Source organism: Peromyscus eremicus, chromosome 1, assembly GCF_949786415.1.
Source record: "Peromyscus eremicus chromosome 1, PerEre_H2_v1, whole genome shotgun sequence".
NCBI lineage: Eukaryota > Metazoa > Chordata > Mammalia > Rodentia > Cricetidae > Peromyscus > Peromyscus eremicus.
The window spans coordinates 69023806-69095613 of NC_081416.1; the positions used below are offsets into that span (position 1 = coordinate 69023806).

Below are 71808 nucleotides of genomic sequence, written 5' to 3' on the forward strand. Positions count from 1 at the left end.
GTGTGTGCTACTGTGCTCAGCTTTTCATGGGGGTGCTTATGCTTACACAAGCAGTTTACTGGTTGGGCTCTCTCTCCCTGTCCTCACTCCTTTATAAGGCTGAGTAACATTCCATCCTATGGACATACTATACTTTGTTTATCCATTTCCTTGCCAATTGACATTTAGCTTTCTTCCATCTGCGGCTATGTGAAGATGTTTATGTAAACATAGGTGCCCTTGCTTTCAATTCTTTTGAGCAGGTATTTCTTGATTTATCTGTTGGTTTTTGTTTTTTTTTTTTTTGTAGCATTATCTCTTGACTTTCAGACATGACATATTAGTCGGGCAAAAAATGTGACCTGTAGTCAACCCCCTTTCTTTTACTCACAGAGCCCCAGTTCCCACTCAACATTGGTACCAAGCCCATTTTATTATGATCATAAAAATATGAGTTCCAGTGGAGGCATGTGTCCTGGACTTGTCTTTTCTTGACATTCATTGCTTTTTCCAGAGTTTTCCAGGATCAGTTCTCATGTGCTGGTTCTGTGTGTCACAGTTCTCATGTGCTGGCTCTGTGTGTCACCAGTCCTCATGGGCTGGCTCTGTGTGTCACAGTTCTCATGTGCTGGTTCTGTGTGTCACAGTTCTCATGTGCTGGCTCTGTGTGTCACCAGTTCTCATGTGCTGGCTCTGTGTATCACCAGTACTTTCCCCTCAACACTCAGCTCCATGTTTAAGAATATTATGTTCAGGTCAATCAGACAAAGCGGTTCTTTTTTCTTCTTCTTCTCATGTTGTCTTATTTTTTTCCCCTCTCCCACTCCCACCCAGAACCCTGTCATGCACCCCTACCACTTCAGTAGGTGTCCCTTTGTATGGCTGAAATCCTGTCCTCTTCTCCATGTCCCAAGATGTCTGCTTTTAAGTTTTTAGATTTATTTATTTTATGTATATGACTGTTTGCCTGTATGTATGTATGTGTACCACATGCATGCCTATGGTGTCCATGGAGGTCAGAAGAGAGCATTAGATCCTCTAGAACTGGAGTTACAGATGGTTGTCAACCACCAGGTAGGTGCTGGGAACTGAACCTGAGTCCTCCTTAAGAGTAACAGGTGCTCTTAACTGCTGAGCCATCTCTGTAGCCCAAGAGGTCCCTTCCTCTTGATGTCATTCACCACATCACATTTTTGTCATTGAAAATACATCCTTCAATGGCTTTTTAAGAGAAGATTATATTGGAGATCAACATTCCAATGTCTCAATTATGTTAAATGTATTTAGTCACTTTTTGGAAGATTTTACAACTGAGACTAGAACTCTGAATGGACAGATCACTGTATTTAGGATAATGTGATGAAATATTTTTCCTGATTTTATTTTCCTGCATGGGCAGTACTAGAAATTGAACTTGGGAGTTAGCACACTCCAAGTTCATGTTCTGCCTCGAACCACACCCCCAGCCCTCTTGCTGTTAGTTCTTAGGGTTGCTGCGAGAAGCCTTGTGGTCCTCTTGGTTCCTGTTTTATTTCATGACATTATAAACTTACAAGAGAGGCAAGAACAATGGGCACTTGGAAGCCACACATGTGACCATTGCTGTCACCATCGTGGTGGCACACCCCCTCTGCTTCCTTCCCCTTTTCCGGCTTGTCTCTTTCCATGTGCTCTGTAGTTACTGTCATTCCTAGTTGGCTTTCCGTTGCTGGGATAACACACTGACCCAAAGCAGCTAAGGGGAAGAAAGGGTTTGCTTCGTCTTACAGCCTACAGTCCCTCATCAAGGAAAATAAAGTCAGGAACTGAAGGAATGCCACTTACTGGCTTGCTTCTCATGGCTTACTTAGTCTTTTTCCTTATACACCCTGGGGCCCAAGGGTCAAACTGCCCACAGTGGACTGGGCCCCACCCCATCAACCATTAATTTAAAAAAATGCCCAATAGGCTTGTCCACAGGCCAATCTATTGGAGGTGTTTTCTCAACTGAGGTTTCCTCTTTCCAGATGACCTGAGCTTGTGTCAAGCTGACAAAAAATTAACCAGCACACTGTCCATGAATAAACTTTGCTGTGGGTTGTCTTTTTGTATGCTGTGAATATGTGTTGCTATGATTGGTTAGTAAATAAAGCTGTTTTGGCCTATGGCAAGGCAGCTCATAGGCAGGCAGAAAATCCAAGACAGAGACAGGAAAAGGAGAGGCAGAGGCAGGGAGATGCTAGCCTGTTGCCCAAGGAACAAGATGCCAGCAGACCGGTAAGCCATGGAACATGTGGCAAAACATAGATTAATAGAAATGGATTAAGTTATAAGAGCTAGCTAGCAAGAAGCTTGAGCTATAGGCCATGGCCATAAGTTTGTAAGTAATATAGGCCTCTGAGTTTACTTGGTCTGAGTGGCTGCGGGACTGGGCAGGATACAGGAAAACTTCTGGCTACAAAACTCTTTTGTGTATCTATCATAAAGCTCATCTGTTGAGCATTTGAAAGTGGCACACATCATCATGCCTCCATCCTGAACAGTTCTGCATGGCTTTTTGAAGAACAAGGACATTCTCTTAGGTTTACACAATGCCATGACCACAGTAAGACACTGAAACAGACACAGTAGAGCCCAACACAGAGTCTGTAATTCAAGTTTCCCCCAATGATCTCAAATCACCTTCATTCTGTGCCTTTATTCTTTTACTGACCCTGGGTTGAGTGTAACTCTCAAGGCACATATGTTGGCTGAAAAGGATGCTGTGTCCTGCCCAGAGCTTGGTTCTTCCAAGTGCGCATGCCAATACACAGTCATCAGCATTGACAGGCCAGTGTCCCAGGCCACATTTCCCCCAGTACAGAAGCAGTTTGCCTGCCCACAGTTAGCTTTGAGAACTCCCTCCCCCACTGTCGTTGGCTCTACCGCAGGGGAATAGAAACTATGCCTTAGCCACCCTGCAGTAGATTGTCATGCAGCCCTCTACTTCACCCTGCTGGTCCCCACCTTCCTCCCATTGTTTTTGTGTCTCCAGGTTCAGTTCATATCACCTGGTTAATGTCCTCTCAACATCTGGATGTAGCTGCTGTTCTTTGCCATACAGCTTCTGTTTCTCTTGGTTCTCTTAGTTCTTGTGAGTCTACATCAGCAGTTCTCAACCTGTGAGTTGCGACCCCTTTGGGGGTCTAACGACCCTTTCAAAGGGGTCACATATCAGATATTTATATTACAACTCACAACAGTAGCAGAATTACAGTTATGAAGTAGCAACAAAAATAATGTTATGGCTGGGAATCACCACACCATGAGGAACTGTATTAAAGGGTTGCAGCGTTAGGAAGGGTGAGAACCACTGATCTACATCTTGAAACCTCTCTTTTTGGAGGACTTTCAGAAGCAGCTAGAAGAAACACAGCCATCTTGCCAAATGCCAAGAATTTTCTCTGTGGCATTTCTCTTTACTCATGCTGGGGATTGAACCCAGCGCCTTGCATGAGCTAGCCAAGTTCTCTCTCACTGAGACACAACCCCAGCCCCACTCTTCCCTTTCTAACCCTGAGAGAAGGGCTTGCTAAGTTACTCAAGATGAACTTGAACTCACTGTGTAGCCCAGGCTGAACTTGGTCCTTTTTTTTTCTTCCTGCCTCCAGAGTGGTTGAATAGCAGGCCTGCACCACCAGTCCCCGCATCTGTGGCTTATTTTCAATGGACAATGCGTTACTCATTCAGGACTACTGAGAAGCTGCAGACGCCAGGCCACTGAGATGTGATGGTGGGCACTAATCCAAGGATGGTCTTTGCTTTATGGAGATCACTGTCTGGAGTGTGTGTGTGTGTCTGTCTGTCTGTCTGTCTGTCTATGCATGTCTCATTACAAACTGTGGTAGATATTCTGCAGGAAGGTTCTAGTATCTCTGCTTAATTGGGGGAGCTGACCTAGTCTAGAAGAGTAGAACTGATTAGTGGGATCTGAAAGATGACTGAGAGGGGAACAGGTAAGAATGCTACAGGCTTCGGGACAGCAAGACCCATGCCGAGGTGTGTGGTGGCCGAGAGTGTGGTGCATGGAGAAAGCCGAGTAGGAGGGTTGATGATGTGAGGAGACACGGGCCATGCTCCACACTGAGGACTGTGTCTTAGTACTCAGTGTTACTCCAGCCACTGAAGAGCTAAGACAGCATCAGCCGAGTCTTCTTCATGTTCTTCAATGACTATGGGGCGGGGGGGGGGGGGGGGGGGAGAATGGCTTGAATGGCTGAGCAGTGTGGACTCAGGGACCCAGGGAGGAGGTAGTCATTGATCTGATACATACATAGGGGTGACTTCCAAGATATGGCAGGACTTGGGGGGTGGGAGAGGCAGACATCATGAGATTGATGCCTATCTATGTATATGGAACTGGACAGATGAGTGACAAAGGTATAGGAAATTCTGGACAATAACTGGGTTAAAGAACTACCAGAAATGTCAGATTCGTCTAGTTGGCACATGCCTGTAATCCCAGCATTTAGGAGTGGGGAGCAGGAGAAGCAGGACTTCAAGGCTATCCTCAGCAACTCAGTAAGTTTAAGGCCAGCCTGGGATATATGAGACCCTGTATCAAAACAAAATGACTCTTAAAAAAGTCCAGATTTGTTCAACCACAGAAGAAATAATGTCAGATAGACTTGATGGAAGCAAAGGCTGTAACCTGTAGGAGCCACGCAGACCAGGAAAAAGGTGAATCATGATTCTGGAAAATAGGCTAAGGGTCAAAACTTACAGAGCTACTGCTCAACCAAAGGTGCAGCTGATAAAAACCCAATTCCAGTCTTGAGAGAACAGCGTGGAGGAGGCAGCTCGTGTGGGTGTTTCTCCTCTGCAAACTAGAAACTACAGTTTCCAAGGGAAGCTAGCTGTGTGCACAGCTGCATCATCCAGAGTGACCACACGGGGGCACTGCGTTGGTGTCCAATACTGGCTTGAGAACTAGGTGGATGCACTCCACCTGTGTGGATATGCAGGGCAGGATGGCCACTAAACAAAGGTAAGCCATGGGCTTTCATAAGATCCAGCTAGGGAGGGGCTGGCTGTAAGCAGGGCCTCTAGATACCTGTCAATCACTCCCACATCTCCAGCCCATATTGCAGTCCTACCCTCTGTCTGTGGAGTTGCAGATGGGAAAGAGAGAGCTTGACCAGATGGCTTCATGAAAATGTTTTCATGGAGCAATGATTCAGATACAGGCAGGTTATAAGACCATGTGCATGGTAAGGCTCTGTCACTATTCCCGGGACTAAAGGACAGGAGGGAATAGTGGCCCTGGAGCTCAGTAAAAACCAGAACCAGAGAAGTAAAAGAAAACAGAGACATCTAGAGAGATGGTACCATATCAAAGAGGAAGCAGGGAAAAAATATCCTAGCCTTTCTCCAAATTCCCTTCATCTCTCGTACGTTTCAAGTCTACTTAGGAGCCAGAGGGCAAAGGAGCCTGGGCCACAGTATCTGCAGGGTTCAATCTTGTATCCAGGAGCAAGGAGGATGAGATAGCCTGAGAAAGGGGGAGTGGAGAACCATCCATGTATTGGATACTTTTCTAGCTGCTGCAACAAAGGAGCCAACAAAAGGGAGGGTTTTGTTGTTGTTGTTGTTTTTCCTTTGCATCATAGTTTGAGGACATGTTTCATCACCTAGGGAAGAAATGGCAGAAGGAACTGGTCTTACTGTGTCCCCAGTCAGGAAGCAGAGAGATGGACACTGGTGCCCAGTTCACTTTCTCCTTTTCATTCAGACTGGGACCTCAGCCTACGGAATGGTGCCACCCACATTTAGGGTATTTCTTTCCACCTCAGTTAACCCAGTCTGGATCCTGTCGTATTGCCAATCAATATTACCCTTACAACTTCCAAACTGTCCTCTTCATCTTCTACCGCCCTTGCTGCTGGCTGCGAAAAAATCTTCCCTGAGTCCAGCCTGTGTCTGGGGCTCTGCTCAGCCATCTCCCAGATATGCACATTGATCTCCCAAGGAGGCTCACAGACACCCATGGTCAGAACAAGCACAGAAACTTCTCCTAAGGCCAAATACAAATGACTTTTGGATTCCCCACCATTTGGCTGGATTATCTGCACCGTTGCTTCCGTCCATCACTGAGGAGAGCCAAGAGGTGTCTGGACTGCCCTTGGCTTTCCAGGATGACCTTGTGTAGAACAGATTACAGTGTGTGTGCTCACAAAGATGTGTGACTGTCGCTTCTTTCTTCACTGTGGTTCAGCAAAGCTTAATCTTTGGCTTTTGAATGGAACCCTGAACTGAAGAGTCTGCTATCCCTCATGGGCTTTCCCACTCCAAAGGGAGTCACTGGACCCTGATAGTAAAGTAATGGGCACATGCTATGAGCGCCAGGGAGATCTCTCTCTCTCTCTCTGGATAGGGAGAGGCTTTCCGTGTCAGCTGAAGGAAAAGCCCAAATAACGAGACAGAGGGGAATATCATGGAGGCCCCAGGTGTTTTGAATCAAGTTCAAGTCGGTATAGGCAGGCTAGGGTTATAGTCAGATATGTGAAGAGTCCCACCAGGGCCAGGGAGCTGGAATCCTAAGCCTCTTGCTCACTTCCACAGGGGCTCAGGTTTCCACAAGCATCATCCCTATGGAGAGTCAGGACTGAGACCCATCACTCAGCCCTGGAGAGGCAGCAGTAAGGGTGGCCAAGGGCTGATCTGTGCTCGGCAATAGTGAACAGAAAGGCCTGGAAGAGCCATATGGGAGGAGAGACAAGTGTCTCAGTCAGGCCTCTATTAAGGCTTTCTGATGCTGGAGGGACCCCTCTAAACACCCAGGACTCTCTCTCCTTGTCATCAGCGAGGCCTTACCTTCTTTCTTTCCCAGCTTCCCTTAGGGTCCTCTTTTTTTTTTTTTTTTTTTTTTTTTTTTGGACAGGGAAATGTTATTGGCTCACAGGTGGGAAGGTAGCAGAAACACCAGGCTGTATGGGTTCAGATTCAAATCTGTCAGTGGGAACTGAGGTTCTTACTCTGCTCAAGTAAGAATTCCGGAACTAGGTTTGATTCATGTGCTCATTCTAGACCCCGTCATCCTTCCCAGAAGAATGTGATGCTCTGGTGGGTTGGTGTTAGAGCGAGGAGTACAGCTACCTCTCCACCCAGATAGTACAGGATGACAGTGGAGATTGTTGCTGGAAGGACAAGGAAGGTGATGATCATAGAACTACAAGTCCCAGGTGTCCCTCTCCACAGCCTCAGCTCCGTCGGCCTCTAACCCCCACAATCACCTCAGTACAGTAAGGTCTGGTCTCTGCACCTCCCTTTTCAGGTGGTCTACTCACATACAAATTACTCCCGGACACTCAAACAGTAAGGCAACGGACTTTCGGAGCCCGGGAGGGAGATATGTACATACAAATCTTCAACTGGCACCATCTACCTTTTGGAGGGTCTGATTCTTGAGAATGAAAATTTGGAAAGTTTCACAGTTTGTGTTCAGAGAAACCCATGAAGACAACCTAGAAGGTCTGGGCTTCCTGCTTACAGATCTTATTGGGGATTTTCCTGGAACTCAGCTCTGTTATTCTCCACTGTTGGACTCTAGGGCTTGCTTCTCCCAAGTCTGGTGCAGGGCCAAGTATCAAGCCTCAGCAGACCGGACACTATGCAATTTCACTTTCCATAATGCAAGACTTCATTAAAGTGGCCCCCAAGGATCTGACGGGAGAACTGCCCGGGAGAACTGCTCTGCCTGCCGCAAGGGTGGATGCCCATGGTTCCATGAAACCGTGGGCCCGTCCCTCAGGCTGTGAGCCCTTGAGAACAGGGCTCTTTAGCACCTTATGCAATTTGGTGTGTCTGCAGCAGCCCTACCACTGATCTGGCATCCACTGTAGCTTTGTCCCATTTTTGTCTGGCTCCTGAGTGACTGCAAGACATTAATCATACCTTACAGGGTTTGCTATACTTTCTTTTAAAAAAAATCCTTTGATTTTGCTTCTGACCACAAATAACAGCAATATATGTTCACTATAGAAATTTGAAAAGCCCAATGCAGATAAAAAGAAACAATTATAAAATATTTATATAATTTCCATGAACCTGTGCATATAACTTTTTAAAAAGAGATCATTTTGTAGAAATCTCTACCTTTCTCTTTACGTATACTTTTCTGTACCATTTTTTTTTTTCACATTTTTCAGGACTGACTGCCCTGCTTTCAGTTGCATTTAAATGATGTCTCATTTTTTCCCCATAACGAATACTATAATGAGTATAGTTAGGGAGAAATCTGTGGGAGTGCATGGCTGTTTCCTTGGGATACATTCTTGGAGGTAGAATTGCTAGAGCATAAAATAGGGGTATTCTTACAGCCTTGGAGGACTGTTGCTACCACTTACTCTTTGGTGCCAACATTCTCAGTTCTGGTACCAGGGCTGGTAGCACCACTGAACACCGAGTGGCTCTGGGGAATGTACGTACATACCAGCACCAACCTTGACAGATGACACTCCCAGCCATATGCTCTCTGTTCCTTACAAATGAGCCTGTCTTCTAGGGCTCAGTGCCTCCTAGTTCTTGTCCAACTATCATGTATGTTTGTGTGTGCGTGTGTGCACACAGGTGCCCATGTGTGGAGGCCAGAGGAAGACATCTGCTGTCTGCCTACACCCTTCTCTTCCTAATTCTTTTGAAGCAGGGTGTCTCACCAAACTAGAAGCACATGGTTTCAACTAGGCTTGCCCTAGGGAGCCACTTGTATACAGCCCCATCCAATGCTGGGGTTATAGGCACGGACGACCAGCATTTCCATGTGGGTGCTGGGGATTCAAACTCAGGTCCTCATGCATGCACCCCAAGCAAGCACTCTTACCCACTGAACCATCTCTCCAGTCCCTAAACATCCCTATTAACATTGAGGTGAATTTGGTCTCCATCTTTTTTTGTATGTATGTATGTGTGTATGTGTGTGTGTGTCAGGGTGCACCGTGTGTGTGTGTGTGTGTGTGTGTGTGTGTGTGTGTGTGTGTGTGTGTGCGTGCGCGCGCGCGCGCGTGCGGAAACCAGAGGTCAATAGGCTAGCCTGGCTGGCCAGTGAGCCCCATTCTGGGATTCTAAGAATGTGCCATTATGCATGGAATTTTTTTTTACATGTGTTCCGGAGACTGAACTCAGGATCTAGTTTTCCTGACTGAAGCCGTGTCCCCAGCCTCCTGGTCCCTGACTTTGAGACCCTGATGTCTGAAACTGGTGGTGTTGTGTGTCTTTGTATCCTGGCCCGGCTTTCATTCTGTTTCTTAGGGAGGGGCTGCAGGTCAGAACACCCCTTCCTAAGAGCAAGCCCATCTCTCCAGGCTTTGCCATCTGGATCTATTCCAACCAGGAGGACAGCAGCCTGGTCTCTAGGACGGCCACAGGGATTTTCCTGGGAAGTTAGCTGAGGTGCTTGAGCAAGACGTTTTTGTTTTTCAAACAGAGAGCTGACCATTCTTTGTGACCTTTTCAGATGCCAGCAATAACTGGCCAAAGAAGGAGATACTTGCTGGAACATTCCCTGGGCTAGCCAGGCGAAAGTCACAGCTGCTCTAGCCAATGGGAACAAGAGCTAATTTGCTCCAAGGCCCTAATTGGCTGATGGTGTAATTACGTGCCTACTATTTTAAGGCTGTGTTTCTAGCCCCAGCTTGGCAGGCTTTCTTGAGGCATCTGGCGGCAATGATCAACGCCTCTTTTTTTCAAGGAGGCTCACAATCGATTCATCTACAGACCCACAAGGACAGACTCATTTAGTAGGGCCAACATGTTTCAAAGAAAAGTATATTTTCATTAACTAGCCTCAAAGCGGTAATTATATGTTCAGAGAACACAGTAAAATTTTATTTCTAAATATTTGGCAGTGAAAGGTTGAAGGCGGTGTGCGTGTGTGTGTCCAACATGCTGCATGTGTTTTAAATAAGCCCAGCGTCTTCCCCTCCAAAAGGAAGCAGGATATACAATCATGTAGACGTTTGAAATTTAATTTTTAGCAACAGGATGTGTTTCTAAATACCACTAACATATCAAAAAGAGAATGTGTAAAGGCTTTAAAATTGTTATCAAAGCAATTGCAAAGCAAATGAGGCGCCTTTAATTTTTTTTTCCTCTCCTGTCTTTTTTTTTTTTTTTCTTCTTCTAAGCATAGTGGTGTCTGAACACAAAACTAATCTCCACTGAGCATCAAAAGCGACATTGGTGTCTTTGCCCAAGATCCTGCTGAACTTGGACGCTCCCCCTGATCGGATTCACAGTTTATAATCACAGTTATCACAGAACCATTAAAAGCCTATTAACTTGAATTCCCACAATTCCTTGAGGGCAAGGGCAAAGAAAGAGAGAGAGAGAGAGAGAGAGAGAGAGAGAGAGAGAGAGAGAGAGAGAGAGAGAGAGAGCAAAATAACTTGAATGTAAATGTAACACAACACTCGAAAGGAAAGAATCTCTTAATTACGCCAGCCAAGGAAAAAGTCTCATGGATGTCCCTACACAAGCAGATGGCTGAATGAAAAAAATGCCACACGAAGGCTTAGGCACAGGGGTTGCCACAAGAATGATTTTTCTGGGAAGAGACTGGTGTAGTGTTGTGGTGGGGGTGGGGCGTGCAGTGTCCAGACTTCTCTGGAGGACGAATAGGGATTTGTTAGAATGCATAGCTACTGGTTAGCTTGGCTGAACAAACATGTTTTGGTGGCTGACAGGATCAGCCTGAAAAGAATGCTCACCATATTTGGTGGGAGCAAAAACTCAGAAGAGATTCGAGCTATTGTCATGTGAGAAATTTGATTTCTTGTTTTTCCACCCTCCAGTGCCTTCGCTGACATTCCCCCTAACAATGCTATTATGGGCTACCCCTTAAGACAGTGCAGTCAATAAAGTGTCTTGTGACTAGAGATAAAAACAGAGTTCTTATCTCACCAGGAACAATTAGACACATCAAATTACTTTCTAAAAACCCTACTGCAGCGAGAGCCTCGTGCATACCAATGGCAGAGCCCGATCCCCAATATCTCAGCTGCTCATGGGAGGCAAAGATGCTCAGCCTGCTGGGTCCCCACACCTCGCACCCCCAGTACGTTTGGCTTCAGCCCTCATCTTGCATTTATAAAGGAATATTGGAGTCATCTGAGGAGGGACTGCACATTCTCCCTGCTGTCGGAAATAATGCCCATCAATCCACCCTCACCTTAAACCAGTTCTTCCTGCACGGATTACCCTTGCTCACTGCCCAGCTTGATCTCATTTCTGCGGTGGCTGAAGCAAAGGACTCAGCCCAGAGGGAGTGGGTTATGGGCTAAGTGCTTAATTAGGCGCACAACCCTGATGTGGTCATTCTTGTACACTCAGAACGACTGGACTGTGGTGTGGCAAAACCATGAATCTGGCTAACTCTCATTTGCTTGAGCCGCAGTGGAATCAGTGGGGCAGCAATCTAAATTAAACATTAACACAGCAACACTGCAGTGTGTTTATGTAACTGTGCAACGAAGCGGCATGCATCATAGGACCCTCTGGGAAAGCATGGTGCTGGCTTTCTGATGTCCCCATCGGGCACCCTGGAAGGTGGCTATAGTGCAATCCAGAAAAGGTGGGGTTTGTTGTTGTTGTTGTTGTTTGTTTGTTTGTTTTGAGTTCAGGAACCTTGTTTGACACAGGTTCTGATTGAGGGCTTGAGAGCACGTGCAAAATCCTGCACTTCTGATGAACTCTGGGTAATTTCAATGTTGCTGGGCCGATCTCTCCAATAGGCACAGGAGGCCCAAGTGGAGAGTTCCCTCCCACAGCCCACTCAAAACATCAGAAGGAAGGAGGGCAACCCCCACAGCTGACAGTTTGGTGACAGGACATATTGGGAACCAGCATGGGATGCCATGTCTGGGTCTCCTTCATTGTTTCCTGACTGATTAGCAGGTGGCTTGAGTGTAGAAGCCTGTACAACGTAACTTAGCACCCTGTCCACTTCCTGACTGTCTTTTGAGGCTCACTCTCTGGGCAAAAAATATCTTGGAATGTGAAGAAAGAGCAAAGACAAGAAAGGACAAATTCGTGGTCATCCACACGATTAACTCAGTTGATGAACCCTGTGTCCCCGTGGAGCTGCAGAGCAAGGCTGAGAGCCAGGACTCAGCCCAAGTCTGTCTTTTATGACTTTGTCTTATTGTCTTTGTAACAAGGCTCTTTTATTAGCTCATGATTTCCTGCCAACTTGATGAAATCTCCATTATGTTTTATAGTTTGAAATAAGAGGATAAGGTGGGTTTTTTTTATTCTTCTGTTTAGAGAGACCCTGCCTCCCCTGCTTCTCCCTCCGCATCTCTGTGGGGGAGGGAGGGAACTTCTTGCCATGTTCCAAGCCACTGTTTATTTTCTCTTCAGCTGAAAATAGATATTTATTTTGCTGATTTGTTTCAAAATTCTAGGGCTGCTGTTTTCCATCTTAGAGCTTCGTTTTGAGTCACACGTGTAATTACTGCCGTCATTTATCCCGGGTTTTTGGAGAGCTATCCCATTCAATCTCTGAAGACAAAAACAGCTGTCATAGCAGCGGCACATGCCGGTAATCCCAGCACTTAGAAGGAAGAGACAAGAGGATTAGAAGTTCAAAGTCATCCTTAGCCGTAGAGAAAGTGTGAGGCCAGCCTGGGTTACACGAGACCCTGTCTAAACAGAATCAACCAACCAAACAAACAAAAACTTCACAAGCCAATCAAACAGACAAGCGTCTGTCTTCCTAGAGGTGAAGCAAGCTGGAACATGGGACGTTTTCATTCAAACTCATCTGACGCTGAACCAGAGCAGCAGAGGAGGAGGTGACAACGAACTACCATTCCCACCTGCTGCATTTTAGGGTAAGGCTTCTTTCGCTCCCTGGAGGCGGGGGTGGGGGTGAGGGGTAGGCATTGTTTTTCATCTTGGGGCTGGCTCCGTGGGTAAAATGTTTGTTGTGCAAGCGTGAGGACCTGAGTTCAGATCCCCAGCACTCACATAAAAGTTGGGAGTGGTGGCCCACACATATAGCCCCCCATGCTGGAGGAAGGGGTGGAAACAGGATTGTACTTGGTACTCCTGGCCAGTCAGTCTACCTGAAATGGTAAGCTCCAGGTTCAGTGACTCAGAAAATAAGGTGGGGAGTGACAGAAGATACCAGAAGTAGACCTCTACTCCTCCATTCCCCACACATGCTCATACACATGCACACACACACACTTCTCCACACATATGCACACCAACACACACATGCACACCACCACATGTACATACACATGCATATACACAAATGCATGCACATATAGATATGAAAATATTCCCTCAAAAAACTAAAGCTTGTTTTGTTGTTGTTGTGTATTCTTTTCTGTGTGGAGGCCCGCAAAGGTGTTCTAGTAAGATCTGAGCTTGCTTTACCCAGTAGGGCTGCATTAGAGGATGGCTTGACCATGTGTGTGTTTACCAGGTGATTGGAAGGGTCTGCACTTGGCTGTGCTAGGGGGAGGTCTTTTGCCCCACCCCTTGGCATTCCTATAAAAGGTCCTTTAGAAGATATGGAAGGGGCTGGTGGATATTGATCCAGACCCTCCTGAGACTATCCTGTGTTTCTGTTTCTCTTCCCTCTATCTTTCTACCTAATATCTCTTATCCCTCTCTCCTCAAGAGTACCCTGGAGAAAAAGTGGGAGCTGGTCTCCCATATTTCTGTTTGTGTATGTACGTGTTCATGGGAGGGTGCACACATGTGTGGATATACAAGTATATGTGTGCTCATGCATGTGGGGGCTGGAGGACAACCTTGGGTGCCACTCTTCAGTCATATTTACCTTATTTTGAGTCAGAGTCTTTCTCTGGCCCGAAGCTTATTCACTGGGTGTAGGTAACTGGCCATCAAGAGCCAGGGATCTTTTTTTCTCTACTTCCTAGGTACTGGGATCAGAAGCATGCCGGTACTCACAGCTTTTGAAAATGTGGGTTCTGAAAATTGATTTCTGATTTTCCTACTTGTAAGGCAACCACTTTACAGACTGAGTTATTTCTCTAGTCCAACTCATTTACTCTCTTGCCTCTGCCTCCCACTGACCTTGGCCAGCTGGTCAAGGTCATAGAGGACTAGGTGCCCGTTTGTAGCTGTCAGGACTGCCTGGATGACCTGGCTCTTTGCTTTGCCATCCAGCCTCTGCTCCAACCCATGCATGGGCTTCTCCAGAGTGTCCAAGCTACCCTGTCCTTTAAAGAACAGCTCTTCTGCTCTTTGGTGAGAAACTCCTCTGGACATCAGTCCTCCAGCAGGCTGTCTATCTGCCTGGGCTGTTTTCTCCCTCTACCCTGAGCTCATTGAAGTCATTCTTGATTTCTTTATCACCTTCCAGATTCAGGCTTCCCTGCCAGATAGTCTCCGGGAACCTGTACTTCTTATGGTTATAACCAGCTACCTGGGTCGTTAAGTCTGTCTCTCCATCAGCCAGCTTCATGAGAACCGAGGCAGCATCTTACAGTATCTACCACGGCGTCTAGCATAAAACAGCTCCCAGTAAAACCTTTTCTGGAAAGCTCTTAAAAAATGTAAAGTGATGAGCATGGCGGCACGTGTTTGTAATTCCAGAATTAGGAGGTGGAGAGGATCAAACCATCCTCTAAAACAAGGAACAGCCTCCAGCACTAGAACTACAAGGAGAGATGGGCATGTGGGCCTTCTACAGACTCTTGAATGCTTTGGACAGAGACTGTCTGAACTTCAAAGCCATCTGTGAAAAAACACAGGGTGAAACCATTTGCTATAAATGTTGAAGACAGTTCAATGAAAATAATGTGGATTACTCAGAGATTAGGGGACACTGCTCCTGGGATGTGTCGCTGAAGCCGTGTTTGCTGTTTAATGAGAGCTGATGCTGGTGACTGCAGCGGGGCTGGCCCGCAGTGGGTTTGCAGTCATACATGCGGAGGGATCAATTTTTTTTTTTTTTAAGTTAAAACATACTCTGGCGGAGTCACCGTCTTTCTGTCTAGCAAGTAGAGGACATCAACTGAACAATCCTGCTTGATGCTTCCAGGAAAAGTGCTTTCGCACATCTGGGCTGGTGTGAGTCTCACATACTGGCTGCACGGCCATGTTGAGTCGCTTCATTTCTCTGAGATGCTACTTCCCTCCCTTGCCAATGGAGAGAATGACTAGTACCTGCTTCAGTTTCTACTAATGTCCCACTCAGGAGGCTGACAATACACGCCAACACACAGGAAGCAGGGCTGTGGAGACGGCTCAGTGAGTGGCGCTCACTGGACGAGCGTGAGGACCTGAGTTAACTGCATAACCCGTGTAAAGTCTGGCAATGGGCCGTGCACCTGTCACTCCAGCACGGGGGGGGGGAGTGGACACAGGCGAATCCTAGAGACGTTCTGGCCAGCTAGTCCAGCTAAACCCAGAGAATTTCAGGTTCAGTGAGAGACCCTGTCTCAAAAAAAACAGAGTAGCAAATGATAGAGGAAGACATCCAACACTGACCTCCATGTGTGCACACACATGGGGAGAGAGAGAGAGAGAGAGAAAGAGAGAGAGAGAGAGAGAGAGAGAGAGAGAGGAGGGAGGGAGAACAGACATACAGCTTGCTGAAGTCTCTTCTGAGAGCTGTGGACAGCATCACAGGACCTGACAACGAGAACACAGCTCCCAGGAGCAGCAGTTGCAGGAAGAAGCCAAAGGGAGTCCTTAACAGGGAGAGCTGTGGTCGTGGGGGTAGAGCCACAGATGCCGGTAGAGATGCTTAGCTGCTTCCAAATCATGGCTTTTTAGGAAGGAGCCTGGAAGCTCAGGATTTGACTCAGTACTGTATCAGAGACTATCATATATAGCTCTTCGCTATCCTATGCTCATTGATATTAGTAGCTTGAAACCCCCCAGCAGAAACCCTCACACCACAGCAATGAGCAAATCCCAGCCCAAGTCAGGCCGATATCCTCCCAGGGAGCTGAGTGTCAGCTATCCCAGGAGCACACCCCTCCTGCACCTAATGCCTCCTGCCTTTCCGGTCCCCACCAGTGCTTCCCTTCTGATGAATTAAGCCTGAGACAAACATTAGGGGAATAGATGATGCAGTTTTTACACACCAAGCCTCTGGCTGCACAGCAGGGTGAGACAGAAAATGAATCGGTAGTGGGCTAGCGCACATAAGTGGACAATAACCAGCACAGCTCTGACGGATGATGTGGGAGGCATTTAAGTGTGGAAGGCATTTAAGTAACAGCAAACACGGAAGCACTTAGCAGACTCAGCCAAATGAAGTATGTTCATCGTGTCCGTTCTTAATTTTCCAGTGCGCCTTTGAGCTACCAATATTTCCTGGGGTCCTGTGGCCACAATGGCCACAGGAAGAGATGGCAAACTTCTCCCTTTTCTGCCACACCTGTACTATAAAGAATGAGTCTGCCGGGCAGGGGTGGCCCATGCCTTTATTTCCTATACTCAGAGACAGAGATAGGCAGATCTCTGTGAGTTCAAGACCAGCCTGGTGTACAGAGCAAGTTCCAGGACAGCCAAGGCTACACACACAGAAACCCTGTCTCAAAAACACAATAAACGAATGCATGAATGAATAAATAAATTAATTAATTAAATAAAAAATAAGTACAAACAAGCAAAGAATGACAGCAACCCTCTCTCCATTAGAATCCAGGGAAGCTGGAAATTCAAGATCAGGGTGGTATGGCTGGCTGACCTTGGGTCTTGGTTCTGTCTCTTCTATTCTGATAGAACTTTGAGCTAAACACTATTACAGCACCACCACACCTGACCCATAGTGCCCTGTGCGAAAAAGCGTGGTCACATATTTCATCTCTGGGCCATGAGGGAAAGTGTTGTAATTGTGGCTGCCAGGGACGTTTCATAGACCACGGAGACCATGGCAGGTATGGGCTGGGATTGGTCCAGTGGAACATCCTCATCCTCATCCTGCACTCTGATGGCGGAGTCAGATGCTGCATACAGGGACCAGGAGATGACAGCAGGCTCCTGAGTCTGGTCAGCTGGTGACAGGCAGGAAGGAGCCCCAGTATCCCATGACCCAACTTAAGCACACCTGCCACACTGAGCCAGTACTCAGCTTTGGATGTGAAAAATCAATGTGTCCTATGTTTAGAGCCTGGTTATTTGGGGGGGGGGGTGTCTCATGTTCCAGAATTTATAAAGTCTTGCCCAGGCTGCTAAGCAGAGGTAGAGTGGACATTATGCTGCGCTCTGCAGTGTGGGCAGCACTGGGGACATCGAGAAACACTGTCGACTGCCCTGGGTTGGTCAATGGGCACTGGTATCCATGGAAGGGCTTGTGACATCATAACAGTACTGCTCCATCTGGGGCTGTCATAGTGCCCAGCATACTGTCTTTCAATCTCTTCTCTCCTTAGCCTGTGGCTTTTGTGTTCCAGCTGCAGCAGGACTGTGGTACCTCAGGTGTCACACCCAGGAACCCATGTTGACAGACCTTCAGTACTGGCCGGAGGTAAGGTCTCTTGTCACTACATGACAACTCTTGTTAGAACCAGAGATGAGATGACTGGAGAAGATGGGAGATGAAGACACAATTTCTTAACCCATAGGCTAGCTGGAGTCATCCTCCTGTGGATGTCCACTCACACTGCTGTGTGGAACAGCCAAGAGAATTGGCTGGGTGGCATCCAGCAAAAGAGAAAGACAAACAGAAAGCGCATCACTGAGAGGGGGAGAGGCAGGTCTACGTCCTGGCCCAGAGACAGAGGCCAGATTTCAGGAGCAGCCTTTGTAGCCTAAGGGTGGCAGGCAGCTCATGATTTCTAGAGGGGACCCATGACCTCACTTTGCCTTCTGGTGCCCTATCATTGATGATGTGACCCTCATGGAAAATAAAGTAAGGACACAGAAAAGAGTTTATTTTTGAATAGCATCTGATACATAGTTATGTACAAATGTTATCTCCTTGTGGCTTCTATGCTGTGCCAGGCAGGTGAGTGAGCCTAGGAGTGTGTAAGTGTGACATGATTAGGTCTGAGCTGGGAAGCAGAGAATACCATGGAAGGAGATAGTGGCTGCTTTGGTCCTGGTACAGCAGCATGCTGACGTGAACAAGGTCAACTCCAGCTCAGGACTGGGTTGTCTGAAAACTAAGAGATTGAAACAGATGGCTGCTATGAGGACCAGGAAGGTGCAAAATGTTTGCCATGTTCCCGGCATCATCATCCTCACCTCTCGGCTGGTTTCTGAGAGTTCTTCACCTGGGATCTGGTGGGTGGGACTATGCACATGCTTAGGGAACCTGGTGCAAGGAACAAGTGAAAAGAACACTCCCTCAGGGCTTAGAAGGCTCTGCCCATTGTGACATGGGCTCCCATTCCACGACAGCAGTGGGCATTCTCCACCTCCCTGACTGGGCAGCAATTGAGGAGATCAGGGACGGGGTGGGAGGCTTTTCAGATGTGTCAAGCTTGTGAGGCTATGGAGAGGTGAGGACTCGGTACATTCAGCTCTTTGGAGAGAATGGCCAAAGGGAAGCGGTTCAACCCATCCTTGGACAAGGCCGGAAGATGGGTAAGGAAGATGGCCTCCCTGCAAGCTTCTTCATGAAATGTGACTGTCATTGAGGGCACAGAACTGAGTTAGATTCCATTCTGCTACCTATGGCAACATGACCTTTGAAGAGTCCCTTTCCTTGGTCTTGGTTTCTTTACCCGTTGAATGGAAAGCTCAGCATTCTTTTGAGGACTGAACGAATGCACGTGAATCTGGGGGAGGCAGCCCAAACCTGTGATCCTAGTACTTAGGAGGCTGAGGCAGGGGGATTGAGAGCTTCTAAGACACCCTAGGCTGCCTAATAAAACACAGTCTGAGAAAATAAGACTAAGAAAAGAGGAAGGACAGAGAGAGAGGAGGGAGGCATGGGGATACAGAAGGGGGAAAGAATGTGGGAATGAAGAGAGAAGGAAGGAAGGAGAAAGCAGAATGGAAAGGAGGAAAGAAAGGGAGAGAAGAAAGGAGGAAAAGCAAGAAGGTGGGAGGAAGAAAGGGGGAAAGAGGGGAAATGCTTGGCACAGGGTGGGCCCTTGAGGATGCTCCCTGGGCAGAAACTGTCACCTGCTCAGCCGCTCCTGTTTCCAAACACCTGCCCTCCAGCACTACACCCTCACCATACTGTGAGCTCTCTCTTCTTCCTGGAGCATGAGCTTTCCTCAAATGTCACTTTTCCTCACTGGTGCTCCATCAGTGCCTAGACAAGGATCCAGTGCAGAAAGCATACGCAATACTTGTTGAATGAAGTATTCTTAAACTTCCAAGTCCTGTCCAGTTTCCATCACCAGACAAAGAAACGGACAGAGCCTGGGAGTGTGTCCTTGATCAGACCTCAGACTCCCGGGCTCAAGCTATCCTGGCAAGACCTCTGTCTGGTGATATCACGAACAGCCAAGCTGGGCGTGCTGTTGTTCTGGTGTCTTCTAGAAACCCAGTGTCCCCAGTGTGAGGTCTTACCTTCTCGGGACTTCTCATTTGCTCTTTAATGTGGACATTCCACGCACTGTCAGTTTTCCGTGTCCAATTTCTTCAACTGGTTCACAAAAGGGGAATCCCTGGGTCGTCCTCCACTTTCACACCCAGAGGCAGAATCTGAGAGAAGATTTGTGTTCAAAGCATTTAAGACAATAACATGGGGGAGCAGGGAGATTTGTAGAGGATTTTTGTTTTTGTTTTTGTTTTTTGCATGCATATGTGAGTAGTGTATGAGCATGTCCACATGTGTGGGCAGGTGCTGTGCACACGTGTTTGTGGGGGCCTGAGATTGATGTCAAGCATCCTCCAGAATAACTCTCCCCCTTAGACATTGAGGCAGAGCCTCTCACTTCAATCTGCAGCTGGCTGATTGGGTTAGTTAAACAGGCATCTTGCTCTGGAGGTTCCACATCTGCCTCTTGAGTGTGGGAATGACAGGTGAACTGCCACTCCAGCCTAGCTTTTCTGTGGGTGTTGGGGATCTGGTCCTCAAGCTTGCATGGCAAGAGCCTAGATCTTTATTTAATCAGTCATATCTCTAGCTCTCAAACTGAAATTTTTATTTGTTTTAAAAGAAAAAGGGAAAAGATTTTGGCCAATTTGGGTCTTTAGAATTTACAGCACTGATCACACTTTCTTCAGTATCACCTTAGACTAAGGTAAACAAGTTTTGTCTAGTGTTGACTTTTTAAAGTGTAAAGTAAAATGTACCAAAATTAGAGGGCTGCTGTGGGACTAATAAGATAATTCATTCAGAAGGGCAAAGGTAGGTAGAATAGCCAATCAACACTTCCTTGACTATAGTGTATCTGCATCTCATATTCACGAATTCACACACACACACACACACACACACACATACACACACACACACTGTAAACTTCATTTTAGTCCATTAAGATCAAAAGTAGTATGTGGAGTATATAAAATAAAACAGAAAAGCCTAAGTAAAATAAAATTTAATGCCAGCATAAATATGTGTTAGAATAAGAGGCTGAGACTAGGAAAACATTTTAATCTGGGTTTCCTGGGAGCTAAAGTCAAATGGGAAATAGTGTCTGCCACATTTTAATTTTATCCTATTTTATTTTCGTTTACTTATTTTTTGAGACATGGTTTTACTATGTCACCCTGGCTGGCCTGGCCTAGAACTTATTATATTAACCAGTCTGCTTCAAACTCACAGAGACCTGTCTACCTCACCGATGTCAGCCACATTGCTGTAATGGCCCACGGTGGGAAAAATGTTTCTCACACTCAATAGCTTCCTGTTTCTGTCATCTAAATATCAGTTAGGATTGCATTTGACTGACTAAAATGCTGACTACAGGAATGGAGATGTAGCTCATCAGTATATATATAATCTGTGCTATGTATTAGCATGTGCAAGGCCCTAGGTTTGGACTTCGGTCACCAGCATGGCGGGGGCAGGACTGATAGTGTCTTAACCAGACACAGATTTGTGTTTCTTCTTAAATAGCAGCAACGTGCAGAAGCAGGCAGATTAGAGGTGGGACTCTGCTTCAGGGAGTTTTCAGAGCCCTGGGTTCTTTCCGGCCTTTTGTTCAACCATATTCATTGCCAAGCTAATCCTCGCCATGTAGTAGTGAGTCTACACTCCAGGCAGGAAAACAAGAAGATCAAGGGACACTAATACAGAAGCTCTCTCTCTTCTCAGGCTACCCCCTTTATCAGGAAAACAGTACCTTTCCCAGGAGCCTTGCAGGCTCATGGGTTCACATAGCAAATATAGCTGCAAGGGAGTATAGGAAGTTTGTTATTTAAATCAACTACATTGACATTTCAAGTGAAGTCAAGTTCTGTTATGAGAGACAAAGTGAGAATCTACACATCATGGGTCAACATTTCACGTCATCTTCCAGCCACAAGCCCAGCAGGGCAGCCCGATACCCAGGAGTCAGAAAGAGAGGCACTGGTCCATCCACATCCTTAGCTTAACTTGAGCCTCTGGCAAAAGTCCTCCCTGCTGTCAGCACCTAAGAGCATGGAAAGAATTGTGCTGATCGTGAAGTTTCCGGAAGGAACTTTAGATGAGTTGGGAAAATTAAAGAAACTGTTGGCTGTGAGTCAGCTGCAGCCCATCTGCGAGGACAGTAATTGTCCCATTAGAGGTGACAGTCATTTTGCAGTTGACCTTGCTGGTTGTAATCTGGCTGTTGCTGGGCAGGAAAGACTTTCTTTTCCTCCGACTTACTTTCATTTTCCTATTTAATATTTCAGTCATTGAGTGATGGAAGGCAGTGAAAATTTCACCACCACCTAGTTAAAAAGCTGTATTTCACGGTTACACTATCGAACAGAAGGGTTTATTCCACAGCTATCATGCTATAGCCATTAAATATATATTTTAAAAGAGTGAAATTAAAATGCCAGAGCCATATTTTTAAACAGAGATTTAGTCCACAGACTTGCAGAATATAAATGAACTCAAGTCAGTTTTCAGTTGATGTGAGCCATCGTCCCCGGCTGTCAGAGCAGAGCACGCCCCCCCCCCCCCACCAGCCTGGTTTCATGGCTTTTCCAAGAGAGTTGCAACTTAGCTGGATGGAGGGAACCAGAGAGAGGCTCCACTTGGAGCCCACTTGCACTATTTATACTTACCTTTAAAAGTGATTGTTTCGAGATCAGCAGCTAAAGGCACTTACCACGCAAGCTGACAACCTGGGTTCAATCCCTGGAATCCCATCAAGGGAGAAGATGAGAACTAACTCCACAGAGTTGTTTTCTGACCTCCATGTACATGCACTTTACACGCACATATCATGCATACACATGCACACGGTAATAATAAGTGAACAATTAACATCGTGTAGGGCCTTAGGAGATAGCTCAGTCAGCAAAGTGTTTGCCTAAGTATGAGGGCCCAAGTTTGTTTCCCTGATCCCATATAAACAAACGATACGGCAGCGTCTATTTGTAGCCAAGTGCTGGGGAGGTGGAGACAGGCAGATTCCTAAGACTTACTGGCCCGCTGTCCTTTCCTTATTTGGCAGGCCCTGAGTCCCAGTGACAAATTCTGCCTCAAAAACCAAGATGACAGCTCCTGAGGAATAACACCCAAGGTTGACCTCTAGCCTCAACATGGACATGCACACACATGAACAATAATTGTTTGAAAATGCCTTATATGTGTAAGTCGGTTGAGAACTTTCTAGTGTCTGTGATGAAGCAAGGAAAGCAAGGTGCACACCAGGGACAATGTGGTCTGCTTTCTGTAAAGTGTATTTGTTCCTTTCACATATAACACATGGGGGCTCAGTTAATGTTGTTATCCCAGGTGGTGGTGCAGGCAATGAGGAGGGAAGGGAAAGGTAACAAAAGGTTTGTGATAAATAAAAAGGCATTCAAAAGCCGGATCGTGGTGAGCCACGCTTTTAATTCCAGTACTTAGGAGAGAGAGACAGGCAGATCTCTGTGAGTTCAAGGCCATCCTGGTCTACAGAGCAAGTTTCAGGATGGCCAGGGCTACAAAGAGAAATCCTGTCTTGAAAGGCCAAAAAAAGAAAGCATTCATTGTTTAGGAGTGACATCAGTCATCCCCCATGGCCACATGTGACTTATAAAATTATGACGCTGGGCAGTGGTGGCACACGCCTTTAATCCCAGCACTCAGGAGGCAGAGGCAGGCGGATCTCTGTGAGTTCGAGGTCGGCCTGGTCTCCAAAGTTCCAGGAAAGGCGCAAAGCTACACAGAGAAACCCTGTCTCAAAAAACCAAAAAATAAAATAAAATAAAATAAAATTATGAAGCCTTTTAATTCTTATATTATCTATATGATCCAATGCATGCAAACTACCCATATGTATGTCTACATCAGGATGTTATGCTAGTCTCCAAAGCACTAAGGGGAGGGGTGGTGGTGATGATTTGGGGGGAATGTTATCTCCTCTACTTGTTTTGTGGGTCTGAGGATTGAACCCATGCTAGGCAAAGCACTCTACCACTGAGCATGTCTCCAGCTTTCTTTTTGCTTTTTCTTTTGACACAGCCGCTCACTGAGTTGCCCAGGCAGGCCTTGAACTTGCAAACTTCCTGTCTCAACCTCTTGTGTAGTGGGTTACAGTCTTGCACCACCAGACCTGGCTGTTTCCCTGTGTTTTTCTTCTATTGAGTTTTTGAAGCCAAGCATGTACATTACGAGTCTCCCCAGGAACAATGCACTGAGGCCCCATAGGCAGTTTCGCATGCCACAGGGGGGTCGGCATGCATAAAAGCCGGTGGGCTTGCCTGGTGGTTTCGGTGTCCTTGGTCTCGTTCTTCTCAGCCCACAGGCGGCCACTGGGTCGTATCTGGTGGTAGTTCCTTTGTTATACCGTGTTCTTCTAAGTTACCCACTGTTTTGTGTGCACAGCTTATTTAGTCACAACAATGGTGCTGGGTTATACATCTCCAGTGCCAGGAAAGGAGGAGAGTCACGGGAGCCTGGAAGGTTGAAGAGAATTCGGGAAATCGTAGACTGATAAGACACACTTCATATACTAGGTAGGGAGCCACTGGCAGGCACCCAGGCACACATTGGTACACACTGGCCACATACAGGCAGGTGACACATGAGCCTACAGACAAAAATACACAGGCAGCTTGAAAAGAGGCGGGCCTTTGACATCAAGGCTACATTTACATGGAACCCACACAAAAATGGCACTCTACCAGGCATAGTTATATGACATACCGTGTAACTGTTTATTTCTGGGGTTCCCAGGACATCTAGTATCACTCATTTTGTGTTGACTCACAGTCCTCCAATGCCCAGTGTCAGTCATATTTTAACTGATTCATACCAGATAACCATATCAGTGCCGTGTTATCTGAACACAAAACTGACCCTTACGACTCTCTGTTCTCAACAATAACTCCTCCTGTTTCTTCCTTCCGTCCACTCTGCCAAGTCCTATGGGTCTTCTAGCTTCTTTATAGCTGGAGAGAATACCTACAATATCGATAGCATTTATAACACAATCACTCTTGCACAGATGTCAATCAAAAGCCACCTGAACACACAGTTGTATCCTAACTTGGAGGAATGGAGAGATAGTTACAAAGTTAGCCAATGTACTTCAAAAGGGAAGAGGGGGGTTGGGGAGATGGCTTAGTTGGTAAAGCGTAAGGACATGAGTTTGATCCCCAGAACCCACATGCGAAGCTGGAAATGGTGGCACATGGTTGCAATCCCAACGGAAGCAGACAGAAGATCTGCTTGTTGACCAGCTAGTCTAGCATGCTTGGCAACTTCCAGGGCTGAGAGTGGACCCAGTCCTGAGAACATGGGCTGGCCACTAGGCTCCAAGTGCCAGGGCTCCCAGGCCAGAGGAGGACCTCAGATCACAGTTATCATCTCCTAGTACCTCTACTCACACTCTCTGCCAGAATGTGGAAACATTTACAGGATCCCCGAGACCTTGAATAGGAAAAGTCCCCTGTGGCTTGAAATGTTTGTTTGGAAGGAAAACTTGAAAGTTACACAGGTTTTTACCATTCCCCCAGCATACCAGAAGTGCCCAAACTGTGTTTTAATCACTTTGCAGAGGAAGCCCATACTTGGCACACAGATTCAGCTGTGTCTGGTTCTAATCAAGCTGCATGTTGTGTTTCCAGTTTCCTCAAATTGGAGTGGTGCAGAAGACACCAGAATCCATCACAAGTGCTACCCTGAAGGAAATCCACTGCCCATACTTGTCTCAGCAGGTGGAGAGGAAGCTGCCACCAATCTACAAAATCCGAGAGAAGGTTAAGACGAACATGGGCCCCAGCCAGATACAGGATCCCAGGGCTCTTCCAAGGACTTGGCATTTTGGTCAGACAATGAGCTCATTTGTCCATTTGTCATACCCAGGTTCCCTGTGATGGACCCAAGTGCTCTGCATCTAGAGCTGCCTCCTGGTCCAGACAATGAGCTGGGGTTCTCCATAGGAACCTTTAGTCATTACCAGCCATAGTCTGCCTCCCTGGTCAGTTCATGAGCAACTGCCTGGCCTCAGTGGTGTGAAAGAGGAAGCAGATTGATTTTAACCTCGATATCAACTGCACTCACTGTGAGCCTCAGCCCAGCCTCATGACTCCTAGGATCTGGTCAGGTCTCCAGGATTTTGTTTCTGCCCTCCTTATTAGTCAGATATTAGTCAGTGGCTCCCACACTGTCAAAAGTCCTTGTCAGCCTTTGGTTCTGTGCATCTATGCACTTTTGCATCCAAAGACATTTTTGAAAGAGAATTTTTCTGATTTCAGAGATTTGGTAATAGGGAGTCCCATACTTGGGCCCACATCCCTCCTCCTGTGCTATTTATTCCACGCTGGTGATGGACCTCATTAGCTTCACTGAGAGGTTCCTTTGTCCCATCCCTCTTCCATGCCCATCACTGTGCCGCAGTCTGAGGTCACCCCGCAGTTCTGACATGTACCTTTCCATCTCTCTCCTTGTTCTTCTCCAGCAAGCAGCAAGCAAAAGCAGCTTCCCCTTTTCTATGCATGACAATCGCCACAGTTTTGAGAACTCTGGATACTATTTTGACACTGTGAGTACCCTTTGCAAACTAGTAGGGCCTTAGGTATAGCTCAGTTGTAGAGCTCTTGCCTAGCATGTGGGGGGCCCAGGGGCCCATAGCCAGCTTGACAAGCAGGCAACTGGTAGAATAGGGAGGGGTGATGGGTCCCTTGATTTCTAAGGTGCACAGATTATGGAGAGACACGTGTTCCTTAAAACTGGAACAAAGTCAGAAGAGCTTGGAGTCTTCAGCAAGGTTCAAGAAAGGTCACGCAACGGAAGCCCCCTCTTGAAGCTCTCAGAGTCGGTGGAGTTTTTCAAGCCTGCACAAGCCTTCTGTCTCCAGTCATGCATAGGCCATGCTTACAAAGTGTCCTCTCTTGGAATTGTCCCTTGTGAGAGTCCTCGAGTTATCCCAGAGGTGGCAAGTCCCCTGCCACTGGAGAGCTTAAGGTCTGACAGTACTTGTTAGCAGCTTAGCATGGCACTGGGCAGAGAAACATAACAAGCTGCAAGCAGAGTTTTCAAACTTCTAGCATTGACAGGAGAATTTAAAGACCAGGTAAAATTTAATAAAACAGATAGAATACTTTAAAAAGTTTCAACTTTATGATACTATGAAAGTAACAGATTTGGTAAAACTTCAAACTTAGACTATTGCCCTTTTCTTGGGCTGTTGCCCGGTATAAAGTATTTTGTATCTTTGTTTCTTGTGAGGCTCTGTCATTGGCGTTAGGTTCCAGCTCCCAGCTAACCACCCAAGACACCACTAGACAAATTTAGTGCTCTACAGTGTAATGTGTTGCCAAGCTAGGTCATGTGGGCCAGGTGTATCTTGTTTCTTTTTTAAAAAATGAATTACATTTTTTTTGTTTTTGTTTTTTGAGACAGGGTTTCTCTGTGTAGCTTTGCGCCTTTCCTGGAACTCGCTTTGGAGACCAGGCTGGCCTCGAACTCACAGAGATCTGCCTGCCTCTCCCTCCCGAGTGCTGGGATTAGAGGCGTGCGCCACCACCGCCCAGTGAATTACATTTTTTATTGTTTGGGAATTTCATGCATGTATGTAATGTGTTTTGATCTAACCTACCCCCATCCCCTCCCCTTCAATTCCTCTTCTATCCCTGCGGCCACTTTTTTTCCCTCTCAACTTCATGTGCTCTGTTTTAAACCCACAAAGGCCATGCCAGATGCACTTTCAACTTAGAATATTTCAGCTTCCATTGAGTTTATTGGACCTTAAGTCCAAGGGTATTTGCATATTTTATTTGACCCAATATTTCCTCCAGATTGTCAATTCAACATGTAATAGAGCAATTCACATAAAATTATGTTTTAACAAATTCTTAAGTGTTAAAACAATTTAATTTTTTAACATTTACTGTGTGTGTTAAATGTGTGTGTTTGTGTGTGTGTGTGTGTGTGTGTGTGTGTGTGTGTGTGTAGGTCAGAAGACAACTTGCAGGAGTTGGTTCTCTCCTTCCACCGTGTAGGCTCTGGAGATGCAACTTTTGGTCTTCAGGCTCAATGGCAAGAACCCTGACCTGCTGAGGCATCTCATTGGCCCCATAACAATTATTAATCAGTTATTTTACAGTTCCCTTTTCAAACTAAATCCTGAAAAACCTGATTTACATGTTACTAATCTCAGTTTAAAATGCTCATATTCAAGCATTCAATAACTAGTGGCCAGTGGCTGCTACACTGGACATCACAGGTTAGCGTATCTTAGGCAGGAGAATGTGTCAGGTGAGCTTCAGGAACACTTACCAAACTTGAAAACCCACGTGACAAAGGTGCTGTTAGCAACATCCTTTGTTTATTAAGTCTTTACTACACACCAGTGTTTCATATTATCCCGCTTAAGCCCTGTAGCACTCCTATGGGCTGATTACTCTTATCCTTGATATGGAAATGAGCAAACTGAGAAGGACTGAGATGAAACATCATGCCCAGAGAAATCTTTCCTTCCACACAACCTTGTTCCAAGTAAACATGAGTAGCTTAACCTAAAAACCTGTTTTGCCTTTGAATATTGAGTCAGAATTTCCACCTTTCCCTCTCCAAGTGGAGTGCTTAATGTTTTCTTTATAATAAAATGTTTATTTTATTTTACTCTACGCCTATAAGTGTTTTGCCTGCATGAATGTCTGGGTACCATATCACCCCATGCATACCTGGTGCCCATGGAGGTCAGAAGGAGTCAGATGTTGGAGCCCACTAGGTTTTCTAGTGGCTGTACCCAGCAGGACTGCATAAGAGGTTGATTGGACCACAGGCCTGGGTACCAGGTGTTTGTAAGGGTCTAACTAGCAAGGCAGAGGTCTTTTGCTCCACCCCTTGGCCTTGTTATAAATAGCCCTTTGGACTAAAGCTCTGGGCCCGTTTAGATAAGGACCCAAGTCCAGCTGAGTCTATTCTGTGTTTTCTCTCTGCTTCTTAACTCTTTAAGTCTCTTATCCCTCATTCCTCAAGAGTTCCTGGGGTAAATAAGTGGTCTGCCACAGTTAGATCCTCTAGAACTGGAATTATAGATGTCAGTCACCATGTGGATGCTGGGAATCAAACCCAGGTCCTCTGCAATAGCAACACGTGCTCTAAACTACTGAGCCATCTCTCCAGCCCCACTTACTATGCTTTCCAAATTGCCACAATAACACGTGTTCATTGAAAAAGTCAAATAAGTGAAGGTGAGATGGGTGCTTGTTGCCTACCTGAAGACCTGAATTTGATCTGTGGGACCCACATGGTGGAAAAGGATAACAAACTTTCACAAGTTGTCCTCTGACCTACACACACACACACACACACACACACACACACACACACACACACACAAATAAATAAATATTTTTTGAAAGTCAACCCAGATTTATGTAAAATTACAAATAATATTTGCATCCCTGTTTCTCTTTTCAACTCTTTACCCTGATGATTAACTGCTGATCGGGCTCTAGTGGGAGGATCCACCGGAGTGTGTATCTTGTTAATGACACATGCAGGCTTGGATCCACGCACCTTGGCAGAGTAATGAGAGCCTTCAGAAAGGTTCTGGAGGTTTCCCAGCGTGTTCTGTGTTCTAAAATAGCTTACATAACTTTGACATTGAATTTTCAGTTTATGGTGGTTTGATAGAACTTGCCCACAGGACCCAGGACAGGCCCGGCAGCTGGGTAGAGTAGTTTGCCTACTGCACAGGAGGTCCTGGCTAAATAATTTGGTTTATGAAACTGCTTAGGTTTGGGTTTGATACACTTTTAAGAACAAGCTTTTTGCATTTTACCTTGACTACTAGCTGTCTATTCATACTTCCTGCTTCCTATTACATAGAGTTTAATGATGTGTTTGCCTAAAATTTAACTCATCCATTTCAAATTTAATGGTAATGTCAATCAAAGTACCCATACTTTTCTATTCTTTAAAATATTCTTCAGTTGACAGTTGAATTCAAATACTTGTCATTTTTGTTAATGAGATTATTAAAAGTATGAATATTCTCTAGTTCTGGCTATACCAAGAAGATATTATTATTCAGACCTAACCAATAATTCTAATACCGTTTCATTGTCTGAACAGAGCTAAAGCTCTCCAAAAGGGTTGCTTTTCTCTTGGAGAAATCTGCAGGTGATCATTTTTATATCCAGAGGGTATTACCTTGTTAATACACTTCTTAAACATTCATACTTGTATGTAACTATTAGGAAAGTATCAGAAGTCAGAACGAGAAAATAAATGAACAAATAACATTTAGGCAAACACATCATTAAAACCTGTGTTAATCAGACCTAATTTGTCTGATTAGTATTTGCCTCCAAATAATCTTTATTTAATTTTTAATTTCTCCTTTAATAGAGCTGTTTGGAAGATTCCTTGAATTTCTAATGTGGCCAGAATTTGTTAGGTTACGTATTTGTTGCTAATATCTAATTTTGGTGTTACATTAAGTTTTATGGAGGATACTCTATGATTTTGACTTTTTGAGTAGTAGAGATTATTTTTGCATGTGATTAATTTTTAAGTGTCTCATTAGTGATTAAAAAGATTATATAGCCCCTCATTTAATTGCAAAGTTATTAGCTGAGGACTGTTAATTATGTTATGAAATATTTCTTACTCTTTGTCTTGGTATGTCAATTTCTGCTTCTAAAAGTTACTCTTAAATTTCAACACTTTTTGGCTTTTCTTTAAAAAGTTTAGTATCATGTCTTGTTGTATAAAAATAATAATAAGTCTCTGTGTCATTATTTGGGAGCTGGCTGGTGGGACCGAGAAAGATGCCACAGCCTTATGTGTTTCTTTTAGTCATGGATCCTTTTTTGCATGTGTTGCACTACAAAGTGTAGTTCCTTTGTCTTTATGAATTAAAAAATATTTTTGCTAATTCTTTGAGCATTTCATATACACATATGGTATATTTTGATCATATTCACCCCATTCTTTCCCCTAACTCCTCCTAGATCCACCTCCCAGCTCCCCACCCCTTCCCAACTTTATGCCCTTTTTTTGTTGTTTTTAAATAACCCAGCAAGGCCTGTATACTCATGGCTGTGGGAGCATCCACTGGAGCCTTTCGCCTCCCATGACCATACCCTTAAAGAAGACAGACCCTCTCTCCCAGAAGCCATCAACTCTTTATAACTCCTCAGCTAGGGGTGGGAGCTACTGAGACCCTCCCTACTCCATGCTAGACTGTTGACTAGCTTGATCTTGTCCAGATCTTAGACAGGCAGCCACAACAGCTGTGAGTTCATAAGTGCAACAGTCCTGTCAGGTTCAGGGTGAGTTTCACTCTGGTCCTCCCTGACCTCTGGCTCTTACAATCTTTCTGCTCTCTCCTCTACAACTGTCCTGAGTCTTGGTGGGAGGGGGAGTTATATAGATATCCCATTTGTGCCTTCTTGAAGCTTAGTCATTTTGCTTTGGGTTTATCTTCCATTATAAACAGAGTGTACCCAAGAGTCATTGTTTCTCCGTCTAAGAACTTAAGCCGTTCACATTGTTATGACAGTTGTGTGTTTTGGTTTTACACCTGTCACTCACTTTGTCTCTTATCTATCATGTTCTTGCTGACTCTTTTTGTTCTCTCTCCCTACAATGCTCTATCAGTTGGATTTACTTGCTTGTCCTGACTTTTGCTGACTTTTTACTAATAGTTATCCTCAAATACAAGTGTTTAAAATGTGTACTAACAAGGCACTACTCTCTGGATACAAAATGAACACCTGCAGACCTCCCCAAGGATAAAGAGCCCCTTCTGAGGATCCTCCCTCTGTTCTTTCTTCCCTGGGACTGGTAGGGTGGTGGCCTTGGCTGGCTTCTCTCAGTCTCTTGATGAGCCCTGAAGGGGCTTCCAACTGCAGCTCAGCCACTGGTCCTGATTGCTCCAGTCTGACTGAAACTTCTCTCCAGTCTACTCTCTCACTTCTCTTCCTCCCTTCCCTCCTCCTCCCTTTCCTTTTCCATGTCCAAGCACTTCCTGCTCAGTCCTTCTTGTTCCTTCCTCGTAATTTTCCGTTATATTTCATGGCCACGTGTTTTGCAAGTATTTTGACTTATATTGCTGGCCACTTTCCTTGAAGCTCTTCCCTATATTGTTTTTCCCTTTTTATTTCTTTTTCATTTTGTTGGAGTATCCTCAAATAACTTTTCCAAAAGATGCAATGTGCCCAGCATCTTCTCTTTGTCCCCCCAGAGCCTCTGTCCTCCTTTCTTCCCGGTTCTACCTCACAGGCTGGTCTGTAAGGCTGTATTTCAGGAGCCATGGCACTGCCCCTGGGCATTTCCCCACACTGTGTCTCCAGTATGTATGTAAATGCAGTCATCCTGGGTATCTGTGGGGATTGCTTCTGGGATCCCCTATTGATACCAAAATCATCAGATGCTTGTCTCTTATAGACAATGCATAACATTTGCATATTACCCATGTTACCCATACATATCCTCTAAACTACCTACCACGTATTGTAAATGCTGTGCAAATAGTTTTAATATTATCTAGGGAATTATGATAAAGTCTATACATGTTCAGTTCAGATATGATTAAAGTATTTCTGGTACACACACACACACACACACACACACACACACACACACACACTTTCCATCCCCGATTAGTTGGATTTGAGGGTGGTTGAAGTAGGGAGGCAGATGCCAGCTGTAGTACTTTGTAGATTCTCTTTCATCCTGATTCAAGCATCCTACCAGGCCCTGTTGCCACCTGGATGATGGGCCCTTGTGAGCAGTCAGCCTCATTTTATTGGTGCAGGGTCTGTGAAACCTGGTGTCTATCTCTTTTCAGTCCTTTGTGCCAACATTCATTTTCTTTCTTAGTTTTCACCCCATTGTGATGAATCAAATGTTTAACTCTGAATACATGGCGATTCTCAGGTTCACATGTAAGGTGCCAACTGCTAACAAGCAAGCCTGTGGGCAGAGACCAGAGATCTTGCTGTTCCCTTTGCGAGATGCCAAAAGGGCAGGAAAAGAATTCAATCTGCTGCCTCCTCAGAGGCAGTCAGGAGGGGCGTTTCCCTGGGAATTGAGGGTTCTTAGCAGGTTATAGATATATGGCTGGGATCCCTCTGGTTTCACCTTCCTTGTCTCTAAAAGTCCAGTCTCCTTTATCGAAAGGGAAAAGCAGAACAGCAATAAGGCACTGCCAGGATGGTGTTGACTTTTGAGAGTCAACAGGTTGGCTTTCATAATGGTTGTCTTATGTACACATTTAAATACATGCATGTCGTTAGCTGATTTCATTGAAATCCTCAGAACTGTGTGACCTTGTGCATCTCTCCCCTAATCTTGTCCCTCCTCCCTAGGGCTTGGGACGCAAGAAGATCTCCCCAGATAAAAGGCAACACATTTCTAGAAATTTCAATCTCTGGGCCTGTGACTTCATCCCATCCCATTTTGATGGCCTTTCAAATAACCAAACATCCTATGTACATAAGGAAGCCAGGGTAATCGCAACTTTCCGACGCTTCCCTAGATGTTATGATGAAAAATGGAGTGCCTTCAAGTTTATTAATGAACAAAACTATGCAGAATTTTTGAAAAAACAGAAAAAACAGCCAAATGAGGAGTTTTCTGTTGACACAAAGGCCGACTCTCCACAGGAGCCCTAATCCTTCCAGAAGATTCTTGATGAGCTTTGTGATGTCATCTCATCAGGCATTCATAAAGTATGTCTCTGACCCAACCCTTCTGTGATTTTCATAAGGCTGAAGATATTCAAATTCTTATAAAGTTGTATGAAGCTGTACACACGTGTAAATAAACTGTTAAGGTTGTCACATTTACCTTTGGGGGAGTTGAAAAATGATGTACTTCATATACGATTGAATTTTCATTCTGAAATTCCAAACAATGCAGAGGAGGCAAACGTGCCCTCCATTCTGTTTCAGCTCCGACCCTTGTCCTGTCACTAAAAGTCATTCAACTACTTGTTTCAAGTCTATGCATGTGCATTCAGATATATACATACAGATACAAAAAGCTTGAGCGGATGCTATGTCTCACAATATGTAACGTTTCATAGCTCAGTTTTGCTGTCTAGCCGTGTACCTTGGCTTTCTTCCAACATCAGTAATACATAGCTTATTATTATTTATTTATTTATTTTTTGGTAAAAAACTAGCTAGCTGATGGGCTAGAGAGATGACTTAGTGGTTAAGAATGTGTACTGTTCTTGCATAGGAAACTCGTTTGAGTATCAGAATTCACACTGTGCAACTCAGACTGCCTTAACTCCAGCTCTGGGGGACTCTCATGAACTCTGGCCTCCACAGGCACCTGTACTCACATGCACTCCCCCCTCCACACATAAAAATAATAAAGTGAATCTTTAAAAAGGTTTTAGAAAGAAGTAGCTATGCTTCATCTCCAAGTGTGGATGTTCACTATGTTTTTAGAAATAATTTTCTTTTCAGTAGACAATTGGACTGTTAGTAACTTTTGGAGTCCTTCTGCGGGAACCGTAGTCTCAGAGAGCATGCTCTGTGGATATGTTAGATCAGCCTCTTTGGGTGCATGCTTGTATGTACCTCCGGAGCAGATAATGAAAGCTTAACTTATTGGTGTGGAATTGGATGGGATGCACAATCCAATATCATGGCCAAGCTGCCTTGGAAAGACTGGGACCCATTAATCCCCTGCCAATTGTTGAGTTTGCAGTTTTCTTCCTTCCCATTTTCTTTTGGGTATTTATAGATGAAAAGGTAATAATAATTTTACTTCTGTTTTCCCTTGTCTTCTTTGCACATGTATGTGTGTGTTCATGTTAATTCAAATGTGTGTGAGCAGTTTCGTGTGTGTGTGTGTGTGTGTGTGTGTGTGTGTGTGTGTGTGTGTTGTGCGGGCATGTGCATGCCTGCATGTGCAGACCAGAGGTTGATCCTTTCATCTTGTTCATTGAGTCAGGATCTCTAAATCAAACCCAGTGCTCCCCTATATGGCCAGTCTCTCTAACCTCTTTCCCCTGCCTCCACCTTTGGGGACTGGAATTACAGCTGCACCCCCCCACCCCCACCCCCAGCATTCACACAGGGATCCCCACACTGGCATGGCAAGAGTCTTAACCAATAGGTGTCTCCCTAACCTTAGTTTCTTCATTTATACCAAAATGTTCTTGTTTATGAGGCAATATTTTTCTTATTTGTAACTTCAGAACAAGACTGTCACATAAAAAGTGAAATCTATTACCAACTTGATAGGAATTTCCTCAAATGTAGACGCTAATTGATGGGAAGATTGCCAACTTTATACCGTGGTGTGTCTCCCCATTTATTCAAACCTTTAAAAAATTCTGAAGTGCCCTACCCACGCTGGACTGTTCTTGTGTAGGTCTTAGACACATGGTCACAGCCATTGTGAGTTCATATGTGCTATTGCTCTGTCCTATTCTGAAAAGGCTGCTTCACTGCAGGCATTCACTACCTTTGGCTCTTACAGTCTTCCCACCTCTTTTTCGATGATGACCTCTGATGCTTTGTGTGTGTGTGTGTGTGTGTGTGTGTGTGTGTGTGATAGAGCTGTTCCATTAGAGATCAGTACTCCATAGTATTTTACTGGCTCTCTGTATTAATCATCACCTACTGCAAAAAAAAAAAAAAAAAGTTTCTCCAATGAAGGTTGAGAGGTGCACTTATCTATGTAGATAAGAACTTAGGGGTGAGTTTATTACTGTGTCCATTTAGTAGAATAGTAGTAGTAGGTTCTTCCATAGGGCCTATGACCTAATGAGTCATGGGTTTTTCCCACTTAACAGTACCAGGCCTGAACTCCATCTTATGGAGTGGACTTTAAGTCCTCCCAGTACGTGACTGGTTACTTCCTTAACGTTTGTACCACTATTACACCATCTAACTTACCTTGCCAGTCCAGTCATTATTGTAGCTTGAAGGGTTCACAGCTGGGTAAGACTGATGGTTACTTTCCTCTTTCAGTAGCATCCACAGCACCTTTGGTAACCATAAAAGTCAGCCAGTAGGGATAAAGCTTCCAGGTGGGTACCAGCTTGAGTTTTCTGTCCTCTGACTCCATTAAGAGGTATCTTTAGCAATAAGGCCTGGCTTTCAGGTTCTAGAGGATAACTAAGAGCAATGGCAATATCCTGTGATGTTTGGGGGGGTCTATGGTACCCCATGACCAACATCTCAAAAAGCCCACCTGATACTGAGATTTTTATTTGATAGCCTATGGTGTCTAGGAGAAGGATTGCTCCCTGTTATAGGGTAATTCCATTTAAACTCCGTGTGTGTGTGTGTGTGTGTGTGTGTGTGTGTGTGTGTGAAGAAAATTTTACAGTAACAGGTTTCCATATGGCATTTTCAAAGGTCTTTAGTCTTAGTTCTCTCTCCACACACCCCGTCCTGTATCCTGTCTTTCCATCCCCCACCCCACGTAGTCCTTCATGCTCTACTATCCCCCATGCCCCCTTCATACCACCTATGGTCTGTCCCACCTCCCTTGAAATTCCCCCATGGCCCCATAGCAACCATGTGCTGTGGGATGGTCTGTATGTCAAGTGTGTTGCTGATTGGTCAATAAATAAATCACTGATTGGCCAGTGGCTAGGCAGGAAGTATAGGCGGGACAAGGAGGAGAATAAAGCTGGGAAGTGGAAGGCTGAGTGAGAGAGACACTGCCAGCTGCCATGATGAGAAATAGCATGTGAAGATGCCGGTAAGCCATGAGCCACATGGCAAGGTATAGATTTATAGAAATGGATTAATTTAAGCTGTAAGAACAGTCAGCAAGAAGCCTGCCACGGCCATACAGTTTGTAACCAATATAAGTCTCTGTGTTTACTTGGTTGGGTCTGAGCAGCTGTGGGACTGGCGGGTGAGATAAATTTGTCCTGACTGTGGGCCAGGCAGGAAAACTCTATCTACAACCATGCACAAGAGACAACATGCCATGTTTATCTTTCTGGATCTGGGTTTTGGTGGTAATTTTTAATATTTTTTAAAGTTGCTCTTTTAGATTAGCTATGACTGGGAAGAAGTTAATGATTCCCATATATAAATCTTATATTTGTTCCTCCAGCTGAACTTCTAATAAAATAATCTAAAGAAATAAAAAGTAAGTTCTAGTAATTTTCCATTTGCTTCTCCCTTCTTTTTCTGAGTAAACAATTCCATCTTTTGTGAAAGTAGTAACTCGGTATCATTTTTGACACATTCTTTGGGTAGGCCTAGATACACTTTTAGCATTAGCATTGATAATAATTTTATTTCTAAGTTTATAGTGGCTGCTTCAAAAATGGAACCCAGAACCCCAACTTCTTTTGTAGGTTTTTTTTTTTTCGTTTTTCGAGACAGGGTTTTTCTGTGTAGCTTTCTTTTGTAGGTTTTATATAGTTAAAATTTATATTTATCTAATTGAGCATAACCTCTGATAGTCTTATTTAGTTTTCTTTCCCTCTAAAGCAGTCTTTTAAGTATATGCATGTTGAATTTTTTTTTTAGAAAATAAGAATAAATAGTAACAACAATCACAATGTTCCTCTGTAGTCCCTATTTTTCTTCCAGGGCTGGCTCTACACTGGCTTAGTGTCCCTTCCCCAGGTGGTGTATGTACAGATTCTGTCTCACGTCCTTTCTCTATCAACAATACCATAATAGACACCACCCACTCTCCTTTCTCTCCTATAAAATATACATATAGTTCAAAGTCATTTATTAGTATTTACAATTTACTCTTTCTTTGTGTGCATGTGTGTACGTAGCCCCAGAAGTTGATACCAGTCTTCCTTGATCACGCTCCACTTTATTTACCAAGACAGTTTCTCTCTCTGGTTTTTACTTATGGATGAATGCTGCCTGATACTAACTTTAATGTCTGATGTTTTGTTATTTCCCTCCCCTCACTGTCCTTCTCAGGTACAGCACACACTTTTTGATTCTTTTTCTATGTTCATGGCTTTTGAGGGACAGTGTGAGCTGTGTGCATGTTCTCACACTAACTATATGGGGTGGGGGGGTATAGCAAGAGACAGGACAGTGGCTCTGGGTGTGGCTACTAGCTGGGAGAAAGAGCTCCCAGTTATCTACTTAGACCTTCCTGAGACATTGCTTTGACCCCCAATCCAACTACCTACTTCTCAGTTCATCCACCTCAACAATGAGCTTGATTCATTTTAGTGCTTAGCAGAGAGAATGATGGGGATCAGACATGGCAGAGGAAGTCTATAAGTAATCCCAAATGCCCTTGCTCCAACCTCTCCCCAAATTCCCTACATCCATGCCAGCACCAGAGGAGCCCAAGGGCACACATTTGCAGCAGACCTGACCTGGGCTCTGTCTGTCTTCTTTGCCTTAGAAAACCAGACACTTTGGTCATGGAAGTAATCTAAACATAAATATGCTGGGAAACAAACACAGACAGTGAGATTAAGTTCCAGCTGTGTATTGCCTCCCAGTGGCTTCTTGTCTGAGGAACCCTCTGTCTGTTGGAACTGGAGATCGGTATGTGTCAGAGGGGTGTTAGATATGTCATCATCAGATCCCAGAGACATTCTCCTTGAAGTCAACAGGCTTGAAAAGAAGAGAAAAATAAGGAACTTTCTTAATGTGTGGGTCAGTGTAATTGAAGGCTACGCCTTGGTGGCCACCTACACAGTCTCCCATACTGCAGGAAATACAGGCTAAGGATATTTCATGTTCACAAGACAGAATCTTACAAATGGACTCAAAGAAACAGAAGGACTAGCAGACCCTGTTTTATGCATCATAAACAGGTAACATGGTAGTATCCTCTCCTGTTTCTCTGTTGAGGGTACCTTGCAGGCACACTCTCTGGTTCCTAGTTTCAAGAAGGCTTTCTGGTTTGTTGCAGTTCATTGAATAGGACACGGTGGTGACACCAGAGCTTCTTTTGAAGTCTAGTCCTGCTTCTAGGGCTCATTTGATATAGTCTCTGGAAGCTTGAAAATCTTGGGCTTACACTATATTTAACTCCCAAGTTCATGTCCAACATCCACACCCATACACACACACACACACACACACACACACACACATTACTAAAAAGTGTTCAGAACGAAACCTGCAATTTCATGGCGATTAATGAAGTGTGTATGGGGGGGATGTTTATCATCATGGAAGCACTCCTGAACTAGTCTTTCTTCAATTACTTGTCTCCTGTGTAAAACAAATTACATCATCTAATTACCCACAATTCTTAATGCTGTGAACCAAGAACAAGGGGACACTTGACTTTAATGGAGAGTGGAACTGAGGACTCCAAAACACAGTAAACTTCATGCAAATAAAAATCTTCCATAAATTGGTACCTTGCTAGTGAGTTGCCAGTTGTCACTGGCTCTTGGTTTTAGTGGGTCATTTTGAATGGAGGAGTAATCAAGAAGTCAGCTACAGAAACCCCAACTTACTAATCAATTTCATGCAGGTGTTTATAGATTTCCTCCACCTTAATGAATTGGCCTTGGACTTGTGCCATGCTAGAAATCTCCTAGGCACTAAGAGAGCAATTGATGGCTCAGCAGCCCCGTTCTGGAGGGATGCTGCCTGGCTATCGTTCTAGAACAATACCAGGAAGCTCCCTTCACTTCCTGTGCGTGTAGCAGGTATATGCATAACTAATGTGTCTTAGATATGCAAAAATAGGGTTTGGAGATCCTTGGGCAGCACAGATAAAGGGACAGAGTGGCGGTTTTCTGTAAGGAATGCTCCCTTAAGTGCTGTCTACTTTTGAACAGAGGCATATAATCCTCTGTGGTTCATTTTGACATTTATGATTAGGTTATAAAGTTATTTTGTGTGACTTCTCTTTTAGTATACATGTGTCTGTGTGTGGTGCATGTATATGTTCAGATAGGTATGAGCACTTGGGTGAGAATGCATATGGAGGCCAGAATCAGTAAGGCCAAGGGTTCACTTTAGGTGTCTTTCTCTGTGGCCCTCCACCTTATGTTTTAAGGCAGAGTTCTGCACGGAAGAAGCAGCAGCTCACTGTTTTGGCTAGGCTGCTTGGCCAATGAGCTCTAGGGATCCATTCAGGTGATCCTGATCACCTCAGTACTGGTGTGTCAGATGAGCCCACCACACCCACTTCTTTTTTTTTTTTTAATGTAGGTATTGGGGATTTAAACTCAGGTCCTCATGTTTCTGCGCCAGGCTGCCCCAGCTCCTGCTTAGTGATTTCTTATGTAGAGCATCTTGGGACTGCCTTTGGCCAAAAGCACTCTTCTGTGTGGCCTTGCTCTGTCTCTCCTCCTAAGGTGGATATGACAATGCTTTAGGAGCAAGCTTCACATATAGGTTAACCCTAATCACAGCTCCAGAGTGTTAAATGTGTCACCACTGCCTCAAGGGTCAGGAGGAATAGACATTCACCCAATTCAACTTTTTTCTTCCCACCTACATAATGGGTCCATATTGAGGACTGCTAGGGAGAGAGATGGATGTAGGGGAAGAATTATATGCTAAAAATAGGCTTCCCATATGTTCTGCTGAGTTCAGGGAAGGATCTGTGCTGTTATGGTAACACCCTAAGAACATCATATAACAGGCGAGAATAATCAATTTATTCCTTTGAGCTCTTGGAGGCTGCCCATCATCTTTGTTTGGAGCATGACAGTGGGAACCAAGGGCTTGGAAAGACCCGTTCAGCTCTTCTGTGAGCTTTGAGGCTTGGAGGTCCTTCCTAGCTCTGCCTTTCTCTGGCTGAAACAGACCCACTCTTCACAAACACACGGGGTAGTCGCTGCGCTCATCCTGGTGCTGGTTGAGGATAGAAAGTGCTGGGTAAGTGTGAAATGCGGAGTAGTGCCTTCACAAGAACCCATCAAAACAAATGAAAACATCTTGTTTAACACCCAGTATTTCAGCAAACATGTTCCCAACACACCAAAAGAATCCCCCCAAAATATTAAACAACAAATCAGCCCCCTGCCAGAGCCTGACTCACCAAATAAATGTAACGGAGAGAACGAACTCACAGCCTTCACCATGCCTGTCTGAGAGCGTTGAATTAACTGCAGCATGTAATTTCTGCAGAGGAACAGGAATTAACCTCATTGTTCTGTCTCCTAATCAAAGTCAAACAGATCCGCAAGTTCCCAAGTCAGGTAGGACAGGCACAAAAGTGGGGATCCTGTCCTTGTCCCTTCTCCTTTTCAAGCTCAGATAGGTGCCAGCCAAACAAAGGGCCATCACCTCTGCTTCCCACAGGCACCGGTCTGACTGCACCAGCATCATCCACCACGGACAATCCCACTTCCTGAGGGGAAGAGCAGCTCTTCATCACTCACATTGATGATGACTATGGCAGAAACAGCCTTCCCTGAGGGAGAATACAGTTACTCCTTTGGCTGCAAAAGAGACCACCATTGTGTAATATTACAGTCTTCTGTGGATAGAACCTTTTTCTGAGATTCCATGACTGGCATCAGCTGGAAGTGGAGTACCCAAGCCTCCAAATATTGATGAGATTCCAGAAAGAGCAGCAGGAAGTCCCCGATGCAATCCCACAAGAGACACATTCGTGTTTGTCTAAGCACTAGCAGGCCATGGTGGTAAAGGCCTGTGATTACAGCACTCGGAGGTTAGGAATTCAGTGTCATCCTTGGGTACATAGCAAGTTTGAGGCTAGCCTGGGCTACATGAGACCCACTCTGTCTTAAAACAAACAAAACCCCAAACAGAAGAATTTACAGCACCAAATATCTGGAAACTTCTCAATCTTTTAAGGAAGAATTTGGCTTTGCTGGAGAGTATCAATTGAGTGTTGGGTATCCTTGAGCCATTAAAATGGTCCAGGTAAAAGCAGGTGATGTTTGCAGCTGAGTAGGAGTTGACTTAAAGCGTATTTTCTAGCATAGTATTGCTTCCTCCCACTCACAACCCCACTGTGCACTAAGCATCCTCCCAAACGCCCCGTGCCCTTCGAGATCCACTATATGTAGCCATGCCACATGTATAAATGCTCACATGTTTAACCATCTGGTGACTACAGAAAAATTATTTCTATTTAAAAATTTTTTCATGCAATATATTTTGATCATATTTCCCCTCCCCCAACTCCTCCAGATCTGTCCTACCTCCTACCTAACTTCATGTTCTCTCCAAATAAAACAGGGAAAACATAAAAAATAAACAAAAAAAATCAAAACAGACAAATTTTTAAAAATAATATAGTCAATAAGGCAAAAAAAAAAAAGCCCAAACTAAACAAAAAGCAAGCAAGCAAGCGTGTGTGTGTGTGTGTGTGTGTGTGTGTGCGCGCACACACACATTAGAAAAAAAGAAAAGAAGACATGGAGTCCTTTTCTGTTGGCCTGGGGCATGGGCCCTGCTTTGGAGTGTGGTTGATATACCCAGGGACACGCCATTGGAGAAAACTAGTTTTCCCTTTCCCAGCAGATATCAACTGAAATAGCTTCTTCATTAGGGATGGGGCTGGTGCCTGTTTTTTGAGCCTTCACTTGGATTTAGCACTGCTCTGGCCTCTGCACGACAAAGGTGAGCAATAACAAACATCATCCTTGCTTTGCATCCAGACCAGATGACCTGTCAAGGAGATGTATCTGCCCCTAGAAAGAGCCAAGATTTGAAGCTAAGGATGCCGCGTCAGTGTGGATCGGGCGAGGATGCTTTGAAAGGTCATAATTATAATTTTATTAAGCTGTGATCAGGGAGAGAAGATAAATGTCATAGCAATGTGTTTAATATTAGATACATATTATATTACAGGATGATTATGAATCTGTGTTTCTAGTGTACATTCAAATTTTGATATGTATGAGGGAGAAAGCTGAGTTTAATTTTTTATCTGCAGGATAAGGAATTGATTTTATTTCTTTCTCTGCTAATTAAAGGAAAATTAGAAAAACAAGCTACTTACTAAAGCACTAAATACATTTTGATTACTTATGGATATAAGCAGTTGTGCTGGCTTCATTTATTTATTTACTGAAAGCTTAATGATAGGTAAAATGAAGAATTAATAGTGTAATAGAGAGGGATAATGGAATTATTCAGCAGACAGAATGAGGTTTACTGTTGTCCCACCTTACAGCCAGGAGCACAAAGTGTTTGGTCTTGGCTGATCCTAGTTAGCGTATGCCCCCTGCTTGAATGGAACAAACTGCAGGGCCAGGCAGGGGCAGCGGGGGAGGGTTCAGGTGAGTTCAGTTTATGCACCTGAAGGAGGCTGAGGGAGGTCTGGCACGCAGCCGCAGCCGGGGGTGGTGGTTGCAACGGTTAATCTTCATTGTCTTCTCGATGGTTTAGAATCACCATGGAGACATATTTCTGGGTGTGTCTTTGAGGGGGTTTCCAGACAACCTTGAATGGGGGTGGCACCATCTCATGTCCTTTGGGGCCTCTGGACTGAAGAGAAAGGAGAAAGAGAGCTAAACATCATCTCTTTTCTTCTTACTGAGGATGCTGTGTGACCGGCTGTTCACATTCAAACCATGACAACATGGGAGGCTGGGACAAGATAGGAGAGATGCTAAGAGAGGGCAGGGAGATCGCAGAGGCCCTCGGCGATGATGTTGTGTTGTAAGGGGGTAGAAGGTGCATCGGGTGGACCCAGGACCAGGCTGGAGGAGACCCAGCAGCAGCAGGTCTGGATTTGCAGAGGGTTTGAGGTCCTCTGGGATCCTAACTAGGTTTGGCAGATCAATAAAGGGGCAGGAGAAAATGACAGAAGGGAGCAAAAACTATTCCCAGAAGGAAAACGGAGATGTGTGTGAGATGAGGCTGGAGTCAAGGCTATTTAACATTTATTTGGACTTATATGCTTGGGTATGTCTGTATGTGGGTGCCCAGGGAGGCCTGGGGAGGACATCAGGACCCTTGGAGATGGAGTTATAAGCAGTTGTGAGCTGCTTGATGTGGGTGCAGCTCAATGATGTGGGAAACAAACATAAGTCCTCTGGAAAAGTAGTAAGCACTCTTAACCAATCTCTCCAGTCCCAAGTGCATATGCACAGTAGAGGGGCTAAGACCTATGAGGCCAACTGTTCTTCAAGCTTCCCAAGGAGCCCGGGTAGCATCCATCAGTGCCTGGGTCCCACTAGACCAGCCTAGGTAAGATTCTGGAGGTGGAGATGCCTCAGCTTTTACATAAAGCTTGCCAGGTGGCTCCAAGGCCAGCCAGGACTGGCAGGAAAACAAAATCCAAAAGAATTGAAATCAGGATCTCAAAACTCTTCTGCAGCGTTAGAAGTTGGGGATATGGAGGCCACCTGGACAGCAGCCAAATAGGTAGAGGTGACAGCCCACGGAGATAGACCACACTGTACAGCTTCAGAGAGGAAGGAACTGTGGTGACACACAGCAGCCTGCGGAGGACATGTGCTAAGTGAAATAAGGCATACTCAGAAAGGTAGATGCTTCCAAGTATTGAAAATAGTCATATTTTCATATGCTAAAGGCTAGACTAGTGGTTACCATGGATTGGGGAGTTAGTCATCAATTTTGGGTTAAGCGAGAAGAATAAGCTCCAGAGATGTTCTGTGTAACATGGTGCCTGTAGCCAATAATGCTGCACACCGTACCCTTAGGATTTAAGAGGAAAGATCCCATAGTAAGTGCCAGAGCTTTTGTAGACGCTAGAGTAGGTGAGAGGGATGTGCCTGGGGGGAGGAGGTGAGAGGAGAGCGGCAGATATGATGGGTCACAATATGCACAACACTTTCAGAACCAGATTGCAGAGTTTGGAAAAGTCCTATGTGTGAACTGGTTTGGAAATTCCGTGTAGACACCAAAACGGAATATAAATCAGCCATTCTATTAGTGAATACATTACAATCAACACTCAGAAGAGTCTCAGGAGTTCAGGCTGCAGGGAGAATCTCCTAGCCCGGAAACGACTTGTGCATGACATGGATGCTGGTTGGGATGTCCAGAAAACAGGATGAAAAGAAAGAGCAGGCAGGTCCAGAAGATGCGGGGACATCAAGACAGTACCACATTCTCAGGCCTGGAGACTCTGTACTCCCTTTTCTGCTGTACTGCTGTACAACACTTGCCTTGTCACAGAGGATGACTGAAAGAGCATTCTAGAATGTATGTACGTGGGACTGTAATAAAGGCTGCTTGCTTTAAGCTCACTGCTTGAGAAGTAAAGCTTTGATCCCCAGCCTTTTACCCACCATCTTTGTGATGGTGAGCAAGTTCCTTCCAAGTCTTGGTTATGTATAGGACTTACCTGTTAGCACGAAGTGTTATATGAGAAAGTGCATGTGGAATGTTTTCCAAAGCACTAGATGCAGGCTTTAAGTTCCTAGCGTGCATGAGGCTTAATCCCTCGCAGTCAGTACAAGACAAAAACTGACGATAATCAAGAGGTCTGGGCTGGGGAGATGACTCAGTTGGGATTTGCTGTGCAAGCCAAAGGACCTAATTTGATGCCCAGAACCTACATTTAAAAAATCCAGGTATGGTGTACACGTGGAATCTTAGCTCTGGGGAGGTGAAGGCAGGTGAGTCCCGGGAGATTGCTGGCTGTTTAGCCTAGTCTAACCAGCAAGCTCCAGGCCAATGAGAGACTCTGCCTCCAAAGAAGGTGGGCAGCATTTGAGTAACAGCACTTGAGGTTGACCCCTGGCCTACACACTAGTGTATGTGCATGTATACACACATACACATCAGCGAGGCCTCAGGCTGATCTCTCAACGATTCTTGATAGGTGGAACAATGGGATGGTGCACACTTGTCAAGACTCTTTGCTGTTAAATTTTCCACAATCAGGTCCTGATGTTCCTATGTGCCAACATTATTTTCTGCTCGTTTATAGAGAGCCAGGGAGTGTTAATTAGGTGGGCGGCGGGACTGGGTCTCTTGTGACTATGGCTCCCTTTCCTGCCTTTCTTAGAGAAAGCTAGGTCATTCCATTCACAGATAATGTGAACTCTTCCTCAGAACCCCTCACAGCCCTGAGCATGGCACTTGTGACATTAGGTTTGTTTTCCTCAAAGACTGCAAGTGTGTGGTGGGTAGGCTCCTTCCAAATCTTTCATCTTCAGCCTACCATGGAGCTTAGGGCTCAGTCTCTGGCCCAAGTAACAACTCACCACGCTAATGAATATTTTCAGAACAGCTGACCATTAAACCAAACCCTGAAGACCTGAGCATTTCTAACCTTCTGGGGTCTTTGTTGTTGTTTCATTTTTAACAAAATGGGTGTTTTCCAGCTCAGCAATCAGCCACTATCACTTTGCTAGCCAAAGCCACAGCAGTAAGTAAACACACATCTGCAAAGCTGACAGCTTCTCACTCGGGCTGTGTGTCTCTGACGAGAGATTCCTGTCATTTGTTTATTTAATAGCTGTGATCACAGGTAGAGAAGAGAACACACTAGCTCTAAACCTAGCATACAAAGAAACCCATTTCATAAGGCACAGTGTCCAGAGCTCACACACCACCTCCTCAGGACCTACGACCTCAGTGGGCTTGCTGAGGAAATTGCCAGAACACACCCTGTCTGGGATGTCACAGAATGTGCAGAAGCAAACAAGGTCAGAGTCCCTGCAACGACCCGCTCCAAAGGGAGACCCTGCAAAGTTGGAAATGGGCTTTGCCCGGCTCTCTCACAACGCTTCCCTCACACTAGAAGCCGCAAGCGCGTGAGTGCTACACAAGATAACCAGACGCAGAGAGCCGTGGTTTTTGAGAATCACTTAGTGTGGCAAACTTCCTTTATCCTTTCCCTTAAGCGACTGTGAAAAGATCAGTTGCTGGTTTTTAAACATCTGGACAATACCAAATGAAAAACAGACAGGGCAATTTACATACCCCAGGGGCAAACAAGAACCTGGAAGGTGATCACACACACACACACACACACACACACACACACACACTGGTGGATGGACTGGCCAACTACCACCACCCCCTCATAAACTTCTGCCCTGCCCCCACCTAGTCCCTAATTACTCCATGGCGTGTCTTTGTTCCCTGACCTGTGTCTGCTTTTACAGTGCACTCAAACAAGGTCGAATTGTGTACATTTATGAGAAAGTCAAAGACCAGCAAATAAAAAGTTTAATTTCCTGATTCCCCTAAGACCACGGGGTTTAGATAGGACTCACCAACCTTTCTGACCATGGTCTTCTTTCAAAACAGCGGTGACCGGTCTCCCAGATCAAATTTCATTGCTCATAAAGAAAAAGAAAAAGAAAAAAAGGAAAGAAAAGGAAAATCAGATAATGTTAAGTGGAAAGAAGCAGGTTACAAGGCACATTGTGTTTACAACTAAAAGGCCACCTGCCTCTGGAGAAGACAGCAAGTGTGCAACCCCTCCCAAATCCGAGGTTCCCGGAAGGGCTGGAGGAGACCTGTTGTGCTGTTCTCCACATTTTTTGGCTTGTACACTGATTTCACAACACACACACACACACACACACACACACACACACACACACACACACGCCCCTCATCATTCTCTCCATCTATTGACTTCTTTCAGATAATAATGTTTAAGAAATTGTCCACCTGCAGAGATCAATTAGAAAAAGACAATCAACTGTGCATGTAATTTTCTCTAGAAAGAAAATGACTTGAGAGTTAGAGCAGTCATATAGTTTCCCATTCCCTGTGGAAGTCACCCAAACCTGTTCTGACCCAGTCCGTGTACACCAGGCTTGTACAACCAGTGGCTTGAGTGAGTAAGTCTTGTGATGTATCAAAACCCTGGCTCTGAGTCCTTGAAGTCTTCTGAGACCCCAAATATACCCTTTCCTGTTTGACTTTCTCACACAGAGATTGGTTGTTTGGTAGCATTAAGTTCTGAGGTAACTTGCTACAAGTCCCTAGAACATAGAGGAAAGTGAATGATGGCATGCCAAAGAAGGAATTTTGCCAAATGTGAGTACCTTGAGGGATTTCACACTCAGCAGAGGAGATACACAGTCAATGTTGAACATTTGAGGGGAAGAATTTGTGATTAGACATTTGGAGGGTCACTTGGAATATTGCTTAGGATAACCCATGTCTTGGGCTTAAAAACAGTGAATGTACAGATGCATGCCACAAGAGGGCAGGTGTACATGCTGAATGGTTCCGGAAACTTAACCTCTGTCTCCGAAAAAAATTCGCCAGTGGATTTTATGTCCTATCCATCACTGCCCACAGAAAGGCTTTGGTTTCAAGGAAGCAAAAACCACATTACCAAAAACTCAAGCATAGAGGAAAGCCTCCACAAGAGCATTCGCTAGCACTGAATTTAACTCTGCTGTATTTGTGTGTATTATAAAATACATTTTTATAGTGAAAACACCTACAATTTCATTACCACAAAAGATGGAGCTGCTATTTTTAAATGTCGGTGGGATAAACATTTCCCGACTCTATGTCACCGTATGAATGCAGATGTCCCATTTCCTCAATCTCATTTACAGAATAATGGGATCAAATAATGCTTCGTTATTTCACAATGAACAAAGCAATATGTGAGTCGGAAAAAAGAAGCAATTACACTTATTTTTCTTTCACCCCCAGACCCTCTCTCCCAATTGCATTCTGATATGAAAATGAACTTAGAATGTTGGGTAATTTTAAGTCCTTGCTTCCAGTTCTCTGAAGATGAGGGTTCAGCCTTCTCAGAACTTGAGGCTTTTCTGGTTACAAATTGTTTTCTCTAAATGTTTCTTAGAGACCTTAGACAGCCTCACCCGGGGGCGGTGCGGGGGGGGGGGGGGGGTACTTCCTGCATACCACGCATTCTGCACTGACTCTGGAGCTGGTCAGTGTTAGCTCTGGAGCAGGGTTAACCCAGCTATGACACAGACAGCAATGCCCCTCGAAGTCTGGCTCCCTTGCAATTTTTCTGAACCAGTTTGGAACTACAGAGCCAAGCCGTCAGTTTAGTGGCTAAGGTTTTTGCTGTGATGCCTAACACTGATTGTTAACTTACTGGGATCTAGAAATTCCTAGGAGACAAATCTCTGGGCATGTCTGTGAGGGGGTTTCTAGATTTAGGGTAACTGAGGTGTGGACAGCACCATTTCTTGGGCTGGGGTCCCAGACTTCATGGAAAGGAGGAAGGGAGCTGAACAACAGCATTCATCTCTCCGTGCGTCCTGACTGTGGGCGCCGTGGGATCAATTACCTCAAGCTCCTGCCCCCATGCCCTCCCCACCACGACGGACAGCATCCTCAGTTGTGAGACAAAAGAAACTTGCTCTTCCAAAGTTGCTTTGGTCAGCTCTTTGTCACAGCTCTGCAAAAGGCAACTAAGAGGCTGGATGTGCGTCACATGACTTTAGGCCCTTCACTATTTTCCTCTTAACCCTGACTTTTCCATCTATAAATTGGACATCACATTTTATCTTTTCCCGGAGGATGGAGTGAAATCATGAAGGTGAAGCACCTCTGGTGTAAAACTATCACTCTGAAACAGGACCTTCCTTTCCCAAAGCGTTTTCTCTGGCTGAGTTCACGCATCTTCTGTGGAAGGTCCACCAGGCCCGGGCACAGCAGACGCAGTAGGCCATTATCTACTGCTACTTTTTATTGCCCCCCCTTTTCTAGTCTGTAGAAATGAAGACAGCAACAGTCGATAAAGGCGAAGTCTCCTTTAGCAGCTACCTACGAATGCACAACCTCACTAACATTTTCTGGAAGGTTCCTCATAACATGATTCTCACACAGTTCCTTGTTGCACCTCGTAGGTGCAATCTATTTCGTCCAGCATGTGATCACTAGGAAAAAAACCACAAAGTGAATGGCGCCTTCTCACCCCACTCTCTGGGTCCACATTGAGGTCCACACGCCAGAGGACTCCCAAAGGAGGCAACTTGAAAAGCAGCCGTTGTTTTCTGTGAAGCAGGTGCCCCCCAGCCCACACCAGTGCCGCAATAACAAGGGAGATGTAGTGGAACATTAACTGTGCTTCCGTGTCTGAGACACCGGGTTGGCAATCATTTCTGACAAGACACGCATGGCTGTGCTGCTTGCATGGAGCAGGCCCCTGCTGCAGGGTCTTCAAATGGAATTCTCGCAAGCCTTGCTTCCTCCCAAGACCAGCACACAAACGTCAGATGTTTTTATAAGGGCAATTCTTTGGGTCTCGATCGTAAAACAGAGCACATGTAGTTTTGTTCCCTTTCAACACAACAAATGTTTCTTATCGCTGCACGGTTTCAGACACATTTTATTATTACCCCACCCCATTTTTTTTTAAAGGTACCAATAACTTGAATAACATTTAACCCAGGAGTGTAGTGTACACACACTACATTTGTACAGGCAGAAAAGTATGACAAGAAAGTCATTTGGATTGTCCGGACAGTATTTTCCTTGTGTGTGTGTGTGTGTGTGTGTGTGTGTGTGTGTGTGTGTGTGTGTGATGGGGTAGATGCCAGAGTCAGCTTCGATACTGCTCCTCAGAAGCTGTCCATTTGTTCCTTTTTTTTAAATTACATTATTGTGTGTGTGTGTGTGTGTGTGTGTATGTGTGATGGGTACACATTCAAGAACATCCATGCAAACCACAGCATGAGTGTAGAGGTTAGAGGACAACCAAAGGGGGGCAGTTCTCTCCATTCACCCTGTGGGTCTTAGGGACCTAACTCAGGCTGTTAGGCATGGTGGCAGGAACATTTAATCTCTGAGCCATCTCACCAGCCCATAATACAACAGGATATTTGTGTGTGGGGTGGAGGGTGGGAGCAGTACTTTATCACTGAGCTCCAGACCCATCTTGTTTTTTTTGAGACAGGATCTCTCATAGGTCAGGAGCTCACCAAGGAGGTTCGGCTGTCTGGTCATGGAGCCCTAAGGATTCACCTGACTCTAACTCCAGCACTGGGATTAAAAACATGTGCCATCGTGTGTGACATTCTTTAAAATGTAGGTTCTGGGGATCACAAATTCAGATGACTGCAAAGCAAGCTCTCTAGCCTCAGACTTGACTCTTGAATTTTCATTTGAATAAGCGTTGAAGAGTCTCTTGTGGCTTTAATACTTGAGAGCAACAGTTTTCAACCTGTAGGTCATGACCCCTCTGGGGCTTGAATAACCCTTTCACAGAGGCCACCTAAGACCATGAGAAAACACAGATATTTACCTTATGATTCATAACAGTAGCAAAATTACAGTTATGGAGCAGCAATGAAAATAATTTTATGGTCTGGGGTCACAGCATGAGGAACTGTATTAATGGGCTGCAGCATTAGGAAGGCTGAGAACCAATGCTCTAGAAGAAGGTTGATTGCCTTCTCTGAGCACTCAGGGGGCCCTGAGCTCATTTCCATAGCTGCCAGGGCTCTGTTTCACCCCATCTCCAGAGCTTCACCCAGACCTGGACCACTTCCTGATAACCCAGCGTGAATGGTGCCTTCTGTCCTTCTACAGCATGGTGAAACGTAATGTAGGCACTCAAATAGTTGCTGAGTAAAAGACAATGAATTATGTTATTTCAGACACAAAATATTCATTTTAATCTTTCTTACTAAAATTAAGATCAGGTTTGTTTTAAAATAAGGCAAAATGCAATGCTTAAATAGAAAATGGCATTTTAAATTAAAGGCATGCTTTAAAAGAATTTAAGTTAATAGTTTTTTTTTTTTTTCCTGAATGACTTTAAGCATGACTTAAATATTCTAACAGGCCAATGGTTTATTGATCAGAAAAACTTGGGTATTAAATTACCAGCTGAATATTGCCCTAGGAATCCCATTTGTCTTGAGATTATAGGGTGATTAATTTGATAAATAGCCAAGATCTATTTTCATCTTTGTGGCATCTTGAAACACAACCGATGTTCATTGTTCTTCTTTCCAGGTGTGTTCTTCAAAAAGTGTATCCAACCATACCCTTTGGCCTTTACATTCTGCCCCTCCCTCCACCCCTATTCCCCCAGCATCAGTATGCCCCAAATACAGTCAAGGGCTAACAGCTTACTTACATGTGTTTTGTTTTCATCTATTTCTCTAAGTTCTTCTACCAAAGTTACAAACTTTAGAAAATTGTGTTGACTTTGGAGAGTAGCAAAGGAAGATTTAGTTAGTCCAGGGCATGAAGTGGAATCTGGGGCAGTTTGCCAAGATCAAACATTCATTAGCTGGAATCCTACCACCTATCACTTGGGACTTCCATCCTTCCCTTCCACTCCTCTGTCTGCCCAGCTCAACTTCCTGGACCCCAGCCGATGATGCAGAGGGAGGAAGGCAGTCCTAGAGGGAAGCAGAACCCACTGGGCTCCTCCCACCCTCGCCCCCTGGCTTAGATCAATAGACCCTCCTGTGTGCAGTGATGCACTGTGGGAAGTATGTGGGGTAGAATGGATCAGGCCCAGTGCTGTGTTGATTGCTCTCCACTTGCTAGTTCCAGGTTCTACACAGCCACCTCTGTAGCATGAATCTTAAAAGTTCTTATTAATAAAATCAAACCTGAGGCAGGTATTGAGGTGAATGATGGTAGATCAGAGACAGAACAAGCCACAACCACCTCACCTTGCTAATTCCTCAGCTGGTCCTGTTTCCTCAGACTGGAAGCCTCTGAGTCCTCATCCAGAATGAATCTCAGCTGAACTGTGTTGCTCCAAAGCCTGAAAGCTTAACCAGCCAAATGCGTCTAGTTCCTGGTCCTCACGCCTTATATATCTTTCTGTCTTCTGCCATCACTCCCTAGGATTAAAGACTAACTCCCTGGGATTAAAAGCGTGTGTCACCATGCCTGGCTGTATCCTTGAACACATGGATTTCTGCCTCTGGAATGCTAGGATTAAAGGCGTGTGCTACCACTGCCTATCCTTTATGTTTAATATTGTGGCTGCTCTGTCTCTGACCCCAGATAAGTTTATTAGCATGCACAATATTTTGGGAAACACAATACCACACACCTCTCTCCCAGAAACTGTCCTCGATTGCCATATGCTCTGCTCCACTTCATGGCTTCTGTGACCTCCACATGGTGACCCTTAGTACCTGGGAGACTTCAGTGGATGGGCATCAGCCTGCTATGCTGGGCTGCAAGTTCTCCGAGGAAGGGAAAGCTATTTTCTTCCTTATCTCTTCACTCCCACATTGAGCTGGTGCTCCACCATGTCATTAGGGAAAAGACATGAGTGAGCAGATGAGACTTTAAACACAAAAGAGCTTTGTAAGCACAGTACCTGGGGATGTACGGAGAGTAATGGCTGCTCTGTTTACACTTGGGAGCAGCCGGGACCTCACTTGGACCTAGAGGGCTCAGAGCCATCTATCTAGAGGAAATGAAGGCTATAGAGTTGAAGAGAGTCAATCCAACCGTAGGTCACATCCCATGGATAGCCTGAGGTGGAGGCCCAGGTTGCAGGATGTTTATTTACCAGGGAGGCAATGGGACCAGCCTGTGGTAAGAATGAGGAGAGGAGGGTAACAAAGAGGTAGAAGTATCTGACGTTGACCATCCTTGGCTGTGAAGCTCCCTGGAAAGAGACCTAGGTCTCTGAAGGTGCAGTCCTTGGAGATGTGTCTGATATTTCACTGGCTAGTGGTTCCTTCCAGAAGAGGATCTGGGCAGCACACAGTGTGTCTAGAACAGCATGACCACAGGGAGCTGAGAAGACTGGAGATGGGAAACCAAGCTTGGGATGTACATAGAGTGTCTCTGTGGCCAAAGGGCTTCTGCATCTGGGTTGAGCACTGGAATCTAAGCCCAGGACCTCTGGGATGCTGCTATGTTCTAAGTCTTGCTCTGAGTGAGGGATTATATTAAGTTGTATGTGTACACTATGTTTATATTGCATATATGTGTACATTGTGAAAATTATATCTCAATAAAGTTGTTCAAATTAGTTTCATGTTTCATGAAAGTTCCTATTTAATGTATTTTTACATATATGGGAGTTTTGCCTGCAGATAGTCTACCACTGGCTTACCTGTTACCTGCAGAGGCCAGAAGAGGGCATCAGATCCTCTGGAACTAGAGTTACAGACACTTGGAATCAGCCATGTGGGTGCTGGCAATAGAACCTGTCTTCTGGAAGAACAGCCAGTACTCTCTCTCACTGAGCGGTCTCTCCAGCCCCTAATTTAACATTTTGTAACAACTATGCTGTATTAAACCTTCCTGTTGGTGTTGCCCCACTTTGTCTTATATATCCCAGGCTGATCTAAAATTTGCTATGTAGCTGAGAATCACCTTCAGATCCTGCTCATCCTCACTGCCTAAAAGCTGGGGTTACAGTTGTGAGTCACAACATCCAGCTTACATGACACTGAGGCATTAACGCAGAGCCCTGTGCAAACAGTCTGCCAGATGAGCCAGACCCCCCACCCCCAGCCTCCATTTGTCTTTTTAAAAGAGAAAATACCACAGGAGTTTGACTGTACCGTTCTTCCAACCCCCAAGTGGAAACGAGTATCTTAGAGCTAAATCAAGCTGAGCAAGGACATCGCAATAACCTGAACTTGAATCTTACTATAAGTCTGGACAACTGTCTATCCTCCACCCAAACCCTTCAGCAGCCCTCTGACCTCATTGAACATAAAGAGCGAACCAGTGAAGGAAGAGTGAAACTATCCTCCATTTCTCTTGCTTTGACCTGAGTTTAGCTGAGTGTTTACTTGGTATTAGTACTATAGCAACTCTGAAAGAGTACTGAACAGGGTATATCTGACCACATAATGCCCCATCTGCCGGGAGATTTGGATGCTCACCGATGGCCCACATCAGAAGAGCTTAGTGGGTGCTGAGCTGGCATCCTACAAGGGAGGTCAGCGTGGCCTCTGTGGAAGAGATGGGACCCTTACCGCATTGTAAGATATCGCCATCTAAAATGTCTGTCCCATGGAAGCTGCTTTTGGCTTGTGTGTGCTGTCCTCTAAGCATCAAGGTCACTGTGACCTCCTTGGCTGTTGGGCTCCTAGAGTTTCTGTGCCTTCGGACCTGTCTCTTATCTTTCTATGCACAAAGGTGGCTTGCTCTTAGATCCCAGAGTTTGCTTGCTGGAGGGGATCCTCTGTCTTTGGCCTCTCTCCCCCAATGCTCTGTGCCATTCACTTCCCCGAGTCTAGTGGACGATGCTCTAGCAAAATCTGTGATTTCTTCTATGTTTTCATACCTTTAGAAAACAGCTGCAGACTTCTATGCCTTACGAATATTTGGGGAACAGTCATTCCTCATGCTCAACCCACAGGAACAAGGTGTAAGAGGACACCCCAGGACCAGATGGACTCCCTAACTGGCTACTACTCAGCTTGACTAGTAGGGGCCCACTCCACCTCGCCTGGCACAGCTGATCTCTCACAGGACAGTATTGAGAACCAAATCCTTCCATTTTTCAGACCCTCAACAGCTTGCCTAGAAGTTCATCCTGTGCGGACTCACACTTGCCCTGGCTCACAGGTGGAACTTCCTGCTGATGTTCACAGAGGCATCCTTGGCCTCTGCTTCCACTGGCTCATTAGTGACCTGCCCGGAGGTCTTTGGAGAAGATCCGGGTATTCAACAGCTTGGGCGTGTTTTGCTTCCATAAACACTGAAATGAGCTTGCCTCTTTGAGCCTGTAACAATGGACAGAAAAGGGAAGGGAGTTGGGCATGCAAAGTTTGCTGAGAATCTAAAAGCAGGGGAGAAAATTCTGAAAGCAGTGATGTAAGAATTGTCAGCAAGAAGGAAAGAAGATGTCTGACAAAGCCTCCCACAGAGCCAGACATGTTGTTACACACCTCTAATCCCAGCACTTCAGAGGCGGAGGCAGGAGGATCAGGAGTTCACGGTTAGCCTTAGCTACATAGTCAGTTCAAGGACAGACTGGTAGCCTGATCTACATGAGACCCTGCCCCAAAATGCAAAACAAAAAAAGGAAGAAAGCTTCCAACTCCCACGTGTCTTAATTCTGCAGATTCTCATACATGCACCTACTCTGGGGTGAGAATAGGCTGGTCCCAGGAAATACATCCCCAGACTTCCAGACCCAAAGCACAGAGGTGATTGTAGATTCACACTGCCTAGACAGCTATTCCGAACAATTTACACCCAATCCTTTCTTAATGTGTTGTTAAACCTCTGGGTACATATTTGCTGATACAATATTCACAGCAAGGCTTCGAGAGCTGGAAGGGACAGAAAATGCTTTTCTTTCCAGACTCACTTCAGCCTTGCTTTGTCAGACCCTTCAGGGTCCCACACCTCAGGATCTCAGCACAGGTGCAGGACGGGGTGGATCAGGGACCCACACAGCCTTCTCATCCATTGGGACTTGGCTAATCCCATTGATGGGTTCTTATCACAGATATTTACTTTATTGATTGAGAGACTGATTGACTTAGTATGTGAGTCTATATGTGTGTCTTCATTTGTGTGCATGTACACCTGTGTGTAAGGTTTGTGCACGCGTGTGTGTGCACACACCTTCGCACTCACAAGCATGCATGTGGTGCATGTGTGGAGGTCAGAGGACAACTTCTTGGAGTCAGCTCTCTTCTTCCATCCAGTAGGTCTTGGGGTTTGAACTCAGGTTCTCAGGCTTGGCAGCAAGCACCTTTACCTCCTAAACCATCTTGCTGACCCCCTTGTGCACAGTTTGTGGGAATGGAAACTGGTACAGCTGCTATAAAAACCAGCACAATGCTTCTCCCAAAAGTTAAAAATAAAACTGCCACATGATTCTGGAAGTTTGCCTGTTCCAAGATAGCCTTTCGGATATATACCCAGAAGATGCCCATGAAACCATTGGCATGGTAGTTTTGTCTACAATAACCAGAAGGTAAGAAAAAGTCACAAAGTTTTGACAGGTGAACAGGTGAACAAAACATGGTCTGCAATGTAAAAGAATATTACTCAGCCTTAACAAGGAAGGGCATTCTGACACCTCCTCTAATATGAAAGAATTTTGAGGACACCATATTAAGTGAAGTAAATTACACAGAGAGAAGATGTCTGTGTGATTCTCCATGTAACAGGTCCCAGAGTAGCCAACTCCACAGGGATGGGCAGCAGAGGGCTGGTCAGCAGCATCTGAGGAAAGTGACACAGAAAGCTTTGTTGCCATGGGGACAGAAGTTCAGTTTTACAAGATGAAACAGTTCTGGGCACAGGTTACACAGCGATGTGAATGTGCTGCTGAAGTGGACCTTGAGAAATTGTTAAGATGGGGGCTGTAGCTCAGCAGTAGCACTTGCCTGGCATGCACAAGGCCATGGAGTCCATCTCAAGCACCATACACATACAAGATGGTTAAAATGATAACTTTTGTCATATGAAAAGAAATAGTGCATACTTGCTTCCTCACAGCGATGGTCACTGGCTGCCAGGTTATGCTTGGGCTCCAGGGGTGCTGTAAGTTCCCCTCTATCTCTTCCTGATCCACATTCCCCACACTCAGGGTCAGGGTCAGACAAATGGAGGCTCAGCACATCTTCCCTGGGTGTCAGAGGAAAACAGGGAACGGTCAGTGGAGGAAGTGGAGAAAGAATGGACAGACAATCAAGAGACAGATTACAAATGGGTCGTGGCCCAGTGAAGAGACATTCTTTAGAGAGAGCAGCACACTGAAGCAACAAAGCCCACTGCTCACCACAAAAGGAGTAAAGAGTTTAGTACCACAATTTAAGTACCTAACGCTGGGGAGGATTTGTTGAGTTGGATGACTTTAGACAGAATCGGTATATTTCTTTCTGTCTGTCTGTGGTCCTGTATGTTTATGTTCATGTATGTGTAGGTTGACATGAGTATGCAGGTGCAGGTGCAAGTGTGTATTCATGCATGGTGAGGTCAGAAGACAACCTTGGATGTAATTCCTCAGGTGACAGACACCTTTTTTTTTTTTTTTTAACTTTTTAAAGTAGTATTTTTCTTAATTCTTTGAAAACGTCACACAATGATGTTTTTTATCATATCCATCCCCTAACTCCTCCCATATCTACCCTCACTTCCATACCCACTCAACTTAGAGTTTTTGTCTTTCTTTTTCCCATAGGGTCCAGTTTGTGTTGTTCAATTGCACTCAAGCATGGGGCCTGCCCTGGCATGTGGTTGACCAGTATTTTGAGGCATTGGCCTAAAACGAGCCAACTAGACAAGGCTGGTTGGCCAGTGATCCCCAGGAATTTGCTTGTCTCTACCTTCCTTTTAAATATTGTGCTTGGTGGCTGATAAGCCCAGGAGGATTGCCTAGAAACCAACTGCGGGTCAGAGAACAAGATGAAGAGTGACCGTATCAGAGCCCAGCCTGGTTGCAAACTCACAGTGGGGGTACCTAGGTTGCCACTGTACAATGATAAAAGTATGTAAACATGTGTGTATACGCACACTTATATGCTTACTGCTATATGTCTGCAGTATATTTACTCAAGCATATGCCTGCATACGCTTGTGTCTATATGCACACTATATGTTCGCTCTCACAGGTGTGAGTATATACACTTATGTCTCTGTGTGTCCTAGCTGAGCTAAACAGCTGCAGCAAGGGCTGGTGGAAACAGAAGTCTTCAGGTGTCTGAGTGGGAGCGCAGGTGCAGAGGCAGGTGCCTTGGATGCATGCTGGAATACAACCGTGGGAAGAGAGAGAACACTTACCTCCATAGGGCTTCACAGTGTAACAGGACACGAATCTTTAGGAAAGACATGCATAACTGGAACACTTGGCCATTGTGCAAAGTGTGAGGTAGAGAGGTAAATGGTGCTCTGTGAGAGTCACAGGGGGGTCCAGCCAGGGGAGGTGGGGGAAAGGCACAATGCACCAACTGAGAGCAGAGTGAAACTAAGAAACGAATTAAAATAAAGTAAAAAAAAAAATCTAAAGAAATAGAAAGAAAACATAGAGGGATAATTGTGTGGGGGAATAGGGCTTACTTATTTTTCTTTTCTTTTCTTTTTTCTTTTTCTTTTTCTTTTTTTAACCATCATACTAAAGACAGCATTCCTGGGAGTGGCAAGATGGCTCAGGAGGGGAAGGCAAGCGCTGTCCCCTGGCCTGGTAACTGAGTGCTGTACTGAGGACGCACAGGGTGGAAGAGAAAACCAGCTCCTACAGTTGTCCTCTGGCCTTCTCACACATGGGCACACAGAGACACTAAATACAATTTTAAATGCAATACATGTTTTTAAAGAAAGCCCTGCTGAATTTGACTCTATTACTGCTAAAGTTTCTGCACTGAGGAAATGCTATCAGCAAAAGCAAAAGGCAGAGTGCAAATTGCAAAAAGGAACAAACAAAACCACACACACACATGAAAAACCCCACAACAAACAGGGGCAAGAGTTACAAATCTCATATACAAAGAGCTTTGTCCATCAATAAATAGCTCCTCTCTCTCTCTCAAAAAAAAAAAAAATGGATTTAAGACAGGAAGTCTCACGTGCATGCCCAAATAAGTCAATATGAAAGGCCAATAAGCAGAAAGAAAGAATTGCCTTTGGTGGAAATCAAAGACACATGAATTAAAACAGTCATGTGCTTTTATTTCTTCATTTATTTTTACTGATGAAATCAGCAGAGATTTAGTGCTGAGACATTAAGATGTTGAGGAAAGCGGCCAGAAGCAGGTGGGAATACAAATTGGTGTAACTTTCCTGGGAGGCAATTTGGCAGTGTCCATCAAATGCTTTAGAAGTATGCTTGCTTGGTCATTTTACTTAAAGAATTTATCTTAGGTAAACCAATGTGCAGAGATGAAGTGAGGGATCTTAACTTAGGCATCACTCACAACAGAGTAAAACTGAGAACATGGTAACGGTCTAACAGCATCAAATAGGACAGAGTGATGGGCAGCCATTAAAATTTACATCATTGAGGGCACCTGATGATGTGGGAGAATGGTCACAATACATGCTAAATGGGAAGGAAAACACTTCACACAACTGGAAAATTCAAATTGGGAGGCCAGAGACATAAATCAGTCACGTGTGGAAACTCGAGAGACTGCCTGGGACTGGGCTCACACCACATATCAGAGGAGAGTGGATGGAGAAGTCAATGGGCAGCTCAGGGTCACTGATTATCCATATGAGAAAAATAAAATGAGAGCATCACAGTCCACCCCTGACAATCACAGATCCCAGGGGCAAGAGCAACAGGTGGAAGGAAAAACTAAGTGGTTTAGAAGGAAATACAGCATGATAGCCACATGACCTCAGACAGAACAATGTCTTAAATGACAAGATATACTAAGCCTAGAGTTTAAAAAAAAAACAAAAACAAACAATAAATTTTGTGAATGCAGTCCCAGCTGTTGCAGGGGAGGGAATGGGGTGAATTGGATTCAGACACATTATATCCATACCCACATATGAATATTAAATAAGTATTTCTAAGAACCTAGAAAATAGCACAAGTAATGAATTCAAGGCTGTTAGAAAAAGGAAAATTCATCACAGAACCTTTGAGGCAGTGCATCCTCCACTTGAGTGTGTCTGGGCATCACAGGTGGATATGTGAATTGACGCTGCTGGCCCATGGAACACATTGTTAGTAACAAGATATGAAGGAGTCTTATATGTAAATAACAACAAAAGAACGCCGTAGACTAAGCCTGGTGAAGGGTCTGAGCGGGAAATCCTTAGAGAAGAGGAACTAAATGGCTGATAGACACATTATGTTGCTTGGGACAGTGGGATGGTTAATCTACATTGCTGACAAGGTGGATTTAGAATCACCTGGGAGATGCACCTCTGGGTGGACGTTTCCAGAGAGGTTTAACTAAGAGGGAAAAACAGACAACCCTGAATGGGAGGTGGGAACACTCAATGAGTTGAGATTCCAGACAGAATGAAAAGGGAGACGTTCGGAAGAATGCCGGAAGTCTTCCTTGCTTTGCTTGGTGGTCAGTGCCAGGACCAAGCCGTTCCTGTCATCATCCCACCCCGCTATGAGGGACTCCAGACTATGAGTGGAAACCAGTCTTTCTTGCCTTACGTTGGTTTTTGTTAGCGATTTTGTCACAGCAACAAGCAAAGTAAGGGAGAGACGTGGGTTTATTGCTCTGTAGTTTGTTGGACTCTGGAACTGGTCTACGGGAGGAATGCAGAAAAGTTTGAAGCTGCGTGTGAGAGAGTGCTAGAGTGCTGTAAGCAGAACTTCACAGGCACTTCTGGTGGGAATTTGGAAGACTAGAACACAGGTGGAAATAAAGTCGGGGATCACTAAGCTCCAGAAGGGAACAGAGATTCTACTGGGAATTGAACCAGAGGGTACCAGTCTTGTATTATGGGGGGGAAATTGTAAGCCAATGGATGGCATGACTCCTATCTAATGTTCTTAAGCTGCTTCCTGTCAGGTCCTTGATCACAGAATTAGCACAGATAAGGTTGCCACTGCCACTTAAAGACTTGACCACAAGTTTATTGCTTAAATAACTAGGGCAAGTGTTCTAGGCTGTTGAGGGGAGCATACGGTTCTGAATTTCACAGTCTTTGGGGTCTCTGGTTGGAGTCTCAGAGACATATTTCTAAGCTGCGTTAGGAAACTTGGTGGTTGAAAAAGGAAAAGAGGATCATCCTGAAGAGGTTTTCACAGGTTAGACCAAGAAATGGTGTAGAGTTTCTGATAATATCCATTGGTTGGAACTCCAAGGCCACAGCTAACTGCAGGAGAGGCTGGGAGATGGAGTCAAACCGTGCTTGAGAAAAGGGAGAGCAGTTGGGAACCAGATAGCAATCTTGGCCACACTTCTTAAGAGACACTCAGCTCCCGCTAGCAATCAGGGAAACATAATTAAAGCCATTTCCATCACCAGACTGGCAAAACAGATTATCAAGACTATCCACAGCCAGCAAACAGCTTCGCAGAGACTATCCTCCAACCCCCCTCATCCTACTTAAATTTCTATTCTGTGCATGTGCTGCCTCTAACATACCATTCATTTACTTGTTAGTAGTGTTTACTGTTTACACTCTGTCTTCCCACTTTGCAATGCTAACAGGGCAGGGTTGTGTGAGCATTACCTTAAATGCATGCCCAGCATCCACAGCAGAGGTGGCACTGTTTGGCCCAGAAAAGGATCTGTAGAACAGAGAGGCATCCCAGGAGGTGATCCAGGTGAGCCTTTCCTCATTGGTCTCCGGCACCCAAGAATAAGACTCAACTTTTCAACTGTATGGTCACTTCCAGTCCATCGACTTAATGCAGCTCGAGTTCCAGGTTACTCCTCCATACATCTATGAGCACGACAGCTCTTGTCTTCAGCCTCTATTTTTGGTTATTTTATTATGTTCTGTCTTTTTCTGAAACAAAAATAATATGCCATTTGATGTACAATTTGATGAGTTTTAACAAATACACAGCCTCAATGAAGGCTCTTGGTATTGATCACCCTGCATTGTTGTGACAGAATACCTCACACAAACAATTTAGAGGAAGGAAAGAAAGGGGTTGGCTCAGGGTTTTGGAAGTTTCAGTTCATGGTCACTTGGCTTCATTGCTCCTGGGGCTGTGTGGTGAGTCAGAGAATAATGGATGGAAATGTGCTAGAGCGGAGTAGGAGGGAGAGAGGGAGGAAAGGAGGGAGGGGATGATGAGAGAGAGAGAGACAGAGACAGAGACAGACAGAGAGACAGAGAGAGAGCAACTGGCTGAAGAAAAAGTATGTCCTTCAGTTCAGTGCCCTGCTTATAAAGTGATCTGATTCCTCCGAACAGGACTCATTTCCTAGTTTCCACACTTCACAATGTCATCAAATTACAATTCCACCCACAGATTAATCTTGTACTGATGAGCTCAGAGTCCTCATAATTCAGTAACTTCTCAAAAGCCCATCAGAAGGTATCTAAGCCTTTGGAGGGGGAACTTTGTATCCTAACCATAACTCATCGCCATGAAGAGATATAGATGGTTGAACCCCACAGAACGCCTCCTAAGGGAGCAAGCTTTGGATGGTTGATTCACAGCAATAGAAGCAGGAGACACACACCTCTCTCCCTCCATTGTGAGCATATTTCTAGTCTGTTTTTTCTGTCCTCAGATATCTTCAGTGGTCTCCTAGGGGTTTGCAAAAAAAAAAAAAAAAAAAAAAAAAAAAAAGGCTCTTCTCTTTGCCCATCAGACTATGAGATCTTCAAGGGTCCCAATCTATATGACTTGTTCCTCATGGCTGCTCCTGTGTCTGGCACAGTTCCCTGCACCCGGTAGATGCTGAATCGAATGTAATTTCATGGATAAAGGAGTGTGATGGTATCTAATGGGTCTAGAATTTTGGTTTCTCCTTCTGACTTCAATCTTATATGAGGAATACATATGACTTAGCTTTTGACACATCAAATATAAGATGGGGTTATGGATGGGACACAGAGCTGGCTCAGAGGGCCTCCCTCAGCCACATATTACTGTTCAATTTCTTTTCCTGTTACTATCATAAAACACCTTGACAAAAGCAACTTAAAGGAGAAAGGGTCTATTTGGCTCACAATTCCCGGTTACAGTCTATTGTTGTGGGGAAGTTAAGGCAGCAGGAACTTGAAGAGGCTACTGGTGTTACATCCAGCCAATGGCAGAGAGCAATGAATTAATGCATACATTCTTGCACTACTTACTCTCTCCATCTTAGTACAAGTTCTGTATCTTGGTCAGGGAATGACACCACCCACAGTGGGTGAGTCTTCCTACCTCGATTATGCAGTCCCCACAGGTGTGCCCAGAGGTTCACCTACTTGGTGATTCCAGATTATCAAGATGACTGGTAACACTATCCGTCACATTTATTCAGGAAGTACTTCAGAGCATTTACTCTGTGCGGGGCACTGCCCTGGGTATCAAGGAGATGAAGGTGCACATGAGCAGACACTGTCCACATTCTCAAGGAACTTACTATTTGAGTGAGAGCCACACGAGAGTCCAGTGACCTGTGTATTAAAGAGATCTGTCAAAGCACTGCCAGGCCACTGGAAACCTCCAGAATATGGGCTTGAGTATTCTGCTATGTTCTTTTTCACAAAAACCGTCCTGTTATCTCAGAAGATTTGCACAGGAAAGAGAACCCTTTTTTATTTGCTATCAAGGTTAGAGTTGTTTTGTGAACCACTGTGTCTATAATAATAGCAAGCTCTTCTGAAATAAACAGGAGAAGGCAGAAATGAGCCAAACCACCAGGCTGTTCCCTTTCAAATCTCTGACTTCAAAACCACAAAATAGACCTTTCAGATAAACCAAGCAGCCTTGGAATTACCCGGAACTCAACCAGGGACACTTGCTTGAGAACACTAGAAATGACAAACCCTGCCTCCCACTCCGCCTTTCACGACTTTATCGCTCAGAAGGAAGCGCCCGGCCCTATAAATATTTCCCATTATGGAACTTTTTGGTAAGCTCCTTGAGTAATTTCAGATCTCAGCTAGGTTTGTTCTCCCTGCTGCCCAATACAATATTTTCCAGGGCTGAGGCACTGAAGTGATGGGGAGAAAAGAGAAATTAAGACAACTTCGCAGTATTCCATAAGCATTTGCATGTGGAACTGGCTGTCCTGCTGTTTCATAAATTTGATATGGAAGGGAACCATGAGTACCAAAGTTCACATCCAGTCAGACACTTTAACCATACGTCATGAAGGTTTGCTACAAAAGAAATGCAATAATATCCTTGCGAATATAGGACTAATGAGGATACACATAGCACATCTGAGAGTGCTCAGATGTGTAATTATTGTGAGGATTTCACAGACACATAAATATAATGATCTTCAGCTAAGTAAATTGCTAGCTACCAATGAAATAAATAGGGTCCCTTCAGAATTTGAAATAATTTGGGATAGGAGGGGGTGGGCAATGATTCACCTTAGCTGTTATCTTAGGAACAGTAATAGAGGAATCTAGCTGCCAACTCCGGTGCATTTACATTGTTCTCTGTGTACCCTGTGGAGTGTGTCAGAAGCGCTTCGTCCCCACTGATTTCCAACCCCCTGTTTTGATAAGCCACAGCACAGCAAGGCTCAGCACTGGGTAGGAGCAGCTAATACTGTTTACTGCAGCAGGCATCCCAGCCATAATATTTTTCCCAGAAATACTGATGTCTTTAAAGGTCAGGTTGCTACTGATTTGACAGGATAACATAAATTCATCTTTCTAGGAGGAAAATGGTATACATGACTTGGTTTAAAGGTTAAACTGCCTCCCCCACCACTGGATAGGTCAAAGATACAGGACTTTAATACACAGAGTATAATTACCTGTTCGGACAGACAGGTGGAAGGAAGTCATTCAGGCTTCAGGTTTTCATAGGGATGTTTGAAAATTTAGGAACCTATTGACATGTCATTTCTGAATATAGTTCATTGTAGGGGAAAAAACCCTACCATGTTGCTCGGTTAAGATGTCCTGTCTCTGCCCTTCTTAACTGTGGGAGTCTATGAATCGATTTCAGAGCACTGATACAGTCTGAGGCTGTTCCCAGTTAGCAGTGTTCAGAAGACTAGTAAACTTCTCGGTGCCAAAGGCGTATAGGAGGTGGTAAGTGAGGGCTTTGTAGATGAATAAAGGAAAACATGGATTTTTTTTAAAGCTACATTTGTTGTGTGTGTGTGTGTGTTCCATGGTGTATGTGTGTGGAGATCAGAGGCCAACTTAAAAGAGTCAATTCTCTCTTTCCACTGTGCAGGTCCTGGGAATCAAACTCAGGTCATCAGGCTTGGTGGCAGACACCTTTACCCACTGAGCCATCTTGTTGGCCTAGAATGTACTTTTTAAGTGCATCCACAAAGGTTGTTGGTTTTGTTTATATATATGTATATATTAATATTTATATATATATTAATGTTTATATATATATATATATTAGGAGAAAGGTAGATAAAAACTCTGCCACTAAAAAATAAAGACAGACAAACTAGACCTAGAGAATTTCCTTCATGCATTCCTTCATTTAGCCATACAATTTATTTTAATTCATATATTTAAAAAAGTATTGAAGCTTAAACCATCTGCTGGATTGAGGATAACTGGGGAAGGCCTGGCTTTAACCTTAGATACTTTATAGCCAATCTGAAAAGAAAATTTACGTCATCTCAGGCTTAAGAAGGGGAGTTGAGGTAGGGAGTGGGCACCACTGCCTGCCCAGAAGAGCTAAGATCTGGCTGTGGCTCTGTGTAGGGGAGGGAGAGGCATCCCCCTGTATTCCCTTTGACCCCAACCATGACAGCAGCCTCAGGTTCACACCAGGACACAAGCAAACAGTCAGGGTTTATTTTAGCAGATGCAAAAGCAAACATGGAAAATGAGAAGTGCTTCTGGGGGTGGGGGAGGGGCAGGCAGAGCCAAGAGGCCATTTCTTCTCCCCCTCTCCACCCCAGGTGGCCTGCTGGCCTCTGTTCCTAGAATAATTTAAAGCTTCCCTAGAAGTCATTCATTCTCACTTCAGTCTGTGATAACTACATCCACAAATAAGTATATGTGCTAGCTAGTTTTATGTCAACTTGACACAAGCTGGAGTCATTTGGGAAGAGGGAGCCTCAAATGAGGAAACGCCTCCACTAAATTAGACTGTGGGAAAGCCTGCAGGGCATTTTCTTGAATGATGATTGATGTGAGAGAGCTCAGCTCATTGTGGGTGGTGCCATCCTTGGTTCTAGGTGCTATAAGGAAGCAGGCTGAGCAAGCCATGAGGAGCAAGCCAGTAAGCAGCACTCCTCCATGGTCTCTGCATCAGCTCCTGACTCTGGGTTCCCCTTGCGTTCCTGCCCTGAACATTGCCTCAGAGACAATGTGACCTGAGATTTGAAAGCTGCAATTAAACCTTTCCTCCCCAAGTTGCTTTTGGTCATGCTGTTCTTATCACAGTAGAAAACCTAAAACAGAATAAAGGCAAGCTACTCAAAGTTGAAAAGTTTACTAGGGGAAAGGGAAACAATGCCTTCTGGATGACCCTGGGCAATTAGGATGGTGTCATGAGAGCCATCAGAACCTGTCTAGATGGGTTTTGTGGGTTTTCCCAGAGCCCTGTCCTTGCTTTTGCCTATTCAGCTTAGTGGTCTCATTCCCAGATGCAAGCCACACCTTCCTCAACGTTTCCCACCTTGCTGCTTTATCCCCAATATTCATTCAATCCCAACATCTCTTTTCACTGTAACTCTACTGGCATCTCCCTGTCCCCCGTCACATCATGCGGAGTTGTACAGAACACAGTTTTTTAAAACACTAGCCTTCCATTCCCACTTACCAACCCCCCACCAACAGACCTTGGTCTTATGGACATCAGAAGCTGCTTTTCATGGACCTGGGAGAGGCCTGGACTGAAGCAAAGGTGAGTCAAGGGTAGACCCATTCTCTAGTGCTCAACGAACCATTAATCATCTAACTATTCATGTACACAGTAAGGGAAATCTCATCTGCATCTCCCCCAAGGCACATTGAGGTGAGACAGCAGATTTCCTGTACCCACCCAAGGAACAGGACACTGATAGAGTTGGGTGGGGATACAACCCTACCTTGTAGTTGAGAGCCTGGCAGCCCTACTATCCCCTCCTGCCTGGTTTAAGCTGTATTCTTTGCCAAAATAGCATAGGAATGGTCTCTAGCCCAGTTGCTAAAGTTGTCCCTCAGAAACCTCTTGAGCTAGCCTCCATAGTCCACTGTCTCTCAGCCCTCCTGTCTTCCCAGCGCCTAGGGTGGGCCAGTGAGCCCTGCTCACAGCCTTCACACTTTCCTAATCCAAAGTCCCAAAGCCACCCACATTCCTCCAAACCCCGGCATGGTCAGACTTGTCACAGCAATTGCCCACTCCCCATACTAACTTCTGTCTAGGTTACTCTTCTGTTGCTGTGACAAAACACTGTGACCAAGGCAACTTATAAAAGAAAGCATTTAATTGGGGCTCAACTTTCTAGAGGGTTAGAGTGTATGCATTCAAAAAATGAGTCGATGGGAGCCATTTTAATTCAAACCACCACAGGATGAAAGTGTTAATCTTATTCTTCAAAAGGAAATAGAACCCTTTACAGCAAGGTGACATAACCAAGCATTTCAGAGCCTGAATGTACAGTTGAAACCGTACCCAGACTCACCCCAGCCTTCACCTTTCCCCTCTCTTCTTTCTTACCTCTCTTTCCCATCTAGTGACTTCAGAAAGACAGAGCTGGCACTCAGAGGTGTTTGCTGAATGAATGATTCAATCACCAAGCACAAGTCAGTCACGTGAGGTCCTGGTGTAGGGTATACCAGGAGGGCGTCAGTCCCGGGAAGAAGGAATCAGGTGTGGCTTCTCCAGCTCCTGAAGGCATGAATGTGGGGGAGGGAAGAGGTGTTAAGAAATGGTGGGGATCCTCCCCGGAGCCAGGTATAGTGACCCTGGGACCTGTAGTCCTAGATACGTCAAGACTTGAGTTAGGGGGACTCATTTGAGGTCAGAGTTTAAGGCCAGCCTATGACACAGGAAGACTTCATCTTTAAACAACAACAAACCCGCCTTCCCCAGCTTGGACACAGAGGTAGGGAGGAAGAGTACGCTCCTTCTCAGGGCAAGGCCCTTACCCAAGGTTTGGAGACTGTTCCTGAAAAATAACCTTAGTTTTCTTTTGTTCTTTTTCTGCCTCACTGGAGCCGTTTCTACCCTTTGGGGGCAGTGCCAAGAGAGGGTGATTTGTATTTGAAATTTCATGGTGAAAGCACAAGCCCTTTTTAGACATACCAGGCAAAGGACATGTGCTAGGTTCGCCCCCATGTCTCCAGAGTGAAATAGTCACCAGCCTCAGTGGGACCTCTTCACTCAGAACCTCTTTGCCTTCCCCTTGATGAGTGAGGGAGTTGAGGCACACTAAGGGACAAGGAGGAGCAGACTCTATAAAGACCTTCCTGCCTCCAGCACCACCCTGGTCTTACAGAAATCTGGTCACCTCCCACTGGTGGCATGGGCATAGCTCTAGGATGTACATACCAAATCTCCTGCCGAAGGACAAGAGCAGTAACAAGGAGAGATCCCAGAGTCCCAGAGTTCAGCTGCTGCCCTTGGACGATATCCAGAGAAGACCCTAAGAAAACATCACACCCAGACTTGCTCAGCCTCTGTGTGCACTGTCCTCCTGCACATCAGCTGTTTGGAGTTCTCAGACACCATCCGAGGGCCTTACGGCTGTGCCACAGCAACATGTTCCAAATACCCCAGGGCTACGGCTCACCTTCCAGTGATCACCATCTTCTTCCAGAATTTTTCAAACCAAGCTAGCAAGCTGATGAGCACGATTGTACACAGGTAATAATTCAGCAGGAAATAAATGCTGTGATTCTCATTACAGCTAATGTCTCGCCAATATCCTCCACAAGGACAAACACAAGGTCCCGCATTGTCTTCTGGGTCTGCACCTCAGACAAACAAGCAGCCATCTTCCTTAGCTAACACTCACATTGGGTCCATGTGGCTTAAAGACTCAGAGAGAGTGGGTCTTTGAAGTGAGCACCTAGTGTCACCACTTCTGGTCATGCATCTCTAGCAAGCCACAGGAAGTCCTTCCTGTTATCCTTATCGCAGTTTCCGTGTTAACCAACTTCTCTAAGACTACTAGTTAGAAGTTTCTTACACAGTGAACATGTAGAGTTGTTTTAGCAGTTGGTGTTGACAGAAAGTTAAAATCCAAAACATTAGGATTTGGGATGAGCAGATACCAATGCGCTTAGACACCACAGGCGGTTGGTTCAGCTTCTCCCAGTCTTCCGCTTCATCCACAGAGCTCAGGAATCAACACCGGCTAGACGGCCATTTATTTCTGTGATGGTGTTCCTGAAAAAACAACCTGAGGGAGCATCTGCTGTGATTCACAGTTTCCAAGGTTTCAGTCCACAGTCCACCAGCTCTGTTGCTCCCGGGCTATAGTGAGAAAACATCATGCTAGGAACAAGCAGGACAGAGGGAGAGATAGTGAGTATACCTTCATAGACATGTCTCCAGTGACATGTTACTGCTCCCCAGTAACAGTCAAAATCCATAAATGGGTTAGTTCGTTGATCAGGTCAGAATCCTGACGACTGAGTCACTTTCCATCACTAGATGAAGACCAAGGCTTCAGCACACAAGGCTTTTCAGGGTAACTCACATCCAAATCATAAAAACCACATATGCCAGCTCATCTGGCCCAACAGGAAAGCTGAAGTGTAATTGCTTTTGGACTCCATGAATATACGGTGTTCCTAAGCAACTGCTCTTGCCTGCAGAGACCTCTGAGCCAGGCTTCTGCTGGTGCAGTTCTGGGGAAGCCCTGGATAGAAACAGGCTGTGGATTCAGAGCTCACATTTATACAACCAAATCTTTGTCCTTCTCATATACAGGGCTTCGTGAACATTTAATAAACTAATGGAATGCCACAAAGCTTTCATATTGTATTAGAAAGAGTGGTTTGCAGTTAGCTTAAACATGGGAGGGTTACCATGCTGAGCTCTGTAACTCAAAGGCCATGATGGAAAGGACTGGGACTGGGACCTCAGTGAACTGCTTGGTGGCCCTGGGAAGGGACTTGGCTGCTGTAAAATCCTACTACAAGTATGGGTTTTGGGCTTAGAATGGAACTCTTTCCTTTTCTATTTTTTTTTGTTTGTTTCTATTGAGGTAGAGTATCATGTAGCCTAGGCTGGCCTCAACTTGTTCTGTAGCCAAGGATATCCTTGAACTCCTAATCCTCCTGCCTCCACCTCTCAGATGCTGGAATTGCTGGTGTATGCTACTCTGTCTGACTCCTTTTCTTTAGTTTTAAGTAATTCAAATAGGTGAAGTAATGGAAGGCCTACCAGACGGAGTCACATGTCTAAGGCCTCTGGTCAACGCCCATCCCAAAGTGTGGGGCTACAAAATGGCATTTGTACAAACACTACTCATTCTAGGGATATAATCAGAGATCGATGTTTTTATTAAGTTGTTGGACACAGTGGAATGCCCAACAGAGAGAGCACAAAGAGGTAGAAACAAACCAATGATCTCACATCAAACCAGATGCTGCCACTCCAGGGAGGTATGGTGGCTTGTCATTCACATCAGCTGTCCCCAGCTTGTCATGAAGGACAGGGTCATGAATCTCCATGGTTACCCATGGAAATAGACTTAAAGATACCTTCTTCAAGGACCATGATGTGGGTGTCACCCAGTCACTGTTCCTGTTTGCTAGGATCATGGGTTGCATTTTTCTTCTTCCATTTACCAAATCTTTAATATGGCTATATTTTATAACACAACAGCATTTTCCTTATTATTTTCACAGGAAAAGTTCAAGAGAATGACCTCCTTCTAACCTTTTAGTGAATGATTCTTCAGAAAGGAGAGGAAGAAGAGAGTGGAGGAAGCATGGAGAAGAAAGGTCCACAGAGGATCTCTCCATTTTTGGAAAAAAAAATATATACTGAATGTGGCTGATTTCACATTTAACTGTTTTGTTAATAGTTTATCAACAGGACCCAAAATAGTATTGCTGCACACCAACAATGACAGAGTTTTCAAGACAGCTTGGTGGTGGATTATTTCCTAGCAAAGATTCAATTTAATTCAAGTAAAGTGGATTTTTATTGAAACAATTTTGAGCATGCCCAACGATGAAACAGTGCCCAGTTACTCTTTCTGGGTGGATTTGATTTCCTATAATGAATTTATTGGGTTTGCTAAAAACCTCCAAGCAAAAAAATCGTCAAAATCTACTGATCAGCAAGACACAGTGTGGAAAGAGGTGCCGAGGAGCACAGACATGCATTTTTGGAATTTATTTTCTCAGCACAAAAGTTAGGCCAGTTGGGTGACAGGTGACCACTTCTTAGCTCTGTTAGTTTGGCGATAGGTGGGCTTGTCCTGATTCCTAAGGGCAGATCTTCCTTCCCAAGACCTTCACTTTCCTAGAGAGAACTGGGAACTGGCTGCTGAGCCACATGTAAACCCAGAGTGGTTAGGGGCAAATACAGAGAGAATACTGGCCTCAGTGTCACCCACATAGGGTGACGTCACTCTCTAAGTAGCCAGCCAGCCTTCATCACCTCAATGCCTCTAGTGTTGCTGCCATACAGGATTTCATGAGCTTGCCAGTCACAGAAAGACAGGTCCCAACCTAGGCTGTGACCTCAACAAGTGTACATCCTTATTGATTATTGTCAGTTGCTGCTGCTCTAACCAATCACCACTGGCTTAGGAACTCTTTTTTTTTTTTTTTTTTTTTTTTTTTTAGGGAGGGTTGAGACAGGGCTTCTCTGTGTTCTCCTGGCTGTCCTGGAACTCACTCTGTAGACCAGGCTGGCCTCGAACTTGAGATCCGCCTGCCTCTGCCTCCTGAGCGCTGAGATTAAAGGCATGCACCACCACCTGGCTAATTTAAGGACTGTTTTTATTTTCCAGTATTTCTGGCGGTGAGAGGTTTTAAAGACCAAGAGTCAGCCCTACCACATCCCTTTTGGTGGTTGTGGAGACCTTGTCTTCATGTCTTTTCAGCTTCTACACTTGCCAGTACTTACTCCGAGGCTCGTGGTCACTTCCCCCATCTTCAAAGCCAGCAGTTGAG

The 71808-nt window shown here is 44.9% G+C and overlaps 1 protein-coding gene and 1 long non-coding RNA gene across 3 annotated transcripts; one reads left to right on the plus strand and one right to left on the minus strand.

Moving 5' to 3' along the window:
• Positions 1-17315: 17315 nt before the first annotated feature.
• Tex36 (testis expressed 36) lies at positions 17316-33264 on the plus strand. 2 transcript variants are annotated; one of them, XM_059265232.1, is made up of 4 exons: positions 17316-17452; positions 25084-25215; positions 25917-26000; positions 32785-33264. In XM_059265232.1, the coding sequence occupies exons 1-4, from the start codon at positions 17423-17425 to the stop codon at positions 33088-33090; spliced, it is 552 nt and encodes a 183-aa protein (XP_059121215.1). In that variant the 5' UTR covers positions 17316-17422; the 3' UTR covers positions 33091-33264. The 2 variants fall into 2 exon arrangements, with proteins under 2 accessions (XP_059121215.1, XP_059121204.1); XM_059265221.1 differs by lacking the exon at positions 17316-17452 and adding an exon at positions 18320-18513.
• An 18037-nt stretch (positions 33265-51301) lies between these two features.
• On the minus strand, positions 51302-68536 carry LOC131912944 (uncharacterized). The gene is made up of 10 exons (XR_009379761.1): positions 68463-68536; positions 67388-67558; positions 63013-63204; positions 62277-62344; positions 61312-61590; positions 56648-56790; positions 54754-54929; positions 53303-53451; positions 52283-52956; positions 51302-51786 (listed from the first exon to the last, which is right to left on the minus strand). It is a non-coding gene; the product is annotated as an uncharacterized LOC131912944 (long non-coding RNA).
• Between the last annotated feature and the right edge of the window lie 3272 nt (positions 68537-71808).

Bases quoted from the DNA above. Each gene is read 5' to 3' on its own strand.
- Tex36 (XM_059265221.1), top strand. From the start codon at position 18,463: ATGGCCAAAGGGAAGCGGTTCAACCCATCCTTGGACAAGGCCGGAAGA. The intron at 18,514-25,083 runs GTAAGGAAGATG...TTGTGTTTCCAG, and splicing joins TGGACAAGGCCGGAAGATGG to TTTCCTCAAATTGGAGTGGT. The intron at 25,216-25,916 runs GTTAAGACGAAC...GTTCTTCTCCAG, and splicing joins TCTACAAAATCCGAGAGAAG to CAAGCAGCAAGCAAAAGCAG.